The 71575-nt window shown below is 40.0% G+C and overlaps 4 protein-coding genes across 6 annotated transcripts in view; 2 read left to right on the top strand and 2 right to left on the bottom strand.

Moving 5' to 3' along the window:
• The window catches only part of tfb2m (transcription factor B2, mitochondrial), an 8802-nt gene extending 4741 nt beyond the window's left edge, over positions 1 to 4061 (bottom strand). The window contains exons 1-3 of the mRNA XM_034224305.1: positions 3818 to 4061; positions 2905 to 3260; positions 2340 to 2535 (exon numbers count right to left, since the gene is read on the bottom strand). Coding sequence (XP_034080196.1) covers positions 2340 to 2535; positions 2905 to 3189 — 481 coding nt within the window. The 5' untranslated portion in view covers positions 3190 to 3260; positions 3818 to 4061. The remainder of the gene's footprint in view (positions 1 to 2339; positions 2536 to 2904; positions 3261 to 3817) is intronic.
• A 55-nt stretch (positions 4062 to 4116) lies between these two features.
• On the top strand, positions 4117 to 15532 carry LOC117551413 (saccharopine dehydrogenase-like oxidoreductase). The gene is made up of 12 exons (XM_034224306.1): positions 4117 to 4588; positions 6718 to 6827; positions 8564 to 8644; positions 9788 to 9917; positions 10030 to 10079; positions 10241 to 10371; positions 11078 to 11195; positions 12993 to 13112; positions 13203 to 13259; positions 13394 to 13505; positions 13714 to 13795; positions 14271 to 15532. Exons 1-12 carry the CDS (start codon positions 4390 to 4392, stop codon positions 14359 to 14361), a joined length of 1281 nt encoding a protein of 426 aa, XP_034080197.1. The 5' UTR covers positions 4117 to 4389; the 3' UTR covers positions 14362 to 15532.
• A 3423-nt stretch (positions 15533 to 18955) lies between these two features.
• On the bottom strand, positions 18956 to 25882 carry gcfc2 (GC-rich sequence DNA-binding factor 2). The gene is made up of 18 exons (XM_034224261.1): positions 25489 to 25882; positions 25095 to 25196; positions 24568 to 24762; positions 24034 to 24282; positions 23740 to 23840; positions 23430 to 23569; positions 23066 to 23249; positions 22715 to 22838; positions 22542 to 22593; positions 22324 to 22421; positions 21976 to 22175; positions 21740 to 21884; positions 21412 to 21533; positions 21192 to 21268; positions 20771 to 20837; positions 20512 to 20658; positions 20239 to 20375; positions 18956 to 19436 (listed from the first exon to the last, which is right to left on the bottom strand). Exons 1-18 carry the CDS (start codon positions 25808 to 25810, stop codon positions 19304 to 19306), a joined length of 2595 nt encoding a protein of 864 aa, XP_034080152.1. The 5' UTR covers positions 25811 to 25882; the 3' UTR covers positions 18956 to 19303.
• Positions 25883 to 28652: 2770 nt separating this feature from the next.
• itsn2b (intersectin 2b) lies at positions 28653 to 71186 on the top strand. Of its 3 annotated transcripts, none has more exons than XM_034224266.1 (41): positions 28653 to 28889; positions 36583 to 36658; positions 37734 to 37826; positions 38128 to 38191; positions 38365 to 38552; positions 39119 to 39358; positions 40089 to 40182; positions 40324 to 40460; positions 41569 to 41632; positions 42316 to 42453; positions 43353 to 43441; positions 43886 to 43906; positions 44090 to 44352; positions 44460 to 44609; positions 44703 to 44843; positions 47065 to 47152; positions 47490 to 47629; positions 48545 to 48726; positions 51495 to 52345; positions 52641 to 52762; positions 52909 to 53169; positions 54318 to 54514; positions 56056 to 56111; positions 56908 to 57074; positions 57516 to 57546; positions 57676 to 57797; positions 57960 to 58056; positions 58178 to 58372; positions 61964 to 62085; positions 64308 to 64414; positions 64885 to 65068; positions 65224 to 65322; positions 65487 to 65570; positions 65692 to 65775; positions 65897 to 65959; positions 66402 to 66551; positions 66772 to 66890; positions 67009 to 67091; positions 67178 to 67261; positions 68040 to 68213; positions 68649 to 71186. In XM_034224266.1, exons 2-41 carry the CDS (start codon positions 36652 to 36654, stop codon positions 68795 to 68797), a joined length of 5700 nt encoding a protein of 1899 aa, XP_034080157.1. In that variant the 5' UTR covers positions 28653 to 28889; positions 36583 to 36651; the 3' UTR covers positions 68798 to 71186. The 3 variants fall into 3 exon arrangements, with proteins under 3 accessions (XP_034080157.1, XP_034080158.1, XP_034080159.1); XM_034224267.1 differs by having other exon boundaries at positions 36516 to 36658; XM_034224268.1 differs by lacking the exon at positions 43886 to 43906.
• The last annotated feature ends 389 nt before the right edge of the window (positions 71187 to 71575 follow it).

Raw genomic sequence — 71575 nt, 5'->3', positions numbered from 1 at the left:
ATCGCGTTAGATGACCAGCCGTTATCTGTTACCTTTTTTTTCTCTTACTGCATTGCATAAAGATCAGATCGGGAAAAATCGGTATCGGCAGATTGTCAAAATCAAATGATCGGGAGCAAAAAAAGGTGATCTGGACATCCCTAATTACTTATAGTGAAAACCACCCTTGAATGATGGGATAGCAGACTAAAAGCTTTAGGAATCCAAACTATAACATATAATAAGTACCCTGTATCAAGATTGATGCAAAACAAGTGATATTTGACCTTTTTAGGGAGATTTAGAAAGAAAAAACCACCTCTGGGGTCATTTGGGTGGATTTGCCATATCTCTGGAACCCATTGGTTGATTTTGGTGATTGACACCTCTTTTGAACCGTTAGAGCCAATAGAATCGAGAGGGAAGTTCCTAAATCCACCTACACGTTAACATTGAGGAGTGAGAGTGATGCGCACGCAGTTTGCCCAAACCGAAAGCTATGTTACGCTCTGAAAACTGAAAACTAGGCTTATTGCCATAAATATGATGATGGATTATCAGTAATCATTTAAAAGGGAAACAGAGACATTGGATTAACCTTCAACATCGCTTATCTGCGTTTTAATGCTCTTGAACACAACTTTTGATCAGAAAACAGCAAAGGTAAGACGTATTTGCCGTTTTGGCTACGTAAAGTGAAGTTGTGTGTTATCTTTGCTGGCTTTCGCTGCCGCGAGTTTTGGTCGCACAGTGATGATACTTATACCATCGGAATCTGTGGAATCTCAGCTTTCATATGCTATCGGGTTTGTGCAGATCTGATGAAGTATACAATATTTCTACCGTGAGTTATGCGCTTAGTGCTAATTCAGAGGCTCGGCGTTAGACTTGTGTTTTGTTTCGGTAAAAATTGTTCATATCGTCAGGTAGCTGAGTTTCTTCCCGTTAGGTGGGTATGACACATTGTTTGTTAAATGTTAAGAAGCCCTCAGACGCTGTTTCTTGCAAGATGTTGCGGGGGCTCCCGGGCTTAACAGGTTAAGAGCCAGTGCATGACATTAAGGATTTTGGGCCTGTGGGCCTAAGCTAATTTACAGATGGCCCTGAGCCCAGTAGAGATTGCCCTGAAAAATGCGTGCGGACGAAATGACGCACGAAGGGTTTGGGGGGCCTCCCCATAGACAATTTAGATTGTTGCAGGTCTTAGATGCTGTCTGGTGCATTCTCTAGACTGAATTATAAGATGAGCCACCACAATATTATATTGTACAATTTCAATTTTATTCTTCATTTCACTTGTTTGTTCTTGTTTGTGTTTGCTCGCTTGCATGCCCTGCATAGCTATATGAAATACTTAAGTTGTTGGTCAAGACACTTTCCATCTGATGAAGGCAAATGCCTTCCCAAATGTAAAAAAGTAGAAAACATTACATTCAGTTATAACTGCCAAAACAAACATTATGTACACTATTATGGCCCCTGTTAAAAATGTTTGTAATGTTATCTACTGTAAATTGGTCGAACGAATGCCTCCTCATCCGGAAGCTGACCGAGCAGCAGTCGAGAGGAGCCGAGCGCATCCGCGAAGCACACAAAATGGCGACGTCAGAGTTCCCGTTAGCCAGCAAATCTAAATCTCTTCGGTCAAAATGTCCAGTCAAAATAATTTCCCTTTAGCGCAATACCGCTTCAGTTGCGCCACTTATGTGACAGACAAGAAGAGTATGTGACAGACAAGAATAGTCAATTCTAATGTCTAACACTTAATGTGGAGAAAGAGATGTCCTGCATGGGTTGATTGTGCGTTGATCTGTTGGTAATGCCTCGGGGTTCCGGTGGGCATGTAAACAAATGCATAATGCTGCGCTATATTTGTGGCCTCACCCGGTGGCATAGCGACACTTATTGTTTAGGTGTCTTTTAATAAGCAGGTAGTCATATCATTAGCTAGAACTAGCTGGATCTGATCGATATGGACATAAACGCGAGTGAAGTCTAATCTGACGGGAGAGAGAGATCAGCTGCTGCTGACGAGTCGACACGCAGCTCTGCATGATCACATGCAGCGGTGAGCGGACAAAACACACACTTCAGGTTAGAATATCACACGTAGCTATTTTAATCACCTCTCAAACTACCTAAACTAGTTATAGATATGTTTAGTTTTACTGTCGGGTCACTCATTACTGGATCCGCAAGCTGCATGATACTGGCACAATAGATTGCCCGATCGGGCAACCAGCAGGTGAGGCTTCATTGCCCGAGCTAAATACTAGATGGCCCCGGGCCATCGTTAATGTCGAGCCCCGAGAGCACTTTGATATAACATGCTGACTTCCATTTTGTTTCCAAATACATACCTGGGTTACATTCGAAGATAACCGTTTTAGCATCCTCAGGTTCTATATGCTGTGCTACCAGCTGAGCCAGGTCTGGGTCCACTATGTAGTGTCTGGCAATTTTAGAGGACTGAGCATGGAGTCTATTCTCCTCGACGTCACCGAGATCCAGGAAGTCATCCAGGTAGACATACCGGGACAGAGGACGACACTTGCCCTGGAGAGAGACCAGATAATGCAGATAGAAAGTGAAAACCGTTGCTACCATGTAAAAATGCTCACAGTATATTGAAAAGTAATGTGTAATGTTTTACTGCTCTCAATTGTATTGATTATTATACGTCACACATAGTGGTTTAAGTAGCCAGGAAAAGTCAATAATTATACACCGTATTATCCTAAACAATCAGTAACAGAGTGCAGAAAACTTCAAAGCAGTATCTATAGGAGTACAACCAAAACATGTAAATTACTGCGTAGCATAGGAACTATATTGATCCCCCATAGGGGAAATGTATTTGTTACAGCAGCTCAACAACAATACAATTAAGGGACAAATCAAGCAAAGCCAAAGAAAAGTGCCTACCTGGAGAGCCACAACAGACAGGTTCCTCTGTGCGAGTGCTGAGGAAGACGTCCTCTCTGCAAGAGGCTGCTGGGAGCTTTGACCAAGGGTATGTCGACCAGGACCCGAAGAGAGAGAGTCCAGGCTGAGGGCCCTTCTATGAAGCACAGGAATCCCAGAGATACACCGGCCAGAATGACCCACAGGGGGAAACACTGCCTTGTGCAAACACAATCTGCTTCTGATGGTCTGGCAGCAGGCCGGGCGCATCATCAGCTCCACCAGTCTAAAAATGTGGATGGACATAGTGGACCTTCAACTACAGAAGAAAGAGACGAGACGGGAGGGAGATGGGGGGCTCCTCAAGAGGTCATTCCCTAGAGTGATTAGAGAAAAAAGGACACGGGATTATAAAATGAATGTCAGACATTGAAATAACACTATTAGAAAAAACATGTGCTAGCATTAAATGGTTAACTAGACTTTTTGCAGAAAAACGGTACATGTAACGTTCGCTAATTATTCTTAACCCAGTATTTGAAAGGGTTAAGAAATTAGAAATCATTTAAAAGTGAAATGATTCAAGCAAGTGTCAATTATTAATAATAAAGTCAATACCGATATTCAAATATACGTGTGTGCCAAAGTAAGTACGTTATCAAATGTTCTCCTTGCACGTTTGGAGGTAACGTTTGGTTTCTTTTTTATCAAACTCACTGGAGAGGTATTCACCTTTTCCACCCTGTAAAATCACAGTGTTTGAGTATATGTACGCCAAAGAAGCACACAATAACATTGCATACACTCTGTTACAACTCCTTAGTTGATTTGTTAGAGGATTCTGAGGATATGTAAGTTGTTAGCGCGCTGGCTAGCGTCACGCTAACGTCACTAACTACTACAATGAGTTTGCATGCGCTATATCTAAACATACCTTATTGAAGAATATCCTCTATATATCCAAATAAAACGACATCAGAGATGTAATGCCTCTTGTGTGTCTGGTTCCTGTTTGGACTCCGTGACATTGAGGCCTCAGTTGTTCTTGTAACTCTCGTGCTCGTGGTGCAGATCCAGGCGCATCTGAATGTCGTCATTGAAAGGCGTCTAGGTAGAGGACCAATCAGAAACGCGAGGAAGTTGTTGCGCTAACGACTTCCTGCTAATGCTAAAATATACCATTACACACTTAACACAAATAGATAAATTAAACTAACTTAGATGGGCTGACTCTCTTTGGAATGAGCCAGTTATTGTTATAAAACATTCACTGACCTATAATACACACGTAACGTGACAAAATGTTTTGATACGTAATTATTTTGATAGTAAAGAAAACCTCACGCAGTTGTTAATGTCTGTTAGCATATTAGCATAATGTTGCTACGGAAGTAGACTCTGGAGCGCTGTCAAAAGTGCACGCAGTCAGCTCTGCTCTGTCAGTCAGTCAGAGAGACTGGTGCAGGTATCATCTCATCTAACTCCTCCACTGTTGCTGCTGTAACCATGGCCCGTGTCGAAACATCATCCAGCAGACCCTACCATCTCATTATCTTCGGAGCCTCCGGATTCACGGGACAGTTCGTGGTGGAGGAGGTGGCCCGGGTCGCATCCGAGGGTCCAAACGGGAACCTGAAGTGGGCGGTGGCCGGCAGGAGCAAGCAGAAGCTGGAGAAAGTTCTGGAGCAGGCGGCCGCAGAACTCAGTACGTACCCCAACAACTCCATTAGTTGTGCGTTTTCTCTGAGGTGGACAAATTACTCTTGTACTGAAGTCAAAGTAGAAGTACCAGAGTGTATGGTTACTCTTTTAAAGTTCTGCAATCAAACTTTTTCTCAAATAAAAGTGGAAAAAAGTATTGACATTAAATTATACTACCAAATTATACTACCAAAAAGAAGTAGCCTACTCATATTTCAGATCGAACAATTTCAGAATCATTTATATCATATGTTTTGATTATAATTATTGATGCATTAATTTGTGTTTATCAAAGCTGGTAAAGGTGCAGCTAGTTTTTTACTTTGAATACTGCAGGGTAGCTTGTGAATTTTACTCCAGGTGACTAAAGTCTGATTTAGTGTTTTTTATATTTCACATCATTAATCTAAATCTGCAAAGTAACTAAAGGTATTGAATAAATGTAGTGGAGTGAAAGTGCACGCTTTACCTCTGAACTGTAGTGCACTAGAAGTACAAAGTAGCAAAACATTTAAATACTCAAGGAGAGTACAAATCCCTCAACATTGTACTTAAGTAGAGTACTTGACCAAATGTACTTAGTTACTTATTTTGATCAGATTGTCTCTAGAACCAACAGTTCTGCCACGGGATAGTTTCTTTCAGTGAATATTTCCACCATCAGAAGGATGGATAATGTAGTTAGAGCTGTGCCTCTAATCAGGTTTTACAGAGTATTTACAAAGGCATACGGAAATCACTTAACTCTCAGTTCAACTCAGGATCACTAATCTATCCAAGTTGAGCTTGCTGATAGTGATTCGTTTAACATTACTTTGACCTTAAACTCTAACTTAACTCCAAAGTATAAGCGAGGAGGCAACTTGACAAAAAGAAATCATACCATTATTGAAATTGTATCCACCAAAAACTAATTTTTGAGCTCTTACTTTTTTCCCCTTTGAACAAAGTTAATAAAGATAAGGCATGGTTCAACTCTCACCTTAAATAACTCAACCAACAACTTAAACAATTTATCCTTACTGCTGATGGTGAAAAAGACAAACAAGATTACTAACAAGGAGTAAGAGTTGTAAAAAATGCTCAACACAATTTGCACAAACTGCCAAACTACAGCAACAATACATTGGAATGCTATTCCCTGCACTAATAGTATCTGTAAGATTTTTTATTATTTTAAAATAATAAAACCATCAAACTTTAAGTCAATATATTTGCTGATGATCAGCCTTAAATGAATTGATAGATTAATGTGTTTGATGACAAATATTTGAAAAAAAGAAAATTCCATTTACAATTACACACAAAAAAAGGAAAATTCTCAATTAAAAAAAAAAACGTTTTAATATTTATATTTACTGAATACCGGTAAACACTAATTGTGTGGGCCAGTCATTTTTTAGGATGTATATGCAACACTCTAAATCTGGATAATAAATTCCATGACTGGATCAAGAGCAGGGAGCTTTTCTGCTGTCATGATAGTAATGTGATTTTCCAGAGGATTAGGCAAGGCAAGGCAAGGCAAGGATTAGATATTCTGTTGTGTCCTCGGGGAGCGAACAACAGCTGATGGAACAAACCTGCTCACTGTACAATCCTCAGCCATGGCAGCACACACTGTCATTCAGGAAACACTGCAAGCAGTTTGTCCGTTTTAAACACAAATGTGCCTTTCTCCAACAAGCCCCAAAAAGTTAGTTATTTCACAGGATGCACAATGTTTGTTAAAGGCGGAATATGTGTCAAAATACCAATCTGAACAAAGTATTGTTGCAGCATACAAATCTAATTTTGCACTCTATAAAATCTTTGTTTAGTTTAGATTCTTGTATGATCATTTTTCAATGATAGTCAGGTAAAAATCATGATTTCTGAACAAACTCAATTTCCTTTCTCAGTCAAAATTATCGCAGTTAAATATGTTTATCCAAATCAATCCGCTCTTAACATTTTATGTGCTTCTAGTAGCCTATTTTCTCTTGTTCTTTCTCGCATACTCATTTCCCACAGCTGTACAGTATTTCCATATTCACACCTGGTAATCATGAATATTAGTAATTATGTTAACTATAAAGACGTTTGATGTTTGAGACTGTAACGCAAACATTTGTATTCTGTGTGTGCTTGCAGGTAAGCCTGAGCTGAGGTCAGTGGACGTCATTGTGGCAGATGTGGGAGAAGCAGGCTCTCTTGCAGCCATGTGCAAACAGGCTGTGATTGTTCTCAACTGTGTAGGGCCTGTAAGTAGCTGCCTATCATTCTCTTTTTTTTTAAATTACACATTTCTTTATCCATCTCATGACAAACTATTTTTCCTCACATCATCTCACAAATATAGCATGTTGGCATCTCCCTTTGGCACCAGTGCAGTTCAACATATCCCCGTTTTCTCTCTCTCATTAATACACACAGAGCAGCCTTTATTTACACAATGAAGCCAACTGACTTGCAGCACACAATATGTCGTATTGTATTTGAGTCAGGATGGAAAGCATCCAGCACTGCTTTGCGTTCTGTGTGAAATCAAGGTTCTTGTTTCAATTCAAATTCTTCCACTGCAGTTTCTCTACTGTTGTACACAGCAGCTGGCAACTTGGTTTAAATGGAGACAAATATTTGAAGTTAAAAAAAATACACCCTCTTATTTCTCTTATCAGTTCAGTGTTTCTATCTCGTCTTTTAAGTGAGTATACATTTAATAAATCTGGTAAAGGCCATTGAGAGTGGGGTGCTGCCAGTATTCTTGTGACCCCACGTTTCACATACTAGCCCAAGAAGAAGAAACAAGGAGTGTTACAAAGGTGGAATGTACTTCGCTCTGCGGGTTGGTTATCCAAAATCAACAAAATAAGGTTGACTATTTAAGACTACAAACAGAATAACAACTCGTAATAATCAGACAGATCATATGACTCACATGTATTTTTAAACATGAATATATATATAAAACAAAAGAAACCTCAATGTTCAAGTTTAACAGGATTCCCCTTGGAGCTAGGTTCTGCAGCTGCAATGCTTTGTGGGGAAATCCAGTGGATCATTTTTTATTATTAATCAGATATTTTATTAAAATGTTTGCAAACATTAATTTAAAACACAAAGTGTAATACACAAAGATGACACGGTGCATCTATCATCAAACATACTTGCATACAGACAGACATACCAACTGTGCTCAGAAGGTGAGGAAGGTTAATAAATGCAAATGAGCCAAATCAAATATCAGAAGAGAAGAGAATGATATGGTTGCATTCATGGACGGACTATATTAGAAGAGGTGTTGAGAAAATGAAGGGTATTTACTTTAACGCGTGTCATCACCTCCTCCACCCAGCGATTACGGGACGTTGCCAGCTGGGGATCATGTCTTGTTGCTGCATCGGCAACAAGAGGGAGTGAGTCAATATCTGGGGGGGTATGTTAGAATGCTAGGTATGGTGGAAAAATGAATTGTTAATTATAAATAAATGGTTTCTGACATGTTTTGCAACCAAAGGGGCCTCATACAACCTTCACATTTGTCCGAACGTGTGTGGAGGTTAGGCAGTAATGATAAGTAAAAATACCTTGAGATGTGATATGCAAGGGAATATCTGGTTTCAACTGTTTATTTTGAAGTGGTTACTGCAGACATCTTAGATTTAAACTTGAAACATTGTTGGTAAAGTCAAACTCTATATTCAGATTTGTGCTGAATAAACATATAATTGAAGAAATAATTGAAGGCTTATAAAGTTGTATTATTTATACAGAAGCTGTCAAAAGCTCTGTATTTGTGAGGAGTACCAAATTAGGCCCTAGGTTTAGACGGAGGCTTGGCCTGTTATTTTACTGGCTAACATTCAAAAAGTTGAACCCTTTTTTAGCCCAAAGCAAAGTAGTAACACAAACAATTGGCCGGGGAATCAGACCTCCACCAAATAAGAACAATAAGGTTTTGCATTATTTAAATATATGTGTCTCTGTCTGTGTATAGTACAGGTTTTTTGGTGAGCAAATGGTGAAGGCCTGTGTGGAGAATGGAGCCCACCACATTGACATCAGTGGAGAGCCTCAGGTATGTCTATGGTGCTGTTTTTCTTTACTATAATGTTGTGCACATCACTTATCACTTAAACTTGTAACTGTTACAGGGAAGTAATTTGTATTTTATTAACCTTTTTTATTTCCCTTCCTGAGACCTTAATCTTCTGAATACTAAAATGATATGTGCCCTAAATGTATTAATGCATGTGAAATTAAAGTAAAAAGAACATACCTGCATGTTTTCTGATCTGACTCTGCAGCTGTTCTAATGTTCAGACGTGCTGCGTTTCATGCTGCATCCTGTTAGACAAGATAATCACTCACTTGGCCGCATGACAGCAGTTTGTCCAGGCTGTTAGATGGAGGTCTGATGCACTTAAAACAGTCAAACCATCTGACCCTAAATTCCCAGCAGAAATCATTTATATACAAAATATTTGAGCAACTAATTTAGGTCATGCTGCTGCTAAATCCAGAATTGCTTGTGAGAAGGAACTAGGGCTTGGAACAGCAAGCTAGTCAAAATCTCTGCTTTATGAAATGTAGAACCAACTGTAGACCAATAGGACAGATGTCTGGCTTTTTTTTTTTTTTTAAACCTCAGCTATACATTTTTTAAATTTGTCAGACTAAATCAATTGGATTATGTTTTTTTCTAGATAAAGGTTGTGGTAATGCATATTAAGATCTGCCCAGTTTTCAAAGGGATATTTTCGGGTCTCTCTTTTTTAACCTTCATTTTAAACTTCTGTATTTAAAAATCATAGGTTTAAAAAAACAAAAACACAGTCCCCATTCTGACAGCCTAACTTTGATTCTGTTGTGTATTGATTCATTACATTACATTACATTGCATTTAGCTGACGCTTTTGTCCAAAGCGACTTACAATAAGTACATTCGACCAGAATTAGATTACATGTTAGACGCTTTTATCCAAAGCGACTTACTCAATAACTCAATAACTCAATACTCCTTTCCTATTCCTATTTCCTATTCCTTTAAAAGCTACACAAAACACCCCAACACCTTCACCATCATTTTGTGCTAATTGTTAAGAGGTGGGGAAAAAACTGTCTAATCTAAATCATAGTAACATTTCCATTAATTTTTTTAACTGGCACACAGAAAGCACTTGTTTGTGTCTTTACTATGTTTCTGTCTGGCTGTATGCAGTTCTTGGAGGGCATGCAGTTGAACTACGACAGCCAGGCAGCTGAACAAGGTGTGTACGTCATAGGGAGCTGCGGATTCGACTCCATTCCTGCCGACATGGGAGTCCTCTTCACCAGGGACCAGTTCAAGGGTAGGCTCACAAACACATTGATGCAAAATGACACCCGCTTCACTCCACTCGCCCTCTTTCTGTTGCTATTTTTTATCATATCTAAATCATGTGTATGTGTGTTCTTCCACAGGCACCCTGACTGCAGTGGAGAGCTTCCTGACTTTCGGCGCAGGAGAAGATGTATGTAACTTACAAGTCCAAACTATGGACCATCTTGTTGTTGTTCCTTGATCATCCACTTTCCTCTTTTTTGAACCCTTCTTCATTCTGTTGTCTTTTATGTTTTCCCCTTTCTTCCACCGCTTCTTCCTCCACATTGTCTCTCCACCATCCTCTCTCAGGGAGGATGTCTCCATGACGGCACGTGGCAGTCAGCTGTCCATAGTTTTTCTGAGGGCCATGAGCTCCAGACTCTCAGGAGGAAGTTCAATCACAAACCCCTCCCCACTGTTGGCTCCAAGATTAAACGCAGGTACATAGTAGAGTAGAAATTTCCTTCAGACATAAAAATAACGCTTCCTTTCCGTTTTCTCAATGGCACTTAAACAGTTGGTTTCTCTAACTTGCTTAAGAATTTAAGGAAACTCTGTCCAACTGGCAAATGTCATACAGTTACTGTTACTGATAAACTTTGGACCATATTTTTGCACAGGAACAATGGCTGTGTTTTCTGTCCCTTATCTGTTACATTTAGCTCATGTTGGGTAATATGAACAGGCAACATGACCACAGCAAAGTGAACAAACTCTATGCCTCGCTGTGACAAAGTTCCCTTCAGAATAACCTTTCACCTGGTCAGATAGCACGGCTGATAGCAGTCTATCATTAAAACGATATTTGCACCAGCAGTGCAATATGTTTGTTTAAGCAGCGATATCAAGTGGCATAACTTCAGTAGAACCTGGTGATTAATAAAACCAATATTGATATTTAAGAGTTAAAGAATCTAAAATAAATATATCAGGCAATTTTATTTTCCTAATAGTTGTATGGGAAAAATAAATATGTTCTATTTATTTTTGTTCATTCAGGAGGAAATATTACAGTGGGAAAAACTGCCTGTATAAATAATTAATTGAAAAAGATAGCTGTCATTACCATTTATTATACTTTGTACTGTAGTTTGCCCAACACAGTTGTTGATAATGTTGAGTGTATTTCTTTGTGTGAATTTGCAGGGGGAACTTGTTCTTCAGTAATGAGGTCCAGCAGTACTCTGTGCCCTTCCTGGGCTCCGACCCCTCCGTTGTGAAGAGAACTCAGCGCTTCCTGCTGGAGGAACATCACGACAAGCCGGTCAGTCTTTCACTTCGGTTTCCTTTAATCAAACTTTCTTTGTGTGGATCTTCCTCTAATTGTTCACTATTAAAATACATTTTTAATACAGTGTTAAGAAGAAAAATAACACCTACTGTATTGTATAATTTCAGTTTAAGTTAATTACCTTGTACTCTCACATATTTCGTTTTCATTTTTTATCGTGGACATTTTAGAAGGGAGGGGGTTAAAGTTTGATGAAAAAACCATTGTAACAAAAACAGTTATGTTTTAAAAACTGGTTTTGTTCCTGGCTTTTTTTCATTATGGAAAAGTTGGGATAGGGACAAATATGCAGCTGTTTTGTTCCAAATCTTTCTTTTTTTTGTTGTCTTGACATTTCTTGTTTTTAGCTTAAGATGGGGCCAACATGAGAACAGTGTTTATATTCAGGGGTGCACATAACTTTTTTGCCCTGGTTCTCAAAGGAGCACCTGGAGATGTTGCTTGGTGCTCATCCTTAAAATGAAATAAACCGTAACTTTTGAGGGGGTCTTGACTTTATTTGCCAGACACACGGCACTGAACACACGTGAGGTGAACACAGAACACACATGCAGAGGTGAACACAACACAAGACAACATTAGCACGACCAGTAATCCTACAAGCTGTCATCACTACCCTCCTGACTGTTCTCCTCACTGTCTTCCTCTCTGTCAGACATGGTAGCTGATGATGTAGGCCTACTACTTTCTCTCTGGTTGAGTCTGTGATTAGCTGCTTGCATCCACAAGTCAACAGCTGGTTTTGGGTCGAAAGTCTCTGTTGTCATCTTAGACAAGTGGATGTAATCAAATAAGTATGTGAACATAACCAATAGCCTACCATAGCCAATAACAAATTAATGTAACTTATTTTATTTGTGTTGTTCATTCATATCTTATTTTACCTTAACATTTATTTATTTATGCATTTTTTTTAAATCTCGTTTTAAAGGATATTTTTGGTTACTGTCCTATAGTAGCCTGTACATTGGAATGATTTAAAACCTGTTTATCCCAATAATTACAAAGGAGTGCCTTGGAAATATGTGTTTACATAAATTGTGACCAAACCGTTTGAATTTAGACTAAGAGTCCTTTACCTCACTGAGCTGTAGTTAACTTATCAGCCTCTCAGTCTGACTGGAGAGGACTCTCCCTCCACATTATTGTAGAAACATCTTCTTCTTCTTATTTCCGTTAGAGCAGCTAGCATGGCACCAGATTATTATAATAATAACAACAGCGCTGGTACCACCCTCCCTCTCTCCCTCGCTCACTCGCATTTTGTCTGTGAGCTGCGGGCGCCAGATAAGCCAACATCCCCCATTTTCATCACTTACAGCGCCCATCGTACAGGGCAAATGAAAGGTGGAACCGGGGTGAAAAGGGTGTTACATTGACTTAATTGTGAATATTGTTACATCAAGGCCGAAAATTAGGATGAGGCCCAACGGTCAAAATGTTTTTTTCCCTCCCAGAACTGCCAGCGCAGCACCTCCCCAGATCTGGCGCCCTAGGCGAACATCTAGCCAGTGCTACGGGCCGGCCCTGAGTTCATATCATGGTTCATATGCAACTCGCAAATATCTTTCTCTCTCTCCTCTATTTTCTCTTTTCTCTTCTCTCTCTCCCTCTCTCAATGTTGGTACGCAAATGCGCTTTGTTTCAAATGACCCGGTGCTCTTTTTTTGGCGGAGGTGCACCTGCGCACCAGTTATGTGCAGCCCTGTTTATATTACTGCCCCTGCCATGTTTGTCCAGCATCCAATGATCTGTTACTGTTATTCTCAGGTTCAGTATGGAGCGTATGTGGGAATCGGAGGAATTGGCAACGTTTTCAAGTTGCTGTTTGGGGGCCTGCTATTCTGGCTCTTTGTCAAGTTCAGTTTTGGACGCAAACTGCTCCTCAAGGTAAACAAACATTGCACATCACATAAGCCAATTTAACTGGGATATGTTTAGGTGCTTATGTGCATGTGTTTTATTTGCCCACCCTCTCAGCACCCAGAGTTCTTCTCCTTTGGAGTCTTCTCCATGGACGGACCGACTAGAAAGCAGGTAAACAAAAATAAAGTTAAAACACTGAGTTAATGCTCTGCTGCGGTTCATCTCATGCATATGCAAATACATCCATTTAGTTTAGATAGTAAAGGATGCTTGATTTTCTGATATATATTTTCTGTGTGTATTAGATGAAGGATTCAACCTTCCAGTTTGAATTCTTTGGAGAGGGCTACACGGAGGGGCAGGATCCCTCCCAGGGAGAACCCAACGGCAAGATCCGCACTCTGGTGAAGGGGCCAGGTAACTCAAAATCCTAGTTTTGTACTTGATGCAACAAAGAGAACTATTTGAATCCCTTCATGAATGCACAAATAAAACCTGTAATCCGAACCTCAGTCATGTTTTCTTGCACTCATCATTTTTTAGGCAAACTATTTCATTTCTGGTATGTTCCAACCCTCATTGGTGTGTCTAAAGGTTTTGTATTTGTCTTTCTGTTATTACTCAGAGTGTGCATATGTGGCCACGCCCATCGTCATGGTGCAGTCGGCCCTCACAATGCTCAACGAACCCACAGCCCTGCCCAAGAAGTGAGTTATAACAACATACTGCCTGACAAGGGAGTGACTTTTCACCCAAATACAGATTCAGCACACACAATTTGAATCTAAGGGTCTCTTTGCACAATTGATATGCTCGTTCCAAGTTATTCTCTAGTTTTTTGTTACATTTTGGATATACATATGCAGGACTAATATTTTGCAGGTCCTGTCCATTTGACCATATTTGTTATGTTATATTTAATCCATCTAGACAGTGACACATGGCAAAGTATTGTGTTAAATATTTTAATTGGAGTAGGCATAAAACTGAATATGCGCGACTGTTATATAAAATAACAACATAAGAGTTTTTCTAGAAGGTGATCTTACATACAGGAGCTTACACAGTTTTTAAAAAAATCCTAAATGATGCTTCAAACAAAGCTTTTTCATTTCTATGTTTTACGGTTTAGTGTGAATATCGCTTGAGGAATGAAACTCATTTGATATCCTTCATTTCCAGGGGAGGGGTCTACACTCCAGCAGCTCTTTTTGCAAAAACCACCCTGACGGACCGCCTCCACAAACACGGGATCGAGTTTACTGTCCTCTAAAGTTTGTCCCCTCCCTGATGCCATACTCCAGGTTTTTGTCAGCACTTACTAATACTTACAATATACTAATAATAAATGGAACGCTTCCTACTTTTATAAGAGGGCTATTTAATCGCGATAGCTTTATGGAGTGCACTTTCAGATTAAGCTCAAACAGCATTTTTGATTGCATTTTCTGCATTTATAATTTCTTTATTTAATCAGATACTTGCTGGTGTCTCTTTGGCTTGAATGTACTATTGACCCTCTGCTTGAAAGACAAAAGGTGCAGCAGCCAAGCACAACAATTATTCAACAATGCACAACAGCTGCGTGTGAACAGGTTTAACACGGCTATGCTCTAACATGATTATTGTCCATGAAGTTTGTTCAGGTTCGCTGTGTGTCATTTCAATTCATCTTTTTACCTAATTGGACAAAACATGTTTACTACTAGTCTTGCTCTACTACTGTACACTGTCAGGTGATACAAGTGAAAACATTTAGATTGCCTATTTATCATACCAAAGATCAGTTAGTGAAATATTGTACTGACAAATATGAAATTATGATCCAACAATGTTTACATCAAATTGTTAAAATTCTAATAATGGTGTGTCCACATCTTCTGCATAATAACAGAATCTCCTAAAGGATGCAGCTTTTATGATATTTACCTACTTATACGTGGCAACAAATCTCACATTCTCTCAACTGTTTCATCAAAGAGGAACGTTGCCAATTGTCATTACCCACAGAGTAGTGTAAAGCTATCTACTGTGTGTATGTGTGTGTCGGTGTGTGTGCATGTGTGTCCTTGCCTTTCCTGGCCTGTTAGCCTGATTGCTTTGTTTTTGACAGTTAATAGTTTGATAATGGCTAAATCATCATACTTTTTCAATCTTTCTACAGTTTGTTTGTATCTGAATGCTGCAATGGTTCACCATTACGAACTTGTGTTTGAGCCTTGACATAAAATGCATCCAGGCAGTTTGTGCACGAGACGGCACTGTTTACTCCAATGGACTGAAAGTATCCTGTCTGATGTTTTGTTAACATGTTTGTGGGGGGGGGTTTTATCCACAAAACTTTCAGTACTTATTTTTCCATTTTTGATTATGATTAGGTTTTGTTTGGTTGTGCTGCGCTTTGTTTCGGCCTCACAAATAAAATCATCTCTGCAAAAAAAAAAGTGCCTGTCTTTCTTGCAAAGATCTTTGGATACATACTTTATGAGCATAATGCATTTCCTGTCTACAGGAAGAGGTTCTCGTGATTGGTGGTTTACATGCAAATACCTTTTTTCAAAAAACAAAGAGTATTATAGAATTTTAAAGTTACAAGTTGGGACAATCTCTGAAGAAACACTCAATAAGTTGATATTGGTACATTTCCATTATCAAGAATGTTGTGCCTAATTGATTTGGCTCGCTATCACGCTGACCAAGTGAGAAATAGGTTGAGAAAAAATTAGTTCTGTGAGAAAGATGTTACTGACACAATGTCATTTTATCTAGTTTAAGACCTTATGATTCATTATTACCTTATTTAAAAATGAGTCGTATTTGTTTCTTAACAAAATGTCCCGTGTTTAAATAATCAAAGTCAACTTTATTGTCAATCTTCCAGTTTGTGTGTACAGACAGAGATCGAAATACCGTTTCCCACAATCTCAAATATAAAAACTAATGTATATAAAAAATATGTGTGCAAATATGTATATATATATATATATATATATATATACACGGTCAAAGACACATTTTTACATGTGCACACATTAAGACCTAAATAAAAACACAACAATCAATATGTACAAAATAACAGTCACTTCAATATTTGAGAATGTACATTGGTGCAAGATTGTCCATAGCAGCGTAAAAAGCGTCTGGTGCTAGATTTGAGTGTCTGAGTGTGTGGGGGAGTTATAGTCCAGAGGGGAGGGAGGGGAGAGAGTTCAGCCTCCTGACAGCCTGGTGTAAAAAACTGTTCTTTAGTCGAGTAGTGCTCGACCTCAGGCTGCGTAACCTCCTCCCGGAAGGCAGGAGGGTGAAGAGGCAGTTGGAGGGATGGGTGGGGTCACCCATAATGCTGAGTGCTCTGCGGGTGAGGCGGGTGTTGTAGAGGTCCAGGAGTGACGGGAGTGTGGCACCGATTATCCTCTCAGTTGTGCTCATAATAAAAGGATTATCATAAAAATACAATTAATGATTATTATTGTGGCCAGGATAGTCATGGTAAAGTGAACATTTCATATAGCCCCATTCCTGATTCTAGACAACTGAAAGTCAAGTATTGCATCAGTGAGAATCTCATCATGTATCGTTGAAAGAAAAACTTAAATCTTAAGCATCACTTTCACAGGAAGTGCCATCTTTTATGTTTTATAAATAATCCTTTAATGCTCTCACATTTAATTCAGTCAGCCATGAGCCATCCATAGTTTTTCTGAAAGACATCAGCTCAATAGCAGTGAGTTGAATCACGAAGCTCTCCACACTGTTGGCTCTAATATTGAACTAAGGTACAGAGAGTATGTCTTTCAGTTTTTAGAGTAAAGCAATCCTTTACTTTTCACAATTGAACTAACAGAAACAGTTTGTCAAATGTGGTATACCAATATCGTTATCATTCACAGTATGTTTTTCATTCAGAAAGAAGTGTCTACTATAAAAAATAACGTTTACTACACCTGTTGTACCTTATCCTGTCCTTACAGGATGGGTTTAGAAACGTTTTGCTTCAACATCAACAGTAGGCACACTGTGCAAAGCAACACAAAGGGCAAATGATATACTATTACGCAACGAATGGTGACTAATAACGAGTTCAACTTATTTTGCTAACTCATGTTGTTCAGACACATATTTTCGCACAGCAACAATGACTTTGGATTTTTTCTCTCATCTCCTACGTTTGGATCCTGTTGGGAAATGATCTTTTGTTGGTCATTCTGAACAGCCAACATGACTACATCAAAGTCACACACTCTCCTCCACACTGTGACAAAGCTTATTTCAGGAGTAATCTTCAGGTTGTGAGATTGCATGCTGATCGCTTGCTTACAATTAAAACAATGATTAGCAATAAAATACGTTCGTAGTAGCAGTGATATCCCCACAGAAAAGTGCATCAGCTACATTACATTAAGCTGACACTTTGATAAGTGCACTCAACCATGAGATAGTTCATATTTAGCTGTCTTTGGCTCTTTTCTTGCTGTAACTAATGCAAATGTTCTCTCTGTGGGATGTATAAAGGTGTTCTGATTCTAATTCTGAGCGACAAACTCAAAAGTCCTACAGGTACATTTCCTATCTATAAACCCAACCAGATGAAGGGCTACGTGTGTGTGTGTGTGTGTGTGTGTGTGTGTGTGTGTGTGTGTGTGTGTGTGTGTGTGTGTGTGTGTGTGTGTGTGTGTGTGTGTGTGTGTGTGTGTGTGTGTGTGTGTGTGTGTGTGTGTGTGTGTGTGTGTGTGTGTGTGTGTGTGTGGGGTGTGTGTGTGTGTGTGTGTGTGTGTGTGTGTGTGTGTGTGTGTGTGTGTGTGTGTGTGTGTGTGTGTGTGTGTGTGTGTACAATTTATATATGAAAAAAAAATGTTTTGCCAGCTATTTTACAATGCAACATCAGATAAAAGTAATTAAGAAAATCATACTCTCTAAGTCTTAACATGTTCAAGATTTCCAAAGACTGATTTGGGAAATTGTATTCCCAATCAAGGCCATATTTTTAGAATGAATTCAATGCAGCTTTTTAGGCTTTGTTCACAGGAACCTCGGACAATACAGTCGTTTTTGCACTGCCGCAATGACTTTGGAATTTGTCCCGTTATAGCTTACATTTAGATCCTGTGGGTAAGGGACATTTGGTTTGTCATCATGAACAGCTTTTTATCATCTTGTGAGATTACATGGTTGATAGCAATCAATCATTAAACCAAGAATTGGCATCAGCAATAATATATAATAAACTAATGTTTTTTACTAGCAGTGATATCAAGCAGCTGTCACTGAAACGTGATGTTATGCAAGTATGTATGACTATGTTAAATTGTATACATTTAACTATGTACTTGTCTGTCTGGATGTTTGTATTCATCCTCATCCATAGTGAGTCTTCGATATTATTGATATATCTTACTGACCAGCCCCTATAGTCTGTTTTATTACTTTTATTCCCTGCTGTATTGCTAATTGTATGTCTACATCTCTTTGGTTGAAATATCAATATATTATAATATAGGCTGTATCCTCTTGGTGTAATGACAAGCTGAGTTTGTGGAATTTTTAGACCTTTTTTTTAAAGTAAATGGTGTATTTAGCAGAATATCAATTTGCACAAATATATCTCATCTCACATTCAGAAAATACCACCTATGACTGAATTAAGAGCTGACGTTAATAAGATACTATAATGCAATAATGCATTATAGTACTAGTATAGTACTAGAAAGTATAGTAATACTTTCTTTCATGGAGACAGCTGCTGAAACAATCAATATATATAGTATTAAGAAAAACATTTGACTTTGCCATGACCGTTATTATAAAGTGCATATGGGCATATATAAACTTCACCATGTCAAGAAGTAAAATCGGACTAAAGCACCAAATATTGTAACAAAATTCAAATATTTATTCATAAAAATAAATGTATCTCCGGTACAAAACAGACAGCAAATTGTTCATGAATAGAAATGGCAGGAATATGATTTGTTCTTCCTCACATAATGTTTCTTGGCAGTTTAAATTGTAAAACATCTCATTTGTTCCACTTATTAGCTCATACTTTAAGCGCAACCTTACCAAACGATTATGTTTTCATTCTGCAGTTCAGTGGCTATCTAGCAACCTTTAGGAGGAGCCCCTCTTCTGCAGTACAATATCTTTGACGATAGCTTTCAAAGTACCAGCGTACTACATTTGCAGTTTGATCCATCTTTCAGTCCAGTGTTTGTTGCTCACACGTCTTCGTGGTTCAGCAGCTGGTGGGAGTAGATCACGTCTTCGTAGCGGTATTTCTCTGATATCGCCATGATGGAATCATTGCACCGGATACTACTTAGAATCTTCAGCACCTCAACCACAGCAGACCTTCAGGAGAGTAGGACACAGAAAGAGTGCATTACAGTATAGTCTGTTGTTATAAATGTATTAAGAAGAGTCATGACATCGGAGTGAATTTATGCTAAATACATTTCATTTCATGTCGTCACCAATGCTGCATACTTGATATGATGGGGAAATAGGTACGTACAAATAAAAAAACAGCCTTTTCAATATATAAGCATTTTGGATTTGAGCATTTGCGTGGCTTTGAAAGGTGAACTTAATGACGTGCTGCATTACGACCAGTGTTGGGCAAGTTACTTTTAAAAAGTAATAGTTACTGCTCTCAAAAAACTAACTAGTCACTTTATTAGTTACTAAATTATTAAAGTAACTAGTAACAAGTTACATTACTTTAAAAAATAATAACAATAAAAATACAAGTGTTTGTGTTGTTCTGTGGCACAGTAAGAGAAAAGACAACTGCCCATCATTGTAGCAATTATCATTATGAAATGTAGTGGAACAATAAAACAAAAGATATGTTTAGACATTTTGACAGGCATCTTTATTGTAGCCTCAACAATCAAGTTCTAAGTAGTGCACTTGTAGTCAGTGTTGGGACTAACGCGTTAGTAGTGGTTATATCTCCAAGTTGTAAATGCGCTGCTGCTCTCGCTGATACTTGCATCTGCCATTGTGTGTGTGTGTGCTGGTGGTGGGCGTTGCCGTGTGTGTTACAGGTACAGTAACGCGTTAGTCGCAACACTGATTACGACAAGAGTCTTTTTTTCATTTCACTCTGACCAAGTTGACCTTACAGCAAAACAAATGTTATGTTCCTTACTTGGTGTTTGGCTCCTCAGGAGGCTGCTGTTTGCAGATGCTATGAGCTTTCTGAACAAGGTGGTTTCTGAAGTTCTGGAGCTGAGGCAAACAGGAATTCTCTCCTTTGAACCAAGAGAGCGGCAGACTGTCTGCTATCTGAAGAAAGAGAGGGAGGAAGTGTGAGGTTAAGAACGTGAGGGGTAGTTGACGAACAGCCAGACCTTTATAAATCAAGCATAAACAAACAATGAAAATACACACATTGATCATTGAAAATACTAAATGTAAGCACCTTTCTGCATGCATGGACGGCCCTGTTGCTCAGCGTCTGGCTGCACAGCGCGGTCAGCAGGTATCGGTTCAGAAGTTTGTCCAACATCAGTTCCTTCAACACAGACTCGGGAAGCAGCAAATCCCATTTTCCCATGTTACCTAGCAGCTATACAACACAAAACAACAATTAACAGCAGCCTGCAAACATTTCCTTCCCCAAGGGAAAAACTAAAACAATATAACAAATATTTAATTTATTATTTGTAAGAGAGCAGTACTTTTATGGCCGTCCAGAACTGTTGATCCCTGAAGCGACACTGAGGAGACGAGCTGTCTTCTAGGAACCTGTTAGAAAAACAAACGGTATTAATTACAGATTGAAAATACCATAGAACGTTATAAAGTCATTTGAAATATTTTGCATTAGACCTGATCTTTAATCCATCACAGTTAAAGGATGTTGATCGTCTACTGTACAGTCTGTAAAGCCCACTGAGACAAATGTGTAATTGTCTGTTGTTGGGCTTCATAAATAATATTGATTGATAAATGTATCATGAACATGGAAAGAGGTGTAAGAGCATGGGCTAATGAGTGGACATGTCTTCAACAATGATAACACAGGATTAAGTATTTTCTGCTTTCTCCTCGTTAGTCATACAAATGTTCAAACTTAAAAAGGCAGGAAAAGAAACTGACGTTTTAGGGTACAGAGGGATGAAGACATCGTCATCCACGCAGCTCCTCAGTTTGCTGATCACAGCCTCTCTGAAGGCCTGCAGGGGACATGAACACAATGAATACAAACATACATATTGCATATTCAATTATATTGGGGTTAATACAATTAAATATTGAGGACTTATTGCTTTAGTGTAACTTAAAAATCCTAAAGAAGTAAAGTAGGAGTTGGCATTACCTTGACCGGTTTACTCTGCTCTCCTTCAAAGATGGAGTAGTCCTCCTTCAGTCGGTGACAAACATCCGACACACAGACCGACTGTTGGCGGGACATGGGATCCCACACCAGCTCCACATAGCCTGCGCAGAGACACAGGAAATACACAATGTCATGTTTCTGTAGGCGTTTCCTACTCTATTTGCATTCAAAATGTGTTTTTTTTCTTCTGTAGATTGACTAATAGTTGCAGCTCTACAACAAATAGCTTTTACCAATGTGCTCTTCCTATTGCATTTGAACACATTACACACATTTAAAACATGCCTCATTAGTGAGTGTGTGTTACCTGTCAATTTGGGTATGACGGTCTTTTCTATGACATTAGACAGCGTCTGTCTGTCGGTGTTCTCCAGCTCCTCGTGGCCATGACCATGACAAAATGTCTCCACTGCAGCGAACCACGGGAAGTTTTCAAAGTCTCCACTATCACTCTGTTACAAAACAAATATAAAAGGTCAAAAGTTGTGCTCTGACATCTGTGAGCATGTAAGAGCTAGTGTCTGTGTTTGTGTCCACATGTACCTTTAATGGGTTCCATGGCAGTAGCTGATGTCTAATGATGGGGTTCAACAACTTGGGCAGACACAGAGAGATGTAGGCATTGTGGTAAGAGTCAGAGTAAGACCCTCTCCACTCCTCAAATCGGGACAAAATCTTCTTCACGCTGGAAAAGTCATCCTGGACGTCAGAAAACACCGCCTGGGACCTCAAGAGGATATCAGCTGGAGAGCGAGCAGAGCGAAGTGCAGCATGAGCAACACTTAATCCGATTTTCTTCAAAAAGAATGTATCACAGTGTAGTGTTAAAGCTGTAACAAATCTGGCCTGTAGGTGAAAGCCATTAGTCTATTAGATTTGATTCCTTCTCACCTATCTTCTTCTGCAGCTGCTCCTCCTCTTCTGCTGAGGGCTGGGTGTCTTCAGGTAGATCAAAATCTTCTTCAGCTTTAACACCAGAGTCTGCACCGCTAACATATGTAAAGTAGAGTATAGTACCCATTTCAATCTTGTTTATGTAAAGAAGATATCAAATATATGAGAAAAGTTATAAACCAAAAAAGAAATAACAGAAATATTTGTACACTCACCTTTGAGTTTCTGTTCCATTAGTTGGACTTCCACCCTGCTCATTGGTGCCATCTAAAAAAGTGGGATAGATCAATCGGGTTCATGTACATATTCTTTCTGGAGAGTATTTAGCTCCACATTGTGCATTGACACAATGCAAATAGAGACAGGTGGACACACAGATGTAACTTACAGCTGATCTGCTGCAGGTGGTCTGCCTGCTCCGTGGTACTCTGTCGTCTCTGAGCCAACAGCGCCTCCATGTTGTCGGACAGCAGGGAGTGCAGATCCAGCTCCACGGAGTTGATCTCCACAACCTGCCAACAATCAGAAAATCATCCATTAACCAGTCAGAACATTCTGCAGCTTCCTGTTGTTTTAAGGAGTAGAGCTAAAACTGTTCCATACAAGCTGTTAGTGTTACACAAAACTGCCTGATTATGACACAGAGCTTTGAATAGAAAGAGAGATCAAACAATAATTCATTGACATTAGCTTTTATGTAACAGTTAAAAGACATTAACAGATTCACTCCTTTTCTTACCTTCTCCCTTAGACACTCCACCACGTTGTGGACATAGAGGTTCGTGTCCCTGTAAAACCTGAGCTGTCTCTCAGAGGAACTTTCCTCCAGAGTCTCGGCGGATGCCCGAGCGTTCTCCACATCGCCCTCCATCCTCCTCAGCTCCGCCTGCCGGGCGCTGTGCACCTCCTTCAGGGATTCAAGTCTAAAGAGAGAAACAATTGTAACTAATTATAGAAATTGAATCAATTTATAAGTATTAACGTTTTTTTTAAATTATTATTTTTTTTTTTTTTAAATAACAATATCAGGTTATATCAGATCAGTATTTGATTCATAAATGTTATCCCTGTTGACATTACAGAATATAAAGGAGGAAACTTACTTTCCAGTGATCCTCTTCTTGACCATTGAGACACTGACGGCAGGAAAAGTTGGTATTTTGAGCCCTTTTGATTTTTTCCTTTGTCTGTTCCGCTTGTTGCTGCTGCTGCTGTAGCTGCTGGATTCACTGCCAGATGGGCTCTGACAGGAAGGAAAGAAAAGGATAAAGGATCTAACAGCTGTAGTACTCAGGAGGATAGTTACACTTATGGAAGCCTTGAGTGTTTAGTAATATAAACTATTATCCCACTTAGATACAAGAAGAGTGAGACACAGAAAAATGACAGTAAAAAGATATCAAATATCTTTACCTGTTCTCCCGGCCGTCTCTTGACTCCCTTCTCGATTTGTGTCTCCTCCCAAAGGTCCTGCTCATCTACATCAGATCCTGAGAGACTGTCATCACTGTCTCCTAGATTTACACACAAACATACAAAATAGTAAACTTCACAACTCCACAATTAGGTGCAAAACAGACACAGAGATTTTCAGACAGCCAGCCTAGTTTCATGTCTATGACGCTCATACAACAGACTATTTTAGTTTAATTCAGTTACTACAACAGAAGATTGAAAAATACAATCGATTCTCCCTGCTTTTCATACCAAGTTTATCTGCAATCCTCTCCCTAATGCTCTTCAGTCTTGGGGCAAACTCAATTCTTCTCTCGTGATCATCCGGCTCATCATCGTCATCATCAACTCTGTCTTCGTCATCTTCCCTGCTGTAGTGATCCGGGGTGCTACCAGCTGAGCTGTGGCCGTCTCTACCCAGGGAAATGAATTCTTTCTGGGCTCGGTTAGCGCGACGCTGCCATCTAGCTGCCTTGATCTTTTTAGCATTAGGGATGACTGCTGTAAAGACAAATAAATGCAAGTATGGACAATGAACATGTATGGAACAAACATAGATCCAACTGTTGATCCACACACACATCCGCAAACCTTATACAGACATTTCTCCAAAAGCATGCAGGCTTATTTTGAAGTGTTTCTGTAGGACCCTGCAGTTTTGTCTAGTCTAAAACCTTTATCATACACACACCAACATCTATCAGTGGATTGAAAACTCTGACTGTTTTCCTCTCTGACACACACATACAGTATAAACACACACACACACACAAAAAACCCTCATACCTGGTTTAGTAGCAGAGCGGCTGGAGTCTGAGCTAGCTGAGGGAGACCTGGCATCACATTCTTCACTGTCATTGTCGTCATCATCGTCATCATCCTTATTGCTGTCGTCATCATCAGTGCGGGGCAGATCATGTGGTGAAGCCTGACTGTCTGAGTCTTGCCTGGGAGAAGCAGATGGTGGGACAACTTTACCAGCTGGGGCGGGGAGAGAGGAGAGGGAGATATGCCAAAAAAAATGTCACAATGTGATGATGTTAGCCAACATGTTTTCATTATTATAATAAGAGAAAACTTCTTACTACATGTATACAGTTTATAAGCACCTTTTTGAAAACAACACACCTCTACACTTCAAAAATGCATAAATAAGTATGTGTCCTCCTACCACTTGTTTTTAATATCCATTATTGTTCTATATTACGGGAGGAGGCATTAGATCTAAAAAGCTTGCACCTGACGTATTGGACGTATACTGTGTTTTAATACAAATCTATGTCTGTAATGGCACATCTATCAGTGTGGCATACCTCTTCTTTGTTTGGTCTTGGCAGGTGATGCTTCCTTCTTCTTCACTTGGAACAGCACAGCTTTATCAGAAGACTTCTTCAGTTTAAATGTTGGTTCCTTCGCTGAGAAAATAATAAAGAAAATAGATCCATGAGCAAAAACCTGCGGTTAAGGCTTCAAACGCAGCGGAAATGGGGATAATACAAATAAATGTATTATGATAATGTACCTGGGGATACAATCCTAAAGTTACATGTCTAATTAGATGCATTCTGTCAGTGCATTGAAATAGTTTTGAGCATGATATTGACATTGTATTCCATATATATTATGTTGCTCTACGTTGGGTAAACGTCTGACCTGAGTCCATCTTTAAAAATATTGATTTAAAACTCCATATCCCCACTTATTTACCTTCTTTGTCGTCAGAGAAACTGAGAATTGAGTTTGTTGTATTCTGAACCTCATCTCTGTCTTTATTTCTTTCTCCTCCTTCTTCTGTCACTTCCACCGTATCCCCGTCCTCTCCGCTGCTGCTGCCCGGCTTTGGAGGCGTCGCTTCCCGCTTGGAGCTACACGTAATGCCGCGGCCCTGGGACAGTTTCTCCGGCTTATTTACCGCAACTGGAGCCTCCTCAGTTTCCACTCCATGTCCCCGGGTCTTCCGCTCGTCCTCCTCGTCACTAGAGTTGTCTTTTCTCTGTCGAAAGTTTCTCCGAGGCTTTTTATTAAACATGTTTTATTCACTTACATGGAGGTAGTAACTTGGTTGTAGAACCGTGGTACGTCAAGTCAGAAACCGCTTTCATTGTCGTAAAGCGTTAGGGAAAATAGCCGCAATGCACTGTGGGCTATGTAGTTTTTTTGTTCGTTAAACTGGCCATCCTGAATAAAAACGTAGCTAACGTGAGTTTAATTTAGCGTTATTTTAAACCAGCACTGTAAGTTAAATAATTTCCCATAAGGTGGTTAACTGTAGTTCTGGATACTCTGTATTACCAGTTCTTATTGGGACCATCTGTGCTACTGACTATAGGAATCATATTCAGGAGACATTAATTATGTATGGCTGTTGCCTCGGAAGATTATCCTGAGTTACATGTCAGCCACAATCAGTTGGTTGAGGAGCAAGACCGTCCTCATTTCATTTATACAGTTTATTTAAAACTATTTTTATTTATTTATACTTCAAACTATCTTTTAATCAACATATGATACTGTATATTACCACTCTGTGACAGAAGCCTATTTCCGCAAGGCTATAAGAAAAAAATAGGATAACAACTTTCTAAAAATCTAATAACATTAAGTACATCCAAATAATAAGCTTCCTCAAAAATAATGAGTTCGTTTTTCAAAATAATAATATAGTTTCTCTAAATAATGAGAAATATTATGACAGACATTCTGAAAATAAATCTAAATAATTAATATCTCAAAATAATGACAACGTTTTGGAAAATAAAAAGTAATATCTCAAAAATAATTATAGTATTTAAAAAAAAAACTGAAAGTCTCAAAAAAACAACAACATTTTTTGAAATATTGACTAAAAAAATAAGTAATCTCAAAATAATGAGTTAATATCTCTAAATATATACATCATGTCTCAAATAATGAATTTTACTTTGACTGAGACCACTAAGTCATTATTTGTTGGAGGATTCTCATTATTTTGAGTAGGACCTTTTTTTATAAAGTGGTGGCGAAAATGGGCCTCCACAGTATGAAGGAGTTTGTACTCCACTAATCGAGATTATTGCCAGGTACGTTTACACATACAAGGAATCTGCTTTGCTGTTTGGTGGTGCAAACATGCGCGTCACTTTGTTAGAAAAAGTGGTCTGGACCATTTCTCCAGATTTAACATCAGCATAGCAGAAGACAAAATATATCCCTCTCCTGAGAGCTGAACGTTGAGCACCTGCATGAAGAACCAATGCATAGACCTCTGGACCACCAATGTGTCAGAAGGTTGCTGGGTTAAGACCCACCATGGCAAAGTGTAAGAGATATGGAAAGCAAGAAGGAGTGATGTGATAATGTGAAAACTGGGACTAAGAAGGACTCTTGGTAGGTTTGAGATCTTTGATTTGAGGCTCTTCTCCATAGCAGTGAGATCACGCACACATTTAACAACATATCAGCAGCACAATATACAAAATAACTTTGTATTTTTGTATATTCACTAGAGTTAAGCAAATGCAATTAAAAAAGAAAATCCTTGATGCAAAAGCTTTGATACCTTACACAGATGTAATGTAGTAAAACCACCGAGGTAAGTGTTGGAAGATTTGTGATGTGATTTTGGTAGAACTTGACTTTATGATAGGGATGTTATTTAATATTGCGTTGCAGTCTGCTTACTAGTTAAAGAAACAAAACAATTGAAATGGAGCAGAGTGCTACAATATTTAGTGTTTTAAAAGTCACATTATTGGAAAATTAGAAAAAAGAGTATTCGGTGGATGTAAAATGTTATTAAAAATAAAAATGATACAATTTAATATATATATATATATATATATTAAATTGTGTCATTTTAATTTGTTATATATATCCGACCAATAGGAACAGGTTAAAAATCAAATATATTTTGTTGTTGTTGTACCTGTTCCTATTGCTCGGATCCAGTCAGCTGACAGATCGTGTGACCCCTGCTGTTTTGACAGGAAGACATTTCAAAACTTTCCCTGTTTACTGTCGTTTAAATATCTGTTTTTTACATTTTCTATTTAAAGTGTACTAACATGTCCACATTGCACATCTTGACACTAAACCAGTGTTCTTGCTTATTATATTTCTTTGTGCACGCAATTTTTCAGTTAAACTTTTAAAAAGTGGTATATGGACAGCATAAGGAAATAAGTTGAAAGAAAAATATAAAAATAATAAAAATAAAATGTAAAAATAAAACATGTTCAACAACAAAAAATGAAATAAAAAACAAATAGAAAACTTAGAACAATGAATATATGACAAACTGCAGTATATTATATTTCAGAGTGGAAGGCTGGGCCACTCAATTCACAACATTACCCTAACCCTAACCCTACCCCTAATCCTACCCCTCACACCAGATACTGACTGGTTTTCGGACCCCCCCAGCCCCCCCAATGAAGCAAAAATGCACGTTTCAGAGTGGCCTTTTATTGTGGCCAGCCTAAGGCACACCTGTGCAATAATCATGCTGTCTAATCAGCATCTTGATATGCCACACCTGTGAGGTGGGATGGATTATCTCGGCAAAGGAGAAGTGCTCACTATCACAGATATTTTCAGATTTGTGAACAATATTTGAGAGAAATGGTTATTTTGTGTATATAGAAAATGTTTTAGATCTTTGAGTTCATCTCATGAAAACGGGAGCAAAAACAAAAGTGTTGCGTTTATATTTTTGTTCAGTGTATATATATTGAAATGTGTACAAAATATGGGAATTTTCTTATGCACCTATGCTTAAAAAAAGACAGTACGTGAGTTGTCCTGTGTTGCATTCTCCCTTATCTGTCGTCTCCCACGAGTTGTCCCCCATCTGTTAACTCCCTCTCTCTCCTCCCACTCGCCGGACGCTCACACGTTAACAGCGATCCTTCGACGTCAGCCATGTTGTTGCTATTGCACACTGAGCTGTCAGCAACAGGTTACTTTGAGGAGCAACGCTGCTAAACTTGAACATTTATACCACACATTCTGCTCTCTTCGGATAATAAACCTTTGCAGTGTGTCCGGGAACAAGTCCCCAAGTGGCGGATGATACCTTCAGGGCCCCCGGAAGCTCGGAAGTTGGTGTTTTTCTGGTCGTTGTGAGAGAGGTAAGCAAGCGAAACTGCTTATCTAAGCATGAGTGTAACTTTAATACTGTTCATGTCTCCATAGATGACTTTTAAGTTGCTCACAAGTGTTTGGACTATGTGCATGTTGATGTCCGTTTAGTTTATTTGATTCAGGAATATATAAGGAAAACTATATTTAAAGGAGGTGATTCTGGCTGGGATGGGAGTTAGGTTAGCTATAGCTAAGTTATGATTTCATGTTATTATTATCGACAGTGGTGTATAGTAACGAAGTAGATTCACCCAGGTAATGTACAATTTTGAGGTAGGCTACTTGTACTTTACTTGAGTATTTAGATTTTAGACTTTGTACTTCTAACACATTACGATTCAGAAGTAAATCCTGTACTTTTACTTCACTACATTTATTTCATATCTTTAGTTACTTTGCAGATTTGGTTTAATGATGTAAAGTATAATCAACATTTAAAAGACTTTGAGTAACATTCACAAGATACCCTGCAGTATATAAAGTAATACAAACTAGCTGCACCTTTTCCAGCTTTGATAAACTCATTAATGCATCAATAATTAGAATCAAAACATATCATTTGTATCATTCTCAAATGGGCCAATCTACATAGTGAGTAATTTAGATTTTGGTTATTTAAGTATATTTCAATGCTAATACTTGTCTCCTTTTACTTGAATAACATTTTGGTTGCAGGACTCTTACTTGTAACAGAGTATTCCTACACTCTGTTACTTCTACTTTTACTTAAGTACAATATCTGATGACTTTTTCCACCTCTGATTATCGATACCTACACACTAAGTTCAGTGTAATCTTTGTAAAGGCAGATTTGCCGGTCAATCCCCTAAATTCCTCTCGGTTCAAACGAGTTGAGCAGGTTGCAGTCTGGTGATCAGGGAATGTTACTCTGTCAGTTTATCATTCAGACTCACACAGGGAGGATCAACTACCTTTTGAGAATAAAGACTGTGGAGTAACAGTGCCCAAGCTTTTATATTTCTTTCTTTTGGCCTATTTTTGGGTTGTCACATTGTGGGTGTCCTTATCTGAGAATTGTCTAAAATGATATAATCAGATCCATAAATAACCATAATTTCCAACTAGGGTTGCTACTAAAGATTGTTCTTCGCCATAGGTTTATGAGTACTTCATTGATGAGTATAAATTACTTGATTTAGAAGACATTTGTCTTTGTTTAAAATCCTTCCTAATTTTCAATCCACAGCAGACTGATGCTTAAAAAGCTATCCTGCAAAAATGATTACATGATTGCATTGATATTATAATTAGTCGATGTTATTTTGACAATTTCAATGCAATTTTCATTATCTAGCAATCATTACCTCACACTGATAAACTAACTGAAAAATGGTGTGTCTACAATTTAGCTTACTGCCATGGAGGCTTTTCTCTGGACCTTTTTTATTAGAGGTCCAGTGTGGATGTTTCAGTTCATTTGAAGTTCCTAATGGGAAGTACATGTTGAAGAGTCTGCTACAGGATGGAGAGTATCAGCTGTTCCGTGTAGAGAAGATGATGCTAAAATACTGAAGTTAACGTTTATGTTTGCATGCACCTTGTTATCCCAATGTTACCAAACTGTCTGTAGGCTGAATATTCTTCAAAGCAAGACAATGAATGCCTTCCAACTGAGCTCTACCTTAGACCTTTCTAATGGATGGCCATGTTAATCATTATTACAGTATTAACATTATCAGCATGGCAATCATTGGGTGCATTGCCAATTTATTCCATAAGGGTCACGTGACTTGAGATCATCACCACTGTTACAAGTGTGACTATTTGCACTATAATAATGGAGTGGAGATGTAAAGTGTTACTAGTCTTATAACCCCTACTCCTTCTTTATTAACACACATGAGAGGAAACCCATGCGCATATACACACAATACTGCCAGAAATACACTGTTTTAATTCTAACTCTATATCAGTTTTATAAAATATCAATGTTTCTCCACTCCTGTCATAACCTCCTGACATATGAACAAATCAGGGCGGGCCAAAGCAGATTAAAGGAGGGAGAGGCCTGCCTCTTAAGAAAACAAAACACAGCATTGCAAACAGTGTTAAGGAAAACCAATCTGAAACACTCCTTAAGATCTTTGCAGCAGTTGCTGAGAGAGGGAACCAGACAGAAAGACAGGAAACAATAATAATAAGATGAATAGCCAAAGAAACATTGGGTCAATTTGTTTTACATAGAAACTAACACACACACACACACACACACACACACACACACACACACACACACACACACACACACACACACACACACACACACACACACACACACACACACACACAGAGAGATAGAGTAATCGGGATGGAGTTGATGTCATTGGTGTGAGGTCAGTGAGCCAGGCGGCTGAAAATCTATCATTTCGCAGAACAGACGGTGCTTGTTTCATAGAGAAGTGATGAGGACAGGTCAGGGTCACACAACTGGTATGGTATAGATTTAGCGATAGAGAGATTGACATATATTTACAATGACACATGAAAAGACAGAGGGAGAAGAGGAAAAAATGACTATCTAAAAGACAGCCAAGGAATGAGGAAGGGAAGTAATGAAGAGAGGAGAAAAGGTTAATTGTAAATCATCCTTTTTCTCTCAGGTTCTTCATTGTGTTCGGTATTCAAGGTAAAATAGTCTATATGGCAGCAAGGTGAAGTATAACAAGTGCATACTAAACAGAGCATATGACAAGCACAAACATGCAAAGAGGAAAATACATGCAGAGTTCAAACCTACTGACAGTACCAAGGTCAGGGACAACCAGGCTATTTATCCAACAGTTTTCAGTGTTGTATGTACTAAAGGAGAGACGGAAATGTCCCAGTCTTTCTGGAGAGACCAAAGCAGAACTAAAGGTGAGGTCTGACCGCCATAAGCGAGCCATACATGAAAGAAACACCCCCCTCTGAGGAATTGTGGTGTTTCTTTAAACACCATACTCAAGCCAGACATTAATTAATTATTATATGTTTCACATTGGACTCTAAGATATACTTCAATGCAGTTATTCAAATGAAAATGTGTAGGCTGAAAGAAGTTAGTACATTTGCATTGGTTTAACGAACGGCCGTGCATTAGTGTTCAATGCTTAGAGCAGGAGTAACGTTTAGTGAATCCAGGCTTTTTTTAACTGCTTCGCCTCATTAATTTATGTTATAATGATCTTTCTGACAGGAAACTTTTTTGTACTGTTGCTTTTTTGTAAATGAAACACCCTTTTGTGGTCTTTGAAGAGGAGGCAGCAGAAGGTTTGTAGGATGAGCACTAACGCTACGAGCAACCGGCAGTGCAGGGCGGACGGCTGAGATGAGTTTATGCAAATTGGTCTGAAAATAGTCCAAGGAATACTAAAGTATCCCTAGTTGTTATTACTCCTGTCATGGATGCCTGTTGTGTGTACAGGTAATAATGCTGCAGTGATCTGCACTGAATTTAATGCAATCCTCATAGAAAGTTACCAGACACTGGCAACACGTTGTGTATTACATATCACTCTCTTTTTGAGTACTATAAGCCACCTGTGCTATAGAAAATTGAGTTTTGCGACCTTTCAACCTGCAGGGAGGATTTCTTTTCTAAAGATTGAGGTCACACTATACCGATCATCACCTGACTGTCGCCCTTCCCCCTCTCCATGTCTGTGGACGAGTTATTACGTAATCTACAGGTTGAGATTCAATCTGAGTCATATGTCTATTTACATATCCAACCATGACAACAGTAATGGGACTACTGTGTGGACACTAATATGTGTTTACACATATAGTGCCATCTTAATCTTATTCTGACATAGATCTTATAACTGCAATATTGGTGAATGTACCTTTTAGGAAGTTTGGAAGACTTCACCAGCTGTAATGCTGTGATCCATGAGGGTGTATTGTTTTTTTTTATTATCAGTGTTTTAACAACACGTTTTAAATCAGATTTGTTGATCCACCAGGACATTCATTAAAACACTAAAATATTGTTTTATCTAACTTGTTATCAGGGTAAATGCTGAATAATAATACATTTGGCATGTCTCTTACCAAAACATTTCCATAAAGGGGCGTTAAGTAAATGTTCCCAAGCTACACTAACATTTCCAATTATTCCAATATTATTCCTTCACACAATGGTGTAGCTAGAGCTTAAATCGAAGTTTTGCTTCTTGTTGACAATATATAATTATTGATAGGACTTTATGTCCATAAGGAACTGTTTTTTCTGAGCTCATAAAAACTGCTCAACATACTTGACATGCAGAATCACCCATAGCAAAAAAACAACAATTTGTCTCCTTTTCTATGCTGCTGACATCAAAACGGTGCATCTTTCATCGCAGCATTCCCGTAGCTTTTGTTATTCAGAAAGGATTTGCATGAAGTTTGCAAAGCTGAGTCTACTACTGAAGGCAGTCACTTGTGCCAGCCAAATGTTGGTCAGTCGCTCAGGCAGGCCTAAACTAAGGAAAAGACTCCTCTCTCACTCTGGAAACAGTAAACCTGAAAGCCCACAGTCCACTGCTATCTTTCATTTATTCATTATAACTCCAACAGTGTTGCATTACCAGAGGTTAAACTCCATGACTAGAGCCTGACCTATAATGAATGGCTGATGCTGTCGACTTATCACTCTCATCTGTTATTGGCATGTTAGTTTGTTGGGTAATATACACAAAGAGTTGTTGAAACATTATCAGAGACTCAAAACAGTGCAACACCTGAGATATCGGGCATTTTTTGTTTCTATGATGTGCGTACAAAATTGGACCGTTCAGGCTTATGCAGATAATTGTTGTTAGCCATTGTCATTGGCCAGAACATTTTTTGTTAACTAAGTTAAAGACTTGCACAATTCTACATACTCTGCTAGATTTATTCATACTTAATTACATGTTCACCTGTCTTTTCTTATGCTATGGAAACAATGCAGTTTTGTTGTGTCTGTGTTAGTATTCCTTCAAACATGACTTTCTACTGTGTACATTCTTAAAAAAGAGGTCTCTATACAGACACGCGTACTCCAATATTTCACAAAGACTGCATACGAAGAACAAGGGCAGAGTGAAGGGAAATAAGACAAAAAACGTGAGGTTGAAACACAGGAGTCAGAAGGACTTGACACAGGAGAGAGCGACAGATGGCAGGCAGTAGATTAGCCTCCATGCTGTTTTCTGCCCTTGTGAGAGCATACATCATGTTAACAAAAACAGCACACTTCCACTCCCATTCTTCCTTTATCTCATTCATGTTCTCTTTCATGAGCTCATATCAGCAGACAAGTCACCAATCAGTAATTTAGCTTCCTTAAAAATCACTTGTCAGTCTGTAGTTCTTGCCCTGCCTCTTTTCTAACCAAAGCTCTGACTCTGGTTCACATTTTCTTGAACATCAAAGCTGTCTTTGGCCAAAATCCATGATCACTTCCTGTCAACTGACGTCTGACAGGGAAATGCTTGTGTCCGTGGGTTACCGGGCAGGAAGTGTTGAGCAGAAGGATTGGAATTTCTTTCCTCCTTTTCCTCTTCCTCCTCCTCCTCCTCCGACTACATCATGTGAGTCTGACTGGCTGATGGGGAGATAAAGTCATGGAGGAAGCAGGTGTTCAGCACGCCAGTAGAGAATGAAAAGCTACAGAACCTGATGGTGGTCTTATATCGAGTGTCTCTTTAGATACATGAAAACAAAATAGCTTTGAATAAGGTTTTATACAACTTTTCTCCTTCTGAAGGTAATTTTGTGCTAGACAGTGCTCCGAAATGAGAGAAAATAAAACAATAGAACAATAAATGAATACAAAATATAACATAACTAATAATAACACCAGTGACGTAACATAGATTAGATTCAACTTTATTGTCATTGTGCATAGTAGAACGAAATGCACAAATGCAAAATAAAATCATATACGAAGGAAAACGTATCCAAAGTAAGACTGCATATTATACATATATTATTATTGTATAAATGTCTTAAAACGTTATGCTGAGAGTTTACATGGGGCCTTATGTTATCAGCTCCTTTATCAAAGCAAAGGTCCACACATCCATTGGGAAAACAGTTTTGGATCTAAAAGCAGATTTGTGTTGGTATTTCAACAGGTGGAGCAGCGCTGCAGTCACATATGAGACCTTTACTGTACATATGCTGGCAAACCCAGAATAATACAAGAACAGAAACACGAGCTATTAACCATGTTGAGACCTACCACAGGGTTCCCTCTGATCATCCCAGGCAATGTTTAAAATCACACTTCCAAAAAACGTGGTCAAATGATTACTTGACGGACAATACCGTACTCATATCAGACTGTCATCTCACATGGCTTCTGAGAAACCTTTATTTTAGTTACCATTTTCAAATAAAAATGGATAAACATGGAATCACCGACACAGTGAGAACTCCACTTTTTATAAATATAGTCAGTTATCACCTAAAACGTACACATTTGAACCTTGCAGAAAAAGTGTGCCCTCCCACTACATTGAACAAACACGTTCATGTGAAGGAGCTGCTTTCCCACACTTTGCATGTGCTTGACTCAACAAGAGTGGGTTTAAAGCATGATGCAACAAACTGTACTTTGAGGAAGGTGTCGTGACAGGAAGGAAGGTTTGAGATGAAACTGCAGAGTTGCTTTGATGGTGAAGTCATTGGGTTTATCTGTCCATCACTTTGATTCAGACTGAAATATATATAACAACTGCTGGATGTATTTCCAAAGAAATATGGGCCGAGCCGTTTTAGGTGAGATCCCTCAACTATTGGATGGGTTGGGGTGATATTTGTTACACACGTTCATGCCGTCTTCAGGAAAAGTTACAATAGCTTTGTTAATCCTCTGACTTTTCAACTAGTGCCATCATAAGGTATGAAAAGATTTGTCCCTTTTTTATTATGATTATGCTTTGTTAAACCTTGTTAAACTATTTACCTATTGTCAGTGGTGCTATAACAACAAATGCAGACAACATCAAATAGCATTAAAATAAGGCTATATCACTTAAAACAAATCAGGTATATGACCAAATGCCTTCAAAATATTTCCATAAGCTTACATTGTGTAAAGTGGAAATTAGCAAATATTAGCATGCTAACACACCGAAATAAAATAGTAAACATTGTACCTGCTGTGAATCATAGTGTTGTATTTGCAATTACATAGCTGACCATGAACAAACGACAACAAAAAATAAGTCTTCAAAATGTTTTGTTTTTTTAGGCAACCCATAGTACATGAATATAACTTTGAATTGTTACTCCACACAACCATGTAGCCTTAAAATCTGGGCAGCAGCATGCATTACTGATGTCTGCTGAACACCAGGCTACCACAGGGCAAACATACTGTAGAACTGAATGAGTTGTAAACATCTCTTGATAGCAAGGATACATGCTTTCTAATATGTGTTTATGAGTCTAGCTTGTATAGTATTGGTGTTTTTGCCTCCACCACGGCCCATGTGGGTAGTTTTGGAGCAGTAGTGTAAAAGCTTTGGGATGTGGCCAGCTGCTCCTGACTGAGGAAACAGGAGGAGCCCTGTTTGACTCTGCTGACCGACCAGAATCTCTCTCTCTCTCCGCCTCTCCTCTCTCGCCCCTCTCAGTGACACCCCTGCCCTGTCCTCGCTGCAGTATTGACTGATGATTGGGCTGTGACTGTGTGTTTTGCAGATGGCTGCGAGCGGTAGCTGAGGACGCCGTCAGGATTTCCCCCCCTCTCTGCCTCTGCCACCTGCAAATATGAATGGTAAGTGTGTGTGTGTGTGTGTGTGTGTGTGTGTGTGTGTGTGTGTGTGTGTGTGTGTGTGTGTGTGTGTGGTGTGTGTGTGTGTGTGTGTGTGTGTGTGTGTGGTGTGTGTGTGTGTGTGTGTGTGTGTGTGTGTGTGTGTGTGTGTGTGTGTGTGTGTGTGTGTGTGTGTGTGTGTGTGTGTGTGTGTGTGTGTGTGTGTGGTGTGTGTGTGTGTGTGTGTGTGTGTGTGTGTGTGTGTGTGTGTGTGTGTGTGTGTGTGTGTGTGTGTGGTGTGTGTGTGTGTGTGTGTGTGTGTGTGTGTGGTGTGTGTGTGTTGTGTGTGTGTGTGTGTGTGTGTGTGTGTGTGTGTGTGTGTGTGTGTGTGTGTGTGTGTGTGTGTGTGTGTGTGTGTGTGTGTGTGTGTGTGGTCTGTTTGTTATGATGAACTGAACTGTACATTTCCTGTCAGCTGACAAACTGTGGCGTCAACACTGATGTGTACTTTGTCTCGTGAAAGTGTTGTTCTGCCCTCCTGCTTGCACAAAGTGGCACGGTACCGTGTGTTTCATTATCACTTTGTCAATATCAGTTCACTCCCAACTGCCAGGCCTTGAGCTTCAGCTCCTCTGTTTGTGCACCTGCCTGTTTTTGGTTCTTCTTTGCAAGTTTTATTAAACCTTGCTGCCAATTTCTATTTTGTTTCGAAGAACTTTAATTAACAGCATACAAAGACAATTGTGTAACAACCGGAAAATATATTACCATTTATTTATTTTTTAAATGAAATAAAACATTGACAAATAACTTGCACTGTCTCCAAAACTGCAGCAAATGACAAGTCTGCAGGTTTTACAAATCTGCTTGTGTCTTCATCACTCCAACTAAAGAACTTCCACACCAAAGACATGGTTTGCGTTTGGCTCTGACGTAAACTGCCATGCATTTACATTTGACCAGCAACATTTTTTTAATATGAGAATAATGGATCATTGACAAACACCTAAAAACCGGACAGTTTTGACCAGTGCATCTCTGACGAGGGTTAAATGTTGTTTTCTTCTTCATGCTTTAAATGTGTTGTTTTTCTCTCTAGGTGGTCCAAGTGTATGGGCGATCTCTCCTGAGGAGAGGCTCAAACATGATCAGAAGTTTGACACCCTCTCCCCATCAATGGGCTTTGTCTCAGGTACACACACTAACACACACATTATTTCCCAGACTGGTGCTGCGTCACGCTTACAGAGATTTCCCTGACAGGACATTTCGTGATGCTGTTTTACCAAGACTACACCATTATAAAGCACATACATTTTCATATATTACAATAATACACAGTTATGTGTGTTTATATACTGTAGGTTGCTACATACAATGAAATGGTGTTGACTTGCTCAGGTGATCAGGCAAAGACATACATGTGCAGGTACAGAAAAACGATGTATGTTGGAAATTCTAAATGTTATTTGATTCTCTGTCTCTTCCTATAGGGGAGCAAGCCCGGAAGTTTTTACTCCAATCAGGGCTGCCTGCTTCAGTTCTGGCTCAAATATGGTTAGAAAAAACACACACACACACACACACACACACACACACACACACACACACACACACACACACACACACACACACACACACACACACACTCAGCCACGGGTTCTCTGGAAGTTTTCACTTGAAGCAGAACAATTACACTGTGATGACTCTTTGTTTGTCCTGACTCTCAGGGCTCTGGCTGACATGAATAAAGATGGGAAGATGGACAGGTTGGAGTTTTCCATCGCCATGAAGCTCATAAAGCTTAGACTCCAGGGCACACAGCTCCCCTCAGCTCTGCCAATCATCATGAAGCAGCCTCCAGTGCCCGCCCCCACCCTCAACCACCGCACCTCAGTCCTGTCCAACTCAGCCTATGGTACAGTGTTTTTATCATATACTGTGACGTTAGTTAGCAAAGGAAATTAACATGCATTTTCTTCAAAATTCACACCCTTAAACTCAGAAAGAAACGGGTAGTTTAGGGATGCAACTAACGTATTTTCATTATCGATTAACACCCGATGAAAAACATCATTAGATATTTCCTCATTGACATACTTAAACATTTAAACACAACCAGTTTCATTCCTATATTTATTCTGAAGGTTTTTAAAGAGGTGTGTATGATCAGATTTTGAAATGTGTGAAAATTAGCACATTTTAAATCAAAAATCATCTGCATATATAACACCTTTTGCCACTTTTGAATATTTCTTTGAACAATAGATATTAATATCAAAATTGTCGACAATTATTGTCGATTGAGTACTTGACTAGTTGACAAACCATTGCAACTCTCGATTAGAATAAAAAATGTAATTTATGCAAAACTAAATAAACTAATTTGCAGGTTTTGATATTTGTTAACTTTAAGTGTCTGAATGATCTCCGTGTGCATTATGTCTGCTCTGGTTCTGACTGGTTTACTTTTGTGTGTTATAGGAATGGCTTCTGGGTCCAACATGATGCCCGGGACAAACCTTGCCATGTTGACCCCTATCTCCATGGCAACTCCTGGACTCTCACACTTGACACCAATGACAGGCCTCGCCCCATTGGTTCCTACGGCAACAGGCCTGAGCCCTTTAATAGCCCCCTCCTCCTCCAGGCCCCTGATTCCCACCATGGGAAACGGCACCATGGGATTTCTGCAACCAATCCCATCTGGAGCCATGGCTGCTGGTACACATTTAATTCTATCTTTCATTCATCCGCTCCCCTTTTTTCCGATGCTGTAGTATTGTTTGTCACTGGGTTATCAGTTCAACCCAAAATACATATGTGTCCCTTTTCCCTGTTGTGTTTTTTTTATCAATCTGGATTGTTTTGAAATGGCACTGAACTTGTAGAGCTCAAAGGGCTAATACAAATGCATATGAAAATGCGACAACATCTCTTAACAGAAATGTAAAACCACTTAAGACAATCTGCAGACCTTGTCGGCAGTTTCATCTACAAACTATTTTCTTTTTATTGAAATACACCCACCAATGAGTGAGCACGAGATTCTAATCCATAAGTACATGCACCCTTACTTCTGTGCGTTGATAGGGTTGGAATACTTTTAGATTTACTGTCTCTCTAAATTGAAAACATTCATTTTGATTATCACTTTCAAGTTGATGATTTCTTTGCAATGCACTGCAGATGATGATATATTTCTGAGGGGGGAAGTAGGTAAAGGGTTGAGTCCTGGCCAAGTCAGTTCTCTCAGTCTCCCTACAAATGGCCTCTCTGTCCTTGGCAAGCTTTGCTAGACAGTATATAACTGACCCACTGTATGACTCCCCTCCCCTTCCTTCCTTTCTGAAATTGTAAAAATAAATGATTTTATGGTTGTGGTTAATGACTGTAGTAAAATGTCATAATGATTCGGATACTTATGTAATGGATGTGTGCTTTCTGTTATTAGGCTTACCTCGCTCTGCGTCCCCCTACTCATCTCCGCTTGGACTCTCTTCTGGTTTAAACACGGGCTCACCGCTGCTGGACCTAGGATCTAACAGGTAACAAACACACCACTTAGCAATTTAACTTTTGCTCAATCATCATCTTGTCAGTCTCTTTGAAGTGTAAAATCACACTGGTTCTTCAGTAGTTTGGGTCACTCAGCTTGTGTTTTTGTGTTGCCTCTGTTTGTCTTCCAGCTCTGCCTCCTCGTCCCCCTCTGTGATGTCCCCCATGGGTCCTGTTCCCAGCGACTGGGCTGTGCCTCACGCCTCCAGACTCAAATACAGACAGCAGTTTAACAGCTTGGATAAGCAGATGATAGGATATCTCATTGGTAAGAACCCTGTCTGTATATTATGTATGTGAACAGTGTGTGGGTCATACATAACCACAGTATGCTGGAATGCAGGCGTTGATGTTCCTGACAACAGTCACTCATGATCTATAACTGTGGCCTCCCTCTTTCTTTCTGAGTGAGTCAAGCCTTAGCTAACTCTCAGGAAGTGGAGGCTGGGTCTGTCAGCTGTGGGTGTGTTCAGACACAGGGGCAGTTTCTCCACACACACACACACACACACACACACACACACACACACACACACACACACACACACACACACACACACACACACACACAGCCAAATATATTTGCTTTCTCGTTCTGTTACAGCAAGCCTTGCAGGACCAGTTCTTTTGAAATATCCTCGATACAGTCAAACAACAATTGTGCACATGCTCTCACTTACTTCAGCCGTACTAGCAGATGATTTCCTCACAGTGTGACTTTGCATATTATGTGCAATGTAACGTATTACAAAAAAGACATGAATGTCTTTAAACTGCTTTTAGAGCTCACTTTAACAAACAGTTTGTCTGTTACGGTATAATCTATACAGTTATAAGGCAGCCAAAATCCTAAAAATACATACATATACATATTTTCCTGTTGTGCAATGTAATGTAGATTGGTTTGGTGTGAGTTGCGAGTGTTGAAGATAGCTCTTTGATTTTACTTGAATATAATAGAACTAGATGCACTCTACTTTCTCTGCTCCACATTTGGTGAGAGCAAAAATATGTTGTTTAAAATGTTGGGGTGACCTGGCCCTCTGGAATCACCATAACCTGTACCTAAAAAAATCACAGCCCTTTGATTATCATCTCTAAATGTAGGTGATTGAATAAGGGTAAAAAGGTTTCTAGTTTTTCCTATTTCAACGTCCACCTTTTCACATATATGTTTAATAATCAAAAGGAACCTGGAGTCAGTCTTGAATCCGACTGTGATCTAGCCACATTTAAGTTGAATGATTCAATGAATGGGCACACACTGTACAGGACACTCTCCTTACTTTTCCTTTCCTCATCACACCCACACAGCTCTGCTTTATATACATTATACTGCTTGTACATGTTCTGACATTTGTCAATCTTGTTGCCAGGTCAACAGGTGAGGGGTGCCATGGCGACCACGATGCTGACTCAGATACAGCTGGCTTCCATCTGGTGAGAAAAAAGTGTGTGTGTGTGCGCTTGTAGCTGGTTTGACAATAGGCCATTTCTGTTAATGACATATACGTTAACAAGTAGTAGATTGCCATCGTATCAATTACCAGTAAGAATCAGAAAAAACATATTTTCTTGTAGAATTGTATTGTTTTAATTGTAAATGTAATATTGTACTTTTACTCTCCAAATCTGTTCTGTATGCAAATAATCATGAGATATATATAGAGTATATATAGAGTGAAGCCATAAGTAGATGAGAAGTTAAGTTGCCAACCTTAAAGGTCAAATAAATATGTGTCTTAAACAGCTAGACCTATGTTATGTTGTTGGTATACGTACATTATCACAAATGTTTCAAGATATTTTGAAACCTAGAGAAATCTTTATTTTTAAGTTATGACTTGTTTAAGTAAGTTTATCGTTTATTTGGCAGGGACAATGCACATTTAATGAACACTTAAAACAAAAAAATGCGTCAACTGTAAATATGCCGGATTTTAGCTTGGAGCTCATTTCCATCCGCAGTCGAGATGGAGTTAGTCATCAGCATTGTTCTCTATCAGAGACAGGCTGTCGTAAATAAACCTTTTATCCAGTTTGAAGCTCCAATTTTACGATACACTTGAAAGATATTGATTCATGTATAAACCTTAAACCTCCTATCTGCAACCCTCCTGCAGGACTTTAGCGGATGTGGATAAGGACGGTAAGCTGAAAGCGGAGGAGTTCATTCTGGCAATGCATCTCGTGGACATGGCAAAGTATGGACAACCACTGCCGCTAACACTGCCCACTGAACTGGTCCCACCCTCACAAAGGTATTATTGTATGGCACCATTTTTAAAGGAGACATGTCATGGCCATTTCCACTGATCATAATTCCATTGTTGAGGTCTACTAGAATAGATTTATATTGTGCAATTTTCCAAACTCACATTGGTTTCTCAAACAGCATCTCTGTAAACTATGTGTATTCACTGAATTTCACTCTCTGCCTTTAACGGCTCATTGTAGCTCCAATAGCTCCAGCCCCCACCCTCCCTGTGAGCACAGTGTGCTCTGATTGGTCGGGACGTTGTGAATCGCGCTAAGCTCCGTGGAGGTGTTGTTTCCTTGTTTAGCGATACACAGCGAAACACAGCCAAACTCATCCTGAGCACACACAAACTCACAGCCGAAGTAAAAACAATAAGTGTGGCTTGATATTGAGTAAGAAAAAGGTTGATAAACGCTGTGAGAATGGGTCTGCAGAGAGAATTTTGCCGCGATCCCAACTGTCTGTTATCAGCCTGCAGCCAGGGAGGAGAAATCAGCAGAGCTGCCTGCACTGTGTGTGTGAGGAAGTCCGTGGATTGGTTAATTTGGACCAATCAGCCTGGTCATAGCTTTGGTCATGGCTACTGGGTATTCAGACGTCACAATGCCCAGGAAGAACATGAGAAATCTCTGAGGCGTTTTGGGGAGGTATTTTCTGTGTTAGAGTTTTACTCGCTACAGGGTGTACTTTGAGGGTTTTTGACTCTGCAGACCGTTTACATGCATAAAAACCTTCATAACACACAAGGGGACAGGTAATAACCGGAATAGCATGACATGTCTCCTTTAAAACACATTACAAATACCCTGTGTAGTAGATTTTCAGCACTAAAGTGAATTAAACATGGCCTACATTGATGTGTGTATTTATTAAAGATTTGATGTTGTTGTTGTGTTCCAGGGGAGCAGTGAATGGATCCAGCTCTTCTCCCTATGCATCGCTGACTGATGACTTTGACATAGAGCCTCCACAAAAAAATAGACCTAACAGTAAGCACACACACACACCACCAACACCGACCAAACACACTGATATTTGATGTGTGTTAGTACCTGTCTGTCTTATCTTGCATATTACTAAACCTAATATTTGTCTTGCACGTGTATTACTGTTTGCTCAAGGACCTCTCTTGGTTGCAATGATTAACAACAATGATGTTCACTGTTGGATCCCCCCATCTACCACTGATTCCTCACTCCTCTCCATCGGTCAGAAGAGACTGCAAATGCTCAGAAACTGCTCTAGAAGCAAAAGGCATTCGCGTTAACTGGCAGGCAGCCTTTTGGCTTTTATCTTAGCAAAGAAATTGACAACTGTAGAAAAGTTTGTTCTCATTTTGAACTTGAGTATCTTCAGAATAATTATTATAATAAAAATAATAAATAGATGTTTCATAAATCCCTGCTTTTGTTATCTTTAACCCGTTCTTTAAGGGAGCCTGGAGGGAGAAGTTGGTGAGATTAAACTCTTTGTTTGAGAGGGGTGAAGGACACACACCTGCTTTATGCTATTCTAAAATCCCTTCCAATAACAATGTCATAATCTTGTTTTGTTTTTCTTTCGACTGCTTACTCCCAATCATCATGAAAAGTACCCCAACACTCACTTTTTAAAACATTTTATTTGTCTTTATTCAGTGTCGTTCGAGGATAAATTCAAAGCCAACCTGGAGCGAGGGAACGCAGAACTGGAGAAAAGACGTCAGATGCTGCTGGAGGCGGAGAGGAGGGAGAGGGAGCGTCATGCTCAGAAGGAGAGAGAGGAGCGAGAGATGAGGGAGAGGGAGGCTCAGGAGGCCGAGGAGAGGAGGAAGAAAGAGGAGGAGAGGAGGCTGGAGAGGCAGAGGGAGCTGGAGAGGCAGAAAGAGGAAGAGCGACAGAGAGAGATCGAAAGAAAGGAGGTGACAGTTGTATTCACAAGAATGAATCTTTGCATTAATGCTTCCTCTTTTCTAGCAGCACAGAGTTGTCTATTTACACTTCAGTGTCCTGTGTGGGTTCAATCCAGGCTGCACAGCGGGAGCTCGAGCGCCAGAGGAAGGAGGAATGGGAGAGGAGGCAGAGAGGAGAGCTCAAGATAAAGAAGGAGCAGGAGAGGGATGATATCATCAGACTGAGAGCTAAGAAAAAGAGTCTTGAGATGGAGCTGGAGGCTGTGGTGAGACAGGCTGTAGTCATACAGTTGTTGCCTACAAGAACACACGAGAGATAGTTTGTAATGTTTCTGTCATCCTCTCCGTCACTACCACAGGGCAACAAACATCGTCAGATCTCAGACCGGCTGCGTGACTTTCACAACAAAAAGAAGCTTCAGAAGACAGAGCTGGATCTGACCAATCAGAGGAAAGAGACACGCCAGCAGGACATTAGCATGCTGCAGAAACAGTTGGAGGTGTGTGTGTGTTCAAGTATATAGTATTTTAATTAATTTATAATGCTGCTCAGGTATCGCAGTCCGCCGGTCTTCAGCCAACAGGAGGGGCTACTATCCTCTCCTTTACATTTAGTTTTTCACAACTTCCACAACAAAGCTGAAAATAGAGCCTTAATTTTCCTGGGAGTTTTAACTCTGTGGCAGACAGAATTGCATAGTGAAAGCGTGGCTTATAGAGAGGCGAAGTCCCGCCCATCTACTTCCAACACATGGGACCTTATTTCGGAAACATTAGAGGCTTCTCAATACTCAAATTTCCCCTCCTCGACTCCCCTCCTCGGTTCCCCTCCTCGAGACTTAGACCCGCCCACAGGAGATGCGAGCGGAGGACCGAGGAGGGGAATCGGCAGACGTTTAAAGAAATGAGAACTCCTCTCCTCTGAGCGGTCATTTTAAAGAGACGTCCGTTCATTATTACGTGGCAACAGCTGCATCAGCTGTCGAGTGTTTTGTCATAGCGCTGTATCTCTGTTAGATCAGCTGAACATTGTTCCCCCACATATTTACTTTGAATTCATTGAGAGTGCGGTATAATGAGACAATAACAGGCTACAGATGCGGACACACACACACAAATATATTTATATAAATATATACAAGTTAAAGTATGAGAGTACTCTCATAATAACGTAACACAATCAGAGACTGGATATATCTCCCCCCTCTCTCTGGTCGCTGAAATGGGGAATTGAAATTACGGGCCAAAAGTTGTATTTACAAGTAGGCCTATTAAAAGTAAGCAGAGGACACCAAACCAACTGAGACCCGTCTGTCCGCCGCATTTACGCACTGTACAACACACACCTACACACTGTACCACACACACACATACACACTGTACCACACACACCTACAGCTCCTAAAGCATAAGCCGTTGTGTATTTTATTATGTGAAGCACTAAATGGTCTTAGAAAAATATTGACTCTTTGTTTGTAGACTAAACTAAAGCAAATAAAGAGAGTAGGCCTGTTATACTGAGTGATATATATTATACACACTGCTCTGCTTTCTGCACGGACCTTACAGCTGTTCTCTCTGGAAACATCTCGACGCGATGAAAGCAGTTTCTAAAATAATATCCAGGGGATGCATGCATAGCTGTCATTGGCTGAGATAAGTACGGCCGTGCGTCACGCCTCCACCGTTCCCGGAAATGCATCCGTGGAGGAACCATCAGTGTATCCTCGGTTAGAGCTCCTCCAGAGAGCCTCCTCGACGCTCGATCCTCGGTCCTCGGTGTGCATTTAGAGAAATGAGATGTCCTTCAAAATGGCGCGCTGAAATTCATTTCCGGGTCACTACCGGAGGACCGAGGAGTCGAGGAGGGGAAATTTGAGTATTGAGAAGCCTCTATTATGTATTGAAGTCAATGGAGAGAGAAAACATATCTTTCGATCCTGTTTGAATTGTGCCAAGAATTACACATATGATGTTTGTCAATCTTAAAAAATCCTTTCCATGTCAAAAAAGTCACAGTTTGTCGTAAAACTGTTGAAATATAAGACTATGAAAAATACGCAACTAGAAAGACTACAATGCTGGATCTTATGGAACCGACTAACTCCCCTTGTGTATGTACAGCTCTCAACGTGCCCAGACTTGAAGTGATTTTCACCTCTTTTAATACCTTTTGCCTCATTCTGAAAGAAAGAAGTTAAATGAGCCAACGTGACGGCCGTCTTGGTGTGTGGTGCGAGACGGGAGATTTAGTTCATTGAGCAGTTTCACACACAAAAAAGTGTTACTTCACAGTTTTACGACACATTTTAATTTCTTTGACTTGCAAAATTATCTTTTAAATTGACAAACATCATATGTGTAATTCGTTGCACAATTCAAACTGAATCGAAAGATAATCTTTCTCTCGCCATTGACTTCAATACATAATTTTTCCGAAATAAGGTCCCATGGAGCTCCCCCGGAAAGGGAGGGACTTCGCCTCTCTATAGGAAACCAATCTAAACACTGATGGTGTCATTATCCTACTGCCATGACATTGTGCAATGGCAATGTATGTACCTCATAATGATAAGAGAAAACAAGAAAGTTGTCTTCACTCAGTTCTCTGTAATTTGCTTTGTTCATTGCTTCAGAAAGTGAGAATACATCAATGCTTTCCCAAATATTTTCCTCCCATGACGCATTTCTTGTTGCGATGATGCATTTCCTCTTGTTCAGGAGTTCCAGAGGAAGTTGTCCCAGCTGAATCCAGAGCAGAGGAGACTGACTGAGAAACTCAGAAACATGTCCTTGAACAACCTGCCTGGTTAGTATTGATTGATGGATGAAATGACATTACAGCAGAACTATGGACACATGTTTGATAAAAGAACACAACACACTGAAAGGCACAATGGCCAGCTATATTTTATATCTAATAAAATCAGGATACAGTATATTGCAAATATGAATACATAATATGCACACATATAAGTAAATGTATCAAACCACTTTAAAAATGAAAGTACATATGCACTAAAAAGCATTGAAGTATTACTAATATATGGAAAGGTCGTGAAGAATATAAGAACTATATAATTAAATATAGATACAGATATACAGTACATACACAACATGCTTAAGTGTATTTCATCTGTTTGTAGCATCGACCGTATCAGTGCTGACTGGGGGTATTATGGAGAAAAAAGGGATGTGTTTGAAAATGCGAGAGCAGCTTGGAGTTCTGGAGAAAGAGACGGCTGCCAAACTGTCTGAGATGGACCAGTACAACAAAGACATGCAGGTACAGAATCGACTGATTAATACAAATGTATCTGAATGTCCTCATTAATAGTCTTCTTTGCTGGTACTGTACAGGTTGTTCTTTTTCACTCTGGACATGTGCAGGCTCTTTATTATATCGAAGCGACAGGAAACAGTGTTTTCTAACTAAGTGAAGCTTTAACTCAGAACTGGCTGTTTTCCTGATAAACTAAAATCACCACATCTTTATATCTTGTTTGCCTCATTTTATACCACTTTTATATGTAAGATATATGCTTTAAAAAGTGAATACATTTGTAACATTTGTTGTGTGCCATGCCACCAATATTACTCACTACTCGCCCATTGTAACCATCATTACTTTTGTGCTGACCTTCTGATACTAATTGAATCACTCTGTTATCTGTTGTCTTACCTTATTCTTATTCCTCCCACTTATTCTCTTTTTATTTCCTTTTATCCCCTTGCTGGATGCCTCTCTCTTCCCCCTCACTCGTCTCTTATCCTTTATTCCTAACATGACAGTATGTGGGTGATGAGGACTCTATGCTTCAGGCTGTCTTCTGTCTGCTGGCCTGCCTCCGTAACCTCTTCTACCTACTAAAGGTTTCTCTTTATGTCTCTTTGCTCTTCTCATATTTTCATCTCTATTTCCTACGCCTGCTAATATGTATTGCTTACTAATCTCCATAACTCTGACATCTTGTGTCTGTGCTGTTTTAGCTCTTTCGATATCTATTTTTTCATTCGACTCTCTTTCTACTACAATATCTTAATGTTTAGGCCCTTACAGTTTATATGTGATTGGTATGTGTTTGTGCATGCTGTGTTTCTCCAGTCCTTCGCCCCTTACAGTATGTCCATCTAGTCAGCTTAGTATTTCATTCAGTCAAACAATCCTTCACTCTTCTAGTAAAGGTGTTTTGTGTGGCAGGAACTGAGAGACAGCCAGAAAAAACAGCAGGCAGCACTTGAGAAGCTACGGAGCGTCAAAGAGGACAAACGGCGTGAACTGAGTCGAAGGAAGGAAGAGGACGAGGCGAGGAAGAGGAGAGAAGAAGAGAATAAACAACAGGAGGAGGAAAGAAGGCGGAGGGAGGAGGAGGAAGCTCAGAGGTACTTTGCTTTTACATAGATGTATTATTGTTTATTTTACATTGCAATGTGTCATGTTCAAGCAGAATTATGATTTATCAATGTACTGTAGAGCAGTGGTTCTCAAACGGGGGTACGCAGACCCCTAGGGGTACGTTGCAGTACTGCAGGGGGTACAAAACACGAAGTGTAATAACTGCAGGTGCCTCCCTGTCAGAATGACAAAGATCCTCAGTGAAGCACAAGCCCATGTTTCTCACTAAATTGTAAGTACAACTTATTAAAAAGATCAGTTCAATGCAACTAATGTCGTCTTGGGTGCGTTCACACCTAATAGTCCGCTCTCAGGTGCGCACCAGACCACAGTTTGTTACATTGTTTCATTTTTCAGAAGGTTCGGTTTGCGTTCACACTGGCAAAACTAAACGGACTATAAACTTTAAACACAAGTCATATGCTCGGAAATGCTGTTCAACCATTGGTCAAAAACACAAATCCCTGCAATTTCTAGCGGAGCCTCCGCCATGGATCATCGGCGCTTTCGGCAGGTTATTCTCATGCTGCTGTTAGTCTGGAGATCAACAGACACTAGCTGCCCGCGCATATGATTATATAATCAGACAACGTCCGTTAAAAAACATTATTACATGGCTTTGTTGAATACTCGATTCTGATTGGTCAATTCAGAACACGTGACACGTTGTTAATCCAGAACAGACAGACCGCTGTCAAGGATTTATTGACCGTTGTTAAGGACGCTCACATCTGCACAAAGAAGTCCGGTCGATTTAACTGTTTACATTTTGGCTGACTTTACTAACTGACAAGACAAGAGCGACAAGAAAACAGCGGAGAAGTAACGGGCAGAAACCCTCCTTTTTACGCAGCGGTCAAGACATAGACATCAGACGGCGACACATATTCAGTTGCCAGTTACTTTGGCAGCCATTAGGGCAGGGATATCTAGATACTTTCCACGGTTTGACATAATGAATTGTGCTACTTTTAAAGCAAGCAACGATGTTTTCAAATCTGTAATCAAAAAGCTCCTCAAAAACGCCATCGAAGCAGTTCCTGACGTTGCTACGTTAGTTCAATCAGTAACAACGGACGATTTTTCTTAGCGGATGCATGTCAATTTAAATCAATACAACTATTTTTTAAATCAATAAAATCATTTTCTAAATCCACAAAAGCATTTCAATTAATATTGGGAGTCATGTCGTTACTTTGTTGAGAATGTGGCCATGTAATAAGCGGGATAATGTGCAGCGACTTGGTCATTATGGGGAAAAGAACACCTTCATGCCGATCTAGATCCCTCCGCTTCGCGTCGGGCTCCTGATCAGCCTGTCGGTGTTCTTTTCCCCATAATGACTGGCGCTGCTGCACATTATCCATGAGAGACGTTCTGCAGAGGAGGGGCGTTTCACCGACGACAGGCGTTCTTACTTTTATGTAGGCTAGTTGACAGAGAATATTTACTTTTCACTATTCAACACTTCATTCTGCTTCACTGTTTAACTAAACAACCGCGGATGTCTTGAAAGACTCTTTCGCTAAATATTTTTGAAGATAACCGCGTTCTTGTGACACGTAAATACTACGCTTCGTATGTTTTGTTGCGGATCGCGTTCACACCAGCAATGAACCGCTCCAGAGTTCACTAGCAAGCGCTCCGAGACCACCTATTTTAGCGGACCAGAGTCCGGTTGTTTAGTTCACTTAAGAGGTCTCGGATTGTGTTCACACCGACCCAAATGAACCGCACCAAGCGGCTAAACGCACCAGGGTTCGATTCAACCGGACTATACAAGGCAGGTGTGAACGCACCTAGTGTTATTGCATGATGTTAAAATTGGTTTGCCATGAATTTAGTGATGGATTGAAAACATTTGAAAGGTAGCATTTAAGTGTTTTTCAGTTACAATGTTGTTGTTTTAATAAATCAGACACTGATGGTGCAGCAGCACCGTACATCTTTATATAGGCATCTTTTCCCCTAACAAATAGTTATTGCGCTGATCAGGGGGTACTTGGCTGAATTTTTTCAAAGGGGGTACATTATTGAAAAAAGTTTGAGAATCACTAGTATGACAAAAAATAAAGACCTTTTTTAACCTTAAAGGGGACCTATCATGCAAAATGCACTCTTTTACGTCTTTTATACATGAATATGTGTCCCCGGTGTGTCAGGGAACTCACCAAGTGTCAGAAAACACAACCCTCTCTCTTTTCCTCCATACCCAAAATCTCTAAAAACGGGGCTTTAACGGATCTGATACAGACTGATCCAGATTTGAAAATAGTCTGATGTCAGTGATGAGGAGCTCCGCCTATATGGCCAACTCTCCACCAATCAGGGGAATGAGAGGTTGCCGTGGCATGGTAACAGCATGGTAACAGCATGGTAACATGACACTCGTAACTCGGCCCCCTCCTTTGCAGAGGGGCGTGGTCAGCTGCAGCCCATGCAAAGACAGGGTGAGGAGAGCAAAATAGAGCGAAATGAGGCATGGCTAAAATGCATTATCTGTTTGGTATTTTGAAAAAAAAAACGTATAAATACCTTGTATAGGTATGGCCCTACAATATATTATTCAAATATAGCATGATAGGTCCCCTTTAAGACATGTACCCATGTCACAGTAGAGGCACAACATCCAAATATGAACCTGAAAATGACCATAATAAGCTATTTTGAAATGTTAATTCAAACAAAAAGGGGAAATACATTTATTTTCACCTTAAAATACACTTTTAAAATAATGTTTGCTTCCTGCTTACAGGCGAATTAAGGTGGAAAAAGAGCGCCAATGGCAGGAGAAGCTGAAGAAGGACGAAGAGGAGCGTCGGAGGAGGATTCAGGAGGAGAAGGAGGCCAAACAGAGGGAGGAGGAGGAGAGAGAGAGACAGGCCATCATCCAGGCCGCCAAGGAGCAGGCCGAACGAGAGCTCAGAGCAAAGGAAGAGGCCGAAAGAAAGAGACGAGAGGTGGAGGAGAGGAATAAGAGAGAGGAAGAGGAGCGGATTAAGCAATCGGAGAGAAGGAGGCAGGACGAGGAGAGGAGGAAGCTAGAGGAGGAGAGGAGGCTGTTAGAGGAAGAAAGGAGGAAACTGGAGGAGGAGAGGAGGCAAGAGGAGAAAAGACGTAAAGAAGAGGAGGAGCGACGCCAGAGGGAGGAAGAGAGGAAGCAGTTAGATGAGGAGAGGAGAGAGGAGGAGAGGAGACGAGAGAAGGATGAAGAGGAGAGGAGGAGACAGAGAGCTGCTGTGGCCGCCGTCCGAGATGCTGAGGAGAGCAGGAAGAGAGAGGACGAGGAGAGGAGGAAGAGAGAGGACGAGGAGAGGAGGAAGAGAGAAGAAGACAGGAGGAGGCTTCAGCAGCAAGAGGAGGAAAGGAGGAAGCGTGAGGAGGATAGGAAGAGGGTAGAAGATGAGAGGAGGAGAAAAGAGGAGGAAGAGGAGAAGAAGAAGGCTGAGGAGACGAGGAAGAGAAAGGAGGAGGTGTCTCGTCAGCACCTGCAAGCGAGCGGAGGAGGAGGAGGAGGAGGAGGAGGAGGAGGAGGAGGAGGAGGAGGAAAGGTCGACATTCAGGAGAAACTGACGGCTCTGCTGAGAGGACTGGAGGAGAGGAAGGGTAGGACATACACACACACACACACACACACACACACACACACACACACACACACCTTGATAATTCCAAGCATTTATCTGTTTGCTTTTCACATATTTGTTTAGTATTACAAGAAACAGTATTTTATTCCTGTGCAGTATTTAATTTTACATTCAGTTTTTAGCTCATCTTATTCTTTTTTAGATGTATATAGTTCACCTCTTACACATTTACCTGCACGTTTGCAACACTTTACGTTTATTAAAACCACTTTTGAAGTTAAACTCACATTCTGATCCCTGATGTTCTGCTTTAGGAGGACAACCCAGAGCCACACATCACAGGAAGTCAGCGGCGCTAACATCCTTCAAAGCTCTGTACCCGTTCACTGCCCGAAACAACGAAGAGCTTAACTTCAATTCGGAAGATATCATCGAGGTAAGATTGAAAATGAAGGCTAACGAGGGCTGGACATAAGATAATACTGCAGCAGTAGAGAAAGGACCTTTTTTTCCCTGTTCAAATGTTTCTTTGTTCTTGTCTTCCTTGCTCTTTAACCTTTGATCTTCTTTATCTCCTGTCAGGTGGATGAGACAACGGAGCGGGAGGAGGGCTGGCTGTTCGGCAGCAGACAGGGCAAGATGGGCTGGTTCCCAGAGAGCTACGTGGAGAGGGCGTCCCCATCGGACGCAGCTAACAATGTGACGGCTGCTGCCCCTGCTCCTAAATTGGCACTCCAGTCTCAACTCTCCAATGCGCTAGAGGCTGTCAAGGCAGCGGGAACAAAGTCTGCCTTCACACCAACACACTCACCGAACCCTGCGCCCTCTGACACACAAGGACAGGTGAGAGGTGTAAAAGTGACTTTACTGCTGCTACCCTTTGATTATCACAGTATGATTCTTGTCTGGACAGATGGAAACGCTCAAATACTCAGGGGCCAATTCATTACATTACATTGCATTTAGCTGATGCTTTTGTCCAAAGCGACTTACAATAAGTACATTCGACCAGGAAGACACAACCTTGAAGAAAACAGAATCATATAAGTATATCAGGTTTCATAGAGCCAAACATTTCAAGTGCTACTCAACTGGCTTTAGGTAATCCAGTCCTTTATTAGTATAAAAGTGCTTCGTTAATCGTTCTAGCGCTCGAAGTGGAGTCGAAAGAGATGAGTTTTCAGTTTGCGCCGGAAGATGTGCAAGCTATCTGCCGTCCTGATGTCAATGGGGAGCTCATTCCACCATCTTGGAGCCAGGATAGCAAACCCACGTGTTTTCGCCAATTCATAAAGAATTGATTGAAGCCACTTTGGATCTGCCCTCTGCCCTGTCTCATGGTCTTATTCAATGAAAGTATGAAATGCACTAATTATTATATTACAATGTAAACACGCAATTATCCATGAGACAAAGTACACATTTGATTAAGGCCGATGCAACTGTTTGGAGGCGTGAAAGTCAGGCTGAAGAAGACTGTGTATTCCATCCAAACCAAATAAAGAGAGTAAAGGATTTTTATTAGATTTTTAATTTAAATAGTAACCTTATTTTTCTTTTTTCGAAGACAACGGGAGGGGCATTTATTCATTTATTTTTCATGACACAAATGTTCTTGCATCCCAAACTAATTTAGTTTGATTGTATGTAACACTTTACCGGTTACCACCAACCCAATGAAGTTCTTTGTAGCTGTATGTGGCTCTGGGCTGTGACCTTTGTGAATTGGACTGTTCTTGAATAGAGGGTACTTTTTTTTAGAAAGGGGCTGGTTTTGCATCAAATGTATGCAATGTACCTCATTTGAATACGTTCAAGTAGATATGAACACCAAGCTATTGTTTGCTTGTCATGGTGCATTTAATGCTTTGAGGGAATTACAGGTTTTGTCTTGTTTGCACATGTTGACCGGATGCATAAGCTGTGCGATTCCTCCTTGAATCCCCCCTCACTGCACTCTGTATCTCTCTGTGTCTCTCTGTGTCTTTCAGCTGGTGGTGGGGAACCTGCTGGCCCAGGCTCTGTGTTCGTGGACAGCAAAGACAGAAAGCCATCTGAACTTCAACAAGGACGATGTGATCCAGGTGTTGGAGCAGCAGGAGAACTGGTGGCTGGGAGAGCTGAACAGTGAGCGGGGCTGGTTCCCTAAATCATACGTGACCCTGCTGGGAGAAGAAGAGAGCTCAGAGTGAGTCTTCATGCACACAAACACTATTTGTTCACCATAAGTAAACTAGGCGGCGGAGAGTGGATTTCCCTCTTTGTAAAAGTGAAAGCAAACTATTGGGTGAGCTTGCCAAGTACCGGAACTGAGCTGATGACTGATTTAAATAACAATATGCATAGAAAATAGCGTAACAGAGCCAAATCTGTATATTCACATGATGCACATATTCTCAGATTCAGTTTGACTTGTGCCAATATCATTATTTATCTATTCTTCCATGAATCTGCCATGCAAGTGTAATAAAGTAATTTTACAACCAAAATTGTTCTAATATTAAAGTGTTCTTCAGCATCAAAGTAATCACAGTTATCTGTACATCCATAGATACACTGCAAACAGCTTAATAAAGGATTTGTAAAAGTAAACAAATAAAGGTTACAATCACAGTGCTCAGGTTATAGCCCAACATAGGCAAGGCAAGTTTATTTATATACAGTAGCACCTTTCAACACAAGGCAATTCAAAGTGCTTTACAAAAAATGAAAGACATTAAGAAAATGGTATTTAAAATCAGTCATTAAAAAGAAAAGATAATAAAATAAACATTAAAAGAAAAAATACATGGAACATAGCCATATTTCATTCGTAAACATTAAAAGTTCAAGGTGAATTAATGAATGTATTTATTGTCAATGAACCACCCTGTGTTATAGTTGCAGTTGTAGTCCCTTTACGCTACATAAGAAAAACAAAAATTAAAAGATAATGTAGAAGCTCACATTTGTTAACCTCTGGGTCATTCTAATGCCCCGATTGCCTCAAATACACTTATATTAGTTAATGCAGATTTTAATGCATACCAGATTGTGAACAAGCATTGAAATACTGTAAAGGAGAATTTGGCTTGCATTTTAGCTCTCACGCATAGCCAATAATATAAAAGAAATCACGCCTTTTGATGGCTCATCAGGACCTTTGTAATTAAACATCATTACACATTAATTATATTTCATTTTTAGGCACAGCTTATATACTCCACACCTACAGGCATCAAGCGATTATGATTCAAATCATTCAGTGTGTTAGACAAAGCAGGAGAAAACTACATTCTTAACATTGTCTGTTATAGTGTGTGTTTGCAATGAGATGTTTCTGCTGTAATAAGCTTTGTCAATAAAGATCATTCATTCATATATTCATCCAATATGCCTACAGTATGAACGTATGACGTTTGATGCATGTAGAAAAACGCTTTCAGTGTATATTTTAATGCTTAAGTTGCTGCACAATCTTCAGCTGTACTTAAATAAGGAGTCATCGCATGTATTACCGTGGGCGCTTATGGTCATCTCTGCTTTTTACTAGCTTGTCTCCTGGCAGTTTAACTCATAAAGCCCAGGGCAGACATGCAGCAGCCGTTCGTCCCCATCTGGCTTAAGAAAGCTTTGCATCCCTCAGGAGGAGCCAGAGGTCGCAGCTTCTGTGATCCTGAAAAGTGTTGTAGGATGGTTGGATGGATACATAAATGAATACATTTGGTGATGTAGTCTCTGTGTTTACAGCATGAAGGGCTCCCCTCCAGATGCTTCTGAGTCAAGCGACAGCCTGCATCTTGATGGTACAGTAAAATATCCTCTGCAATATCTGCCTCACTAACTATATTTTATACTTAAAGGTGGGGTAGGTAAGTTTGAGAAACCGGCTCGAGATACACTTTTTGTTATATTCCATGGAATGCTCTTAACATCCCGATAGCAAAAAATCCATTAAAAAAAATATCATCCGTGGAAGCTGTAGTACTGTAAAAACCACGACCAATCATCTGAGCCGGCCCGGCTAAAGTAACTGGATGGCCTACCTGCCTGTCAGCCTTCCATCTGTGCACAAACTTATCTCGTGCCTCATTGGTCATGTGCGTGTTCGTGTGTGTTGGACGAGGGGCTCTGTGAGGAAGTGGCAGATTTTCTCCGGTTGTGTATTTTCAAATTATTGCGCACTCGAGCTGGTTTCTCCAAAATTACCTACCCCACCTTTAATCATCATACAGTTAATTCACCCTGAATACATGAAGCTGTTTTCCTATTTAAACATCTTGTAATTGTTTTTTTAGATGGTGTAAGAGTCAGTGAAGGCATTTCCTATTAGTTTCCGTTTTAAATTATATTTAATGTCTGAATTTTACAATAAAATCCTCAAAATCTAGACCAAGTCTTTAGGAGAAGTCTTAAAATGGCAGGTGCAATCTGCCTTTATGGTAGATACTGCAATGAATGTATGTAAAACAATATCTGGGTTAATGTGTCAGAAATCTGGCTGGTGGGTCAGTTTAATTTAGCAACAAGCCTTGTTTAAGCTGGAGTCTTGAGTACATTTCCCTTAGTTTATGATCTTATATTATTTATTTTCCTTTCCAGAGTACACGGCGTTGTACACTTATGAGTCTCCGGAGCCGGGGGATCTGACCTTCAGAGAGGGAGATTTGATCCTGGTGAGCAAGAGAGACGGAGAGTGGTGGCACGGCTCGATAGGAGGCAGCTCCGGCGTCTTCCCCAGCAACTACGTCAAACCCAAAGAGGCCGATGTAAGAATACTCAACACAAGCCGATATAAAAGAGAAAAAAACACTGTAGCCGGTCTTTTACTGTATATTAGGTTACTTTATATTGTCTCCAATGGTAAAACATATCCTGGAGAAAGGGGACTAGCTGCATCAAGACCAGACATCACAACAAATAAGAACACATATGCAAACATAAGCCAGAGATAAAAACAATCAACCAATTAATCACATGCTCTTAACAATACTTATAGCAACACAAATGCAAGGCATACATCTCAAAAACATACACACTATAGTACAAAACTGCTTTTTATTTGGGGGACCCTGTTCTAGACCCCTTCTAGACTTCAAAGCACAAACTCAAAACATGAACATAAACATTGATATCAGTTTTGGTATTTGTGGTGGTAGTTAATAACATTATAAAGCAGTGTAATGATGATATAACTGTATTTATTTCAGACATCCAGTTTATCTGCAAAGAAGAAGCCAGGTGAGCTCATAATGTAGTCTTTTTTTGGTCTAATCTTTGACGCTAAGTCACTTAGTCACGTACCAGAATAGAGCAGAATACCTTTTTGTTGCATTTTTTAAAAGTTGCATCTTTGTGTTGTGTGCACAGAGATCGCCCAGGTGATGAAGGCCCACCCCTCCACCGGCCCTGAACAGCTCAATCTGGAAAATGGCCAACTCATCCTCATCCTCGGCAAGAACAACTCTGGCTGGTGGCTCGGAGAGCTGCAGGTCAGTTTCCATCTGCTGTTCACAGCTGTGTCTTGATGGACGCTAGAGTTGATCTCCGTCCTCTTGGACTTAAGGGAGGATTTGGAGAAAGTTGTTGACCAGCTGCTGTTCTGTTTGATTTAAATATCATTTTCCACGTTTGTCTGTGTTATCTGACTCTAGGCCCGTGGCAAAAAGCGTCAGAAGGGCTGGTTTCCTTCCTCTAATGTCAAAGTACTGGGATCCTCCAGCGGCAAATCCACACCAGCACCTCAACCAGGTAACACACACACACACACACACACACTAAATACATGTCAGATGAAGACCAGTGATAAAAAAATAACAAAGTACACTAGAAATATAAATAATATAATGGTGTAACTCTTTTTCTTTCTCAGTGTGTCAGGTGATCGCCATATACGACTACATAGCCGCCAACGGGGATGAGATGAGCTTCTCTAAAGGTCAGCTGATCAACGTGTTTGACAAGAACAACCCTGATTGGTGGAGGGGAGAGATCAACGGCGTCAGTGGTCTGTTCCCCATCAATTACGTTAAGATGACCACAACAGAATGTGACCCCAGCTCAACGTGTAAGTAGAGCCATTAAATATGATATGATATCATGAAAAAATATGCAAAATACGGAGATGCTCTTCTCCCTTTTTGCTTCAATTCACTATGGCCCAATCCCAGTCTCAAGCCTGAACACTAGACCTCCTCAGGCTTCATGACTTTGCTTGTGTACGCAGCTTTAGTCCTAGGGTGAATGAGGACAATAATTGCCAGATCTTCACAGGCTCTTTGCACTGATGAACTATAGGCACGTCTCTAATGAAAGTCTGCAGATATGCAGCGTTAAAATAATAGTGTTAAAAAGGATGCATCAGAGCCTCAATGCACTAGAGGATTTCCCAGTGAGGTAACCCCGATCCAACAAGTGTTAAAGGTCACCTATTGTGCAAAATCCACTTGTTCATGTCTTTTCTACATCAACCTGTGTCCCCTCTGTGTAAAGAGACTCAGACTTCTCTCTCTTTTTGTCCTGATCCATTTATATAAAAACCTGTCTGAAAATGAGCTGATCAGATTTTGGCCACTTTATGATGTCATTACGATTTTCTGGCTTGTGTAACCATTAGCCAATCAGCAACCAAGGTAACCCACCCCCCAGTAATAGGGGACCTTTAAGAGAAACGCGACTCAACTTCTCTGTGTGTGGAGATCGGGATTGGGCCTATAACTAACTAAAACATATCATTTGTTCATCTTTGCAACCCCCATCAACCATTACTGAATCTTCATCCATCCATCTCTTCATCTGTATATCCTTTATTCTCACTGACTATTTCACCTTTCTTCCTATTTCCCCACCTCCCTCACTCCCTTCCCACTCTGCGCTTCTCCTTCCCTTTTCTCTCGGCTTCTGTCTCTTTCTCCTTCTAGGGCGGTAGAAATTCCTCTTCCCCTTCCTTCTTCCTACTCCTGACTCCAGAGAGACCCACTATTACACACTGCTCTGAAGTGGCACTGTGTCTGGACTCCCTTTCTACTAACTTATTGAACTAATGGCTATGTGATAGAGGAAACAATGGGAGAGTCATGTGTTGCCTGTGAACGAATAATGATTCTGTGAATTTAAAAGCCTCCGTGCCTTTTTGGATTTCCTCACTACTTGTTCTGATTGTGAACTGATGATAGTACATTATGCAGAGAAATAGTGGGTCTCTCTGTGGCTTTTCCCTCGTCTTTCCTTTGTTTTCCCTTCACAAGACACGTATTTCCCCCTTATTCTGTGCTGCATCAAACTCCTTTTCCCCTTTTCATACACATTGTTTCTGCCCTTCTTACTCTCCTGTTATGAGAGTCTAGCTCACACAGAGCCCACTATTTGTATCCGTCTCTCCTCGGAGTTGTGTCTTTCTCAGCCATGATGTTTAGGTTTGACTGACACTTCATGTGTCCTCACCGTCAAGCTTGTTGATATCTAAAAAGAATAATGCATGCTCCAAATTGGGGCCCAGCCCTCCTTCAGTTGTTTAAACAATAAGGATTGAAGTATATCTTCAGAGAAATATGTTCAGGAAGGAATAAAGTAGTAAATATGTTCAACAAAAACTTGAGGGAACAGTATTTAAAATATATATATTCTATTTCAATCTCTACAGATGTTTGGAGATGTGGCATATTATTTTGATTTCCACTTTTTCTTTGTGGGCTTTTGATTTTGTGCCTTTGAAAACCTTTAGTTTAGCTTACTTTAGACATGAAATGGTACAAGCAGAATGGTACATCCTGTCTGTTAAATTTAAATCAATAACTGTTTTTGAAGTGAGATGAAGCAAGTCTTCCCCATATGACGCACTGTTTTAACACTATTGACAGACATTCTCCTCGAGGGCTGTCATACAAACTGCTGCTGCATCTTATATTAACTGAAAGCTGTATTTGCTGCTCCTCTGAATTTTTTCTGAATACAAAAGCTCTTCTTATTAATCATTTTGTACATCCTTCTCTCCTCCTCTCCTTGTCTGAGACCTGAAATGTAGATGGAGGCAGAGAATAGACTAGATGGAAACAAGTTGAAAGAAAGGATTCGTCCTTGTAGAGGGCGCACCTAGAGACATTTCTTGTTTACAGGCAGGAAGAGAGAGGAGCTAAGGAGTCACAACATATTGAAAAATGAGAAGAGCTCCTGCTAACAGTGTTCACCACAATGACAATGACCTACAGAGGTTACCTGGCTCAGTTTAATGCTCTTAGACTTTTGAAATTGGTTGAACCATACTGACAAAAGGCCGTATCAAGAGCTCAGTCAAAGCAACCACTAGCAAAACTGATCTGAAAAAATATACAGAACATTTGTCGTACAAGATGGTTTCAGTATTTTCAAGATGTGTACTAGTATATTTTCTGGTTCTAAAATAAAGTATACATATTAAAATGGTTTTAGCAGATTTTTTTGTTATTGTCAAAATAAATATCTATGGGGTTTTGTGTGTGTGAGAGTGTGTGTGTATACACAAGATTAAGATGGGCAGATATACAGTATGTGAACAACTAACCTTTAAATGTTTTAGTGACCTGTACTGTATGCACGGTTAAACATCCATGTGTGTTTCTTACTGAGGTAATGTTTGGTGTCTACAAATAGTCTCAATTGACTGAAGTCTATGAAAGTTAGAAAAAACCCAAGCTTGTTGTGCGCCAAACATGCGTCACAGGGTGAGAAACAAAGAGAAGATTCCTCCTCCTGTTTTGGTACAAACAGATTTGGTCTAGGAGAGGTTTAAGTCTGGTTTTGGGAAAGATAAGAGCACAGACAGAGAAAAAGACACACAGGAGAGACAGAGTACTGGCAGACAAACACAGCATTAGACATATAATTATTTTAAATACCTGGAGAGACAGTCAGCACAATGACTTTACAGAGCAGCTTTCACTTTTTAAACCTTTGGGAGGAGACAGACACAGGAGAGGAAGGAGAAAGCCCAGTGAGGGAGCAAAAGTCAGAGAGCATGGGACCCTCACAATGGGTTAATGGGACCCTTGTATCAGGTACGTATTTACTGGTTTTGTCGTGTTCCATTTGCCTTTTCATCCCTTTTTTCCCCCCTTTCTGTCCCGTCTTTCTGAAAGCTTCAGTACTGTGCGCGCATAAACTTGAGAGCAGACGACTTAAAGAGAGCAGCATCGTGTTTAAGCTAAATTAGCTCCACTTGATGTGGACCTAACGTGTGATACATTTCGAAGTGAAACTGCCTCACTCCTTCACAAGTCCTTTCTTAGTGAACTTTTGGGAGTCAGTCTTTAAGAATTATTATAGAAACCCTTTACCACCGAATTCAGAGAAATCCTTTGACTGTCATTTGTGGCATTATGGAATCCATACAGGTATATCAAAGTATCAATTCATGTTTATGTAATGTTGTAATGTCTCTCTGTTACTATTAAGGTATATTATAGATAGTGTCTCTGTATTTTTTATAGTTAACTTTATGTTTAATTTCAATGTAATCAATCAATTAAATACATTTTGAAAGTGATAAAAGCAGCATATTTTGTTGTTGTTGTCCAAACGTCCAGCAGGAGGCAGTGAAAGCAGTGCTAAAGTGCTGCTGAGGTTTGAGTAGTGTCTTGGTTTCTGTTGCATTGGTTGAATGTTGTGTGTTTCTGTGCTGCAGGGTGTGCGGACCTGAACAGCCTCGACACTCTGAGCTCACAGGAGAAGAAGAGACAGGGTTACATCCATGAGCTGATCCAGACCGAGGACAGATACGTGGAAGACTTGCAGATAGTGATGGAGGTAATGGACACATGTCCTTCATAAAGAGAGAGTTTCACCCAAAAGTCCAAAATACATATTTCCCGTCTCACCTGTAGTGGAACGTATCAATCTAGACCAGGGGTGTCAAACTCAAATACACAGTGGGCCAAAATAAAAAATAAATGGTACTAGTCGAGGGCCGGACTGGTTCAATGTTTATTTCAAAACTTATTGAAATGAACTTATTGTACATATTAAACCTGAACTAACAAAGCTTAAATGATTGCCTATAAAAACAACATTAAACATTAAATAATCAGTTGCATTCATTTCTTATGGCTCTATCTGCAGCTTTTCCGGAGTCATTTCTTATGATTCTTAACAAGTAACATGTAATGTAATGATTACATTTTTCCACAGGCCAACAACAGCTTCAAAAAAACGATTTCCCTCAAAGAAAAAACCAAACATGCCCTGTTGTCGCAAGAAAAAAAGTGCAGAAGGAAACATCCATTGAAACTCAGGGCCCTTCTCACTTCGGTTAAATGGATTCCTTGCGTCCCTCACTTGCGTCGTTTCCCTGCGTTTAGTCCCTCCCACCAGGGAAGCATGGAGGGACGCAAGGAAACCACGAGAAGCAGGGAAATGAGTTTTAAGAGCAATGGGACGTCCTTTCCTCCGGAGCGTCACGTGAAGCGACGTCCGTTTGTGATGACGCTGCACAGCTGATCGTCTGACAGCAGCTCTGTCCCCGTTATTTCCACACACACCCCCGCCTCTGTTAGTACACATTTACTGACACAAACAATTGTATCATCTATTGTAGACCCAAATAAATAAAATAAAATAAGAACTAATTCTCAAAAAAGATAAACGCCATTCTTAAAATGTATAAACGAACAATAGTTTGATTAATATTGATTAGAGTGCACAAAATAAATAAAATAATTCAAAGAAGAAAAATAGATATGTTATCTATTAAAACCCAGTTAGATTAACATTCATTGGATTGCACACTTTGTTTGTTTGTGTGGATATGTAGCACATTAACATTTTAAATAGCACTTAATGACTGACTGGATGGAAATGACAATAAATGAAAATATAAAACAAAAAAAGCGATCATGAAAATGTTTCCAAAAAATGAATAAAATGATTTGTGACCACTTTGTTGTTCAGATATATCACATATTTGTAACTAAATGATACATTAATTGAAACAAAACACAGTTTAGACTGAGGAGAGAGTTTCATGTAATTTCTTCACTCCGCTGGGAAACTGCTCTCACATCAAGAAGCATGAGATCAGTGCATGCACTGCATCGTCCAATCAGTGAGCGATACACAGTAAGGGGGCGGCGCGAGTGTCTGAGGATTTCATCGAAGGATGGTCTGGTGGTTCCTCGGTTATAGCTCCTCCATTATCGCTCCTCGGTCCTCCGGCAAAAATAAGGCCATTGGGACGCTACTCAAGATGGCGCAGACAAATTAACTTCCGGTGAGACCGAGACCGAGGAGCGAGGAAATGAAAAATAAGAGAAGTGAGAAGGGCCCTCAGTGTGCTGCTCTGTGATGCTAGTTCAAGCCAGATACTTGGCATCTCATCTTGGGTGCAAGTTCGTCAATGTTTGGGCTCAGGCTCTGAGCTGAGGAAACCCTCAAGTTGAGTTAAGGTGTGGGTGCAATATACCGGCGGGCCAGATCTAATAGTAATTAGAAATGATCCTGCGGGCCGAAATTAAATCCACCAAGGGCCTGATTTGGCCCCCGGGCCTTGAGTTTGACACATGTGCTCTAGAATGTTTTTGTGTGAGTTTACCGAATAAATCATTGGTACAGATGCCTGCCTTCTCTCTAATATAATGGAAGTAGCAACTAAATACTTTTAATAACTCAACAGCAACTTCTCTTTCTAGAGTAATTTTCTGAAAATCTAGAGACCTTGTTTTATCTGCAAATTATTTTTCTTTCCACCGAACCACAAACATACTACCATACGACCTCACAGAAAAGTTTGAATCTACGCATGTGCGAAAGTCTAGATTGATAAAGAAAGTACACGTAAAAATGTATTTTGTGTTGGAACTGTCCCTTTTTTATTTAACAAGGTGATCTACTCTGAATAAGATACATATTCTGTCAATCCAAAGTGTGTCGGGGTGTCTGCATGATCTCCTGGTCACATAGATGACAGTGTGTTTAATCTGCTATTTCCTTTCTGTCTAATGTATTCTCTCTGTTCAATGTGTGTGTGTGTGTAGGTTTTCCAAAAGCCTATGTTAGAGTCAGGCAGGCTGAATGAGGCTGAGATGACCATGATCTTCGTCAACTGGAAAGAACTGCTGGCCTGCAACACTAAACTTCTCAAGTAAATATCATGGAGTGTGTGATGTCTAGGAGAGAGAGTCAGTCTGATGGAGTGACATGTTACAACTTCAGCTTTTTTAAAGTTATTTCTATAGACCTGTCTAGATAGATAGATGAATAGATACTTTATTTATCACAAGTTGGGAAACTGTTTTGTCATAGCAGCATGTTTGACAGTCATTGTGCAACAATTACAACAATTCTTAAAAATAGAATAAAATACAAATACAATAAATTAAACATTTAAATAAAATGTATACATATTCACAGTAGGAAAGCAGAGTATCCAAGAATACACAATATAAAATATACAGAATAAATTAGAATACACTCTAATATAACAATCTACTAAGGGGACAGACACATATAAACAAAGTCTAGTATGAACATAAGAAAAGGATGAACAGTAGCTTTGAATGAAAAGTAAAATCTGGAGCATGGATGTTTATGCTTGTATTTATGTGTGTGCAGGGCGCTGCGTGTGCGTAAGAAGACTGGCGGGGACAACATGCCGGTGCAGATGATCGGAGACATTCTGGCCGCGGAGCTGTCCCACATGCAGCCCTACATCCGCTTCTGTTCCTGCCAGATCAACGGTGCAACGCTGCTGCAGACACGCATCGACAGCGAGCCGAACTTCAAGGACTTCCTCAAGGTAGGAAGGGTTAGACAGCGAGAGAGGGAGTGGGAAAAAAGAATGTAGGTCATAGTGGAGATGTTTCAAAGTACAGATATTCTGCAGCTATATACATGAAGGTTCACATCTACATTTTGAACAAGTTTAAAACCATTGTTTTTTATTCCCATTAGAAAATTGCCACAGACTACAGGTGTAAAGGCATGCCGCTGTCCAGCTTCCTGCTGAAACCCATGCAGAGGATCACACGCTACCCACTGCACATCAAAAACGTAGGCCATCATGTTCATGAGCGTGTCTGTGGGAACGTCTCATTAAGTAGATCAAATACTGACCTTACTGTGTGTAATTAGAACAAAAAAAAAACGTGTTACCTTTTCTGGGTGTAATTAACTTGTGTGTGTGTATCTATTTGTGTGTGTGTGTGTGTGTTTAGATCCTGGAGAGCACCACAGAGTGCCACTCTGACCGAGGTCCTCTCAAAGAGGCTCTGGAGAGGGCGGAGGAGCTCTGTCAACAGGTTCACTCTCTCATTTCTGACCTTACGTGTTACTAATCATATTTAGTAGTTTTAGCTTTTTACTGAATCCTGCGTGGGAAGGATTTGAATGATGTTTTTTTTTTATTATTGTGTTGATCAGGTAAATGAGGGCGTGAGAGAAAAGGAAAACTCGGACAGACTGGAATGGATTCAGAACCACGTACAGTGTGACGGTGCTGCAGAGGTATTAAGATTATCAATGAACTTGCAATTTAGCATTAAATAATTGTATAATTTATCATACATTTATGAATGCATAATCTCAGAGAATATTTGATCCTAATGACGTTTTTTTCTTTCTGCAGAACCTCGTCTTTAACTCGCTCACTAACTGTTTGGGCCCCAGGAAACTGCTCCACAGCGGCAAGGTGAGTAAAACTGAAACGGTTCTGGATATTTTCTATTTCACCAAATGAATATTTTAAATGTTAAAAGGACCAGAGAGACAGGGGAGTACATCGAAATGAAATGTGAAACATTAGTGGGTCAGACATGAAGAGTTTTACTCTCGTATCATGCGACCACAACAGCCCGGGCTGTTGTGGTCGCATGATACGAGAGTAAAACTCTTCATCCAATTTCATCCGAGCAGAAACGCAACAGAAGCATCTCAGGCCGGGACGACTCAGAACAAGAATAATATTGTTAAACAACATTTGCTTTTTGTCATGTCATGTAAAGCTGACTAAAGTACAACATTCATCACTGAGCCTTGACAGAAGTAGCTTTTCTGAGCCTTGCAGATTCTCATTGTTATAGTCATTTATAAATAATATATTCTTTATATATATATATCTTGTTTCCTTTCAGATGAACAAGGTGAAGAGCAACAAGGAACTCTGGGCTTTCCTCTTTAACGACTTTCTGCTTTTGACTCACGCGGCTAAGCAGTTCACATCGTCTGGGCCGGATAAACTATTCAGCAACAAGAACAACGTACAGCTCAAGATGTACAAGCCGGTAAGACACAAACACACACACACACACACACACACACACACACACATGCACGCGCAAACACACACACACACAGACAAACATGCTATCTTTTAATATCGTCTTTGAGGGAGCATGTATTTTCTTTTAAAGAATCTTAGAATATGTGCATTTTCTTTGTCGCAAGTTACTTTTAATGTTAAAGTTGAATGTTTGACTGTGTATAACGTTTGATCTCCTGCAGCCTGTGCTGCTAAATGAAGTTCTGGTGAAGCTGCCGGACCCCTCCAGCGACGAGCCCACCTTCCACATCTCACACATCGACAAAGTCTATATACTCAGGACGGACAATATCAATGAACGGTAGCTTCACACACACACACACACACACACACACACACACACACACACACACACACACACACACACACACACACACGATGTTTTTGGTGGACTGTACAATAACTCTGTGTGTTTTCAGGACGGCTTGGGTTCAGAAGATCAAGGCTGCATCTGAAGAATTTTTTGAGACAGAAAAGAAAAAAAGGGAAAAGGCCTATCAAGGTTTGTCTCTGCACTCACCCAGCCGGACTGATGTAACCAATGTGATGATCTCTTTATGAATCCACCGTGTGTGTGTGTGTTTGCAGCACGATCTGTGAAGGCCAGTGGAATAGGAAGGCTCCTCGTTACCATCTTGGAGGCCACTGAACTGAAGCCAGCCAAACCTAACGGTGAGCAGGAAGCAGTCATGTTCGAAGGTGGTCCTTCCACCTCAGTGGACTGAGAAACACACCTTGAACCTAAAACGTTTTGGTAGAATCCAGATGTAATCCCTGCTGAGTGCTGCACGCACTGCTGCATAGATGTCTAATGAAGCCAAGATGATAAGCCACATTTAATTACGGTGCTCTGTCATCCCTTTTTTCATCCTTTCACTTCTGAGTCCCTCTGTGTGCTTAGTGCTTGTGCCTCACTTAAAAACATTACTATTATTTCCTTAGAGGGAATGTCTGTTTTAAAACTGAAATAGTTAAATATTTGAATTGTAACCCTGTAAATGGCAGTTTTTAAAATAATGCCAGTCAGAAAAACGTGTGTCCAAATCTATTAGTGTTAGAAAATGGATAAATCTGGTGGAAACTGGGAGAAGCCACGGCTCTAGATGGAATGAGCTATAATAGATGTTTTCTGAAATGGCTGTCAAATCAAAGTTTTAATGGGAACTTGTTGTGCTTTAGGCTCTTATTATTTTGGCTAGAGAGATTATTATAGTTTTATTATAGGAGCTATGGTTGAACTTTCAAAACTTTGAGAAAAAAAAACCTCACACCTTTTTCAAAATGAATGCCGTACTGCATTAACACAGACGAAATGGGGCCCAGTGGTTAAATGCTCTTCATACTTTCTTTATTTCTTATTTCCTGTTCCTCTTCTTCCCCTCGTTCCTGTCTGTATGTTGTTCCTCTATCTTAATCTGTCTGCTCCCCTGTCTTCATGTTCCCTCTCCAGGTAAAAGCAACCCTTACTGTGAAGTGACCATGGGAGCTCAGATCTTCACGTCCAGGACGCTCAACGACACCCTGAACCCCAAGTGGAACTTCAACTGTCAGTTCCACATCAAAGACTTGTACCAGGACGTCCTGTGCATCACCATCTTTGAAAGGGACCAGTTCTCACCTGACGGTCAGTCACCTGCTCATTACTGCCCATTTGATTTCTCCCCTCATTCCTTCCAGCTGTGGAAATACCATCATCAGCCAAAAATGTGCCCATTGTTGTTGCTTGATTTTAACTTGGAGCAGCTGCAGTACCCATGTAGCTTGAATTACCTACCGGCATACCTTTCTGTAAGTGTAAGCAAATGCTGTTCTTTTTTATATGTAACACCTTTCCATGTTTTCCCCCTATCCCAAGCCTGCTGATTTATCTGTAAAGCCCCAAAATTAAGTGAAATGGCTGACTTTGCTGAAGACGCTGACATAATTTTGACTTCTAGCCCCCAATTCAAACCTTTGTGTCACTGGAGCCCCACACATACCCAACTTTCACATTCTCTGAGCTCTTTTAAAAGCCAATTGAAATAAAATGTTGCTTTTGTACTTCTTCTCTTCATATCAGACTTTCTGGGCCGGACAGAGGTTCCTGTAGCCACCATAAAGAAAGAGTTGGAAAACAAGGGTCCGGTGACGCGTCGTCTCCTGCTGCACGAGGTTCCTACGGGGGAAGTGTGGGTCCGCCTCGACCTGCAGCTCTATGGCCACAAATAGACTTTTATATATAGATATATATATAGGATGAACTGAAATAATAATGGAGTCTTCTACAGAGACGACAACATTAAGATATTTTAATCCTGCAGTGTAACCAAAAGAGAACGGCTGCTTTCTGTCACCAAAACAAACTCAGACGGTTGCCCCCACATATCAAACAACACTCTCCCGATCGCGCATCACGCCTTAATATTTTAATAATAACCAGCACTAATAATACCTCTTCTGATGTCATCTGGATCTGCCAGTAGGCGATCAGGGTCAGAGTGACATCATATAAGACCAGTAAGAGACGGATCTTTTCTTCCTGTCTCATGATCTCAGAAGGGTAGCAGGACTGGTGCAGCAGTTTAGGCCTGAGCAGTATGTTCTGTACACTCTGAGGGAAAGAACAACTCCAGCGTGGCTTCCTAAACACTGCAGGCACACAGAGTGACATGAAGCTGAATCTGGTTGAATGTTTAGCTTTCATAGGGAGGCTGTTAAAAAAATATGAATAAATCAGCAAAACTTTACTATTATCTAGACTCTTAAAGGGATAGTTACGATGTTTAGAAGTTGAGTTGTATGTGGTGCTCTCTATATCAGTGTATAACCTACTGTAGATGGACAGTTTGGAGAAGCGTGCATGAGTCACGGGACTGAAGCAAAGTATTATTATGCTGTGGGCAGATGAACAAAATGTGTTTTAGTCACCAAGGCAAATATAACTGCTTGAGTTCCCTGTCAGACAGGGCTTTCTTGTGGCAAGGTAAAGTGGTTTAAATTAAAAATAGCATAAACTGATGTCTAAATGATGTTAAGCTGCTGCCCCAGTTCATTGCTTTATTTCAGTGTTGTTACTCCTGTCTGCTTTTTCACTCTAGTGTAGATAATACACTGACCATGGATAAGAAGCTCATTCAACCCCATTGAAAAAAGACCCAAACCAAGACAGACATTGGGTTTTAAGTGTCACACACTTTGCCAAGTCTGGTCAACCACGGCCATTTAATAAGTTGGAATGTTTTCTTTTAATTTACAAGAAATGTTCATGTTGAATCTTTTTTTCTGAGATTAGGTCATGACTACAGATTTCAAGAGACTCTGCTCTTTGATCTGTAAAAACCTCTCAATTACTACCGTGGATTAGGGACAGCAGCTGGGTAGCTCTGATCTGAAGTTTATGCTGCAGATAGAAGATCTCAGGATACGTTGTTCTGGGATTCACATGTGTCACTGTAACAATGTTGTGTTTGTCTTTGTGTCTTTGGAGTGTTAACATTAAGTTGAAGTATAGCAATATACACACATTTTCAGCTGAGGGCTCTTGATGCTGCAACTTTTTACAAGTTAACTCATAATGTCTGGCTTTAATGCAAGTCATCTTTTTTAGTCTTTTAAAGTCTGTTTCTAAAAACTATTATTTGGGATAATGTGGGTCTTGTTTGTGGTCAAATGAATTAACTTTTTCTTTCATGTGCAAAATCAGCTAAGGCCAAGTAGTGTGATTGCTAAAAGATTGAGGTGACAAAATGAAGTTTTTGTGGATGTTTTTTTTTTTGAGGTAAAACAGATTGTCAGCAATAACAAACATTATTTACTCATTTTATTTTAGTTCTTAACATTTTCACCCTACCACACAGACTTGTAGGTGTCGTTCTTTAGCAACCGCCTCCTTGACAGCAATACTTTTCTCAAAACATCCCCCTTGAAAAGGTTACAAGGATGTCGTTTGTAAAAGCTTTTTATTTATGTTGTTGGTGGATTTGTTGGTGTCTTCTGCCCTGTTTTTATTCCTTTGTCCTTTGCATCCAGTCCCTTTTCTAACTCTGAACTCCTGCTGGTGCTCTGGATATTAACAAGAGAAGTGTTGTATTTATTTCTTAATTTATGCGTGTGTGACTATTGGAGCGGCTTTGCTCGCGGTGTCATCTTGGATAATCAGTTGTTCTCCACTGAGTTTGTTTTGTGTGATGTCAAATATTAAAGATGTGTTCATGTTGATACTGTTTTGAAAGGCAATATAACATCTTAGATGATTCTCTGCGATGAGTTTTTCTGTAAAGTAGGCTAGGTCACTCGTCGTTTTGTTAGGCCTGCTGGTTTGTAATCTATTATTCGATCCACAATACTCTGTTTTTAAGTCCTTTATTAAAGTTAATGCTATTTGAAGATGTGCAAATAGACTGGACAGGTCTGTGTAGAGGTGTAAAAGTTTGTCTTTTATTTTTGCTTTTTATTTTCCGCAGCCTTCTGAATTGACTGCTGCTGTGCTAACTGAGTTTTAAGGCTTCTTTAACCCAGATTGTCTGTAACCTGCTGTCTGTACTCACTTCGCCCTACATGTGGCGCTCTCTGAATCAGGGTTTCTCAAGTCAAATTAAAGACATTAAAAGTAAACAAACTGTCAAATTATTGGCTGTGGCATTTAACCTTTGTAACTTTCAGCCAACATCTTCCTGCAGCAGTACTGAAGAGGTGAGTGACCCCCAACTTCAGCTTTAGACACAACGAGTATTTATAAAGCTGCACATTAATGAACTGGGCTTGGACACCATTACATAAAAAAAGACCTTTGCTGTCATTTTATCCATACTTTTTGTTCTAACGTAAATACAGAGTATTCTTTTAAAAAGAAATGGATCTAATGAGGATAAATGACATGTTTGGTGCATACATCATGCCCTATCATGCTCAATTTCTCGTTCATATTTGTTTTTTGTGACTACTGTTTTACATGTTTTAATGTTCAAAAACATTTACATGCACAAAAACCTATAGAACACACTGGAA

This window comes from Gymnodraco acuticeps, unplaced genomic scaffold (genome assembly GCF_902827175.1).
Source record: "Gymnodraco acuticeps unplaced genomic scaffold, fGymAcu1.1, whole genome shotgun sequence".
NCBI classification, from domain to species: domain Eukaryota; kingdom Metazoa; phylum Chordata; class Actinopteri; order Perciformes; family Bathydraconidae; genus Gymnodraco; species Gymnodraco acuticeps.
Note: the sequence above shows the minus strand (reverse complement) of the source record. Positions and strands in the feature narration are given on the sequence as shown.

Excerpts from the sequence above, each read along its gene's own strand:
- itsn2b (XM_034224266.1), top strand. Across the intron at positions 52,763-52,908 it reads ATTCGGAAGATATCATCGAG|GTGGATGAGACAACGGAGCG; the intron begins GTAAGATTGAAA and ends ATCTCCTGTCAG. Across the intron at positions 66,891-67,008 it reads ACGGACAATATCAATGAACG|GACGGCTTGGGTTCAGAAGA; the intron begins GTAGCTTCACAC and ends GTGTGTTTTCAG.
- LOC117551413 (XM_034224306.1), top strand. The coding sequence starts at position 4,390 with ATGGCCCGTGTCGAAACATCATCCAGCAGACCCTACCATCTCATTATC. Across the intron at positions 9,918-10,029 it reads CACCAGGGACCAGTTCAAGG|GCACCCTGACTGCAGTGGAG; the intron begins GTAGGCTCACAA and ends GTTCTTCCACAG. Across the intron at positions 13,113-13,202 it reads GACGCAAACTGCTCCTCAAG|CACCCAGAGTTCTTCTCCTT; the intron begins GTAAACAAACAT and ends CCACCCTCTCAG.
- gcfc2 (XM_034224261.1), bottom strand. The coding sequence starts at position 25,810 with ATGTTTAATAAAAAGCCTCGGAGAAACTTTCGACAGAGAAAAGACAAC. Across the intron at positions 22,422-22,541 it reads AATGGAACAGAAACTCAAAG|CGGTGCAGACTCTGGTGTTA; the intron begins GTGAGTGTACAA and ends TACATATGTTAG. Across the intron at positions 21,269-21,411 it reads AGCAGAGTAAACCGGTCAAG|GCCTTCAGAGAGGCTGTGAT; the intron begins GTAATGCCAACT and ends TGTCCCCTGCAG.